The sequence below is a fragment of the Folsomia candida genome, unplaced genomic scaffold (genome assembly GCF_002217175.1).
Source record: "Folsomia candida strain VU population unplaced genomic scaffold, ASM221717v1 Fcan01_Sc011, whole genome shotgun sequence".
Classification (NCBI taxonomy): domain Eukaryota; kingdom Metazoa; phylum Arthropoda; class Collembola; order Entomobryomorpha; family Isotomidae; genus Folsomia; species Folsomia candida.
Genome location: NW_019091203.1, coordinates 64,293 through 136,381, shown reverse-complemented (window position 1 = coordinate 136,381; position 72,089 = coordinate 64,293). Strand labels below are relative to the sequence as shown.

The window sequence follows — 72,089 nt, the reverse complement described above, 5'->3', positions numbered from 1 at the left end:
TGATTCGACAAATTTTTATTTTTAGTGCTCTTTCAACTTTATTTGTCTCGATTAAAATTTCCGCTGAGTACGATATTCAATTCATAACTACATCTGGTAGCAACCAATTTTCTGTAAAAACCCAATATTTATTTCAATCAGTTTCCAAGTTTTGAGTTTTTTGGCGAAAATCACGACAATCCACTTTTTACATTATGGAAATATGGTCGGTATAGGGAAAATTTCAGAATTTGTGAAGAAAAATATCCAAAAGGGTCAACTTTTTACCATCGATTTTTCCTCAAAACACCAAAGAAACACTCGTATTTTTGAAATTATGAGAAATCTGAATTTAAAAAAAAAATACGTGACATGACGTATTTGGTCCTCAAGGGACAGTCGTCATGGTACGTTGTATGACGAAATTTGTATGCAACAGATTTTTTTGATACGCGATATGACGTATTTGGTCTCTTAGGGACATATTTTGAAATACGTCATATGACGTATTTAAGTGAAAAGAGGTTTAATTTGAAATTTGTAAAATAGTACCATCCCCCATGCACAGGATTTGTATCCAAAATAGAGAAAAAGCACGTCAAATTGGACGAATTTTGTATTGACCAAATTCACATGTTTCCCCTGTTCGAATGCAAATACATCCGCCCACTCTGCGCATCTTAGAGATTGTGCCTTTAGAAAATTTTTGGTTAAATTTTTTCGGTCGATTACTCGATTGGTAATAATTTGGTCAAAATCGGGGAGCATGCGCGTGTACACCTTAATTATTAGTTAAACGCTGTAAGTAATAATAGTGTTGTCGGTGAGTTGCGGATGAGTTACCCATAAATTCAGTATAAATTGCAACCAGTTTGTGCAAAATTAAATAGATTAAATTAAATTTTAATTTATTTAAATTACAAAGCTTAAAGATCTTTAAGCATTTATAGATTTCCAGACAAATTTGGGTTGGAATGGTCATAAATAAATGCAAAAGTCTCGACTTGCTTAATTTTTGACCAAACTCTTAATGAGCCGTAAATAAGTCCGGAAACACTTATTAAATTAATTTTGGCACAAGTTGGTGACTATAAACATTGTCAGCATTAAATAAAAAGTCCAATTTTTGAGTACTTGTCAACCATTGTCCTTCCTCAGTGACGTCAGAGAGCAATGGTTTGACATAAGTTTTGCGATTAATTAAGGCTAACCTGACGGTGAGAAATTTATCGTAATTTTCCGACCACCTCAACCCGAACGAGGTCACTGAGAAGTGATGAAGGTTGACAAGCACTCGAAAATTGTACGAGTACAATTTTTCAAAAGTTCGGCTTCAACAAATCCAAGAATATCACGGATTTAGCTCTCAAATTTTGTTTTGTGCAGGCAGGGTCAAGGTATGGGGCAGAAAATCTTCGGTACGTTAGAATTAATTGACGGTATCCAGATCAAGCAGATATTCTTGGATTTGTTGAAGCCGACCCTGCGTCCTTCACCTTGGAAATAGGAGCTGAGTCGCCGTTCCACCCCCAAAAAGATGGGGAACCAAAACATTCAACAAAAATCGTCCCGAAATGGCTCAACTAGAACAATATCAATGTTTTAGAGTGGGTTGCACAATTTTCCAATCTCAATCCTATCGAGAATTCTAATGCACCTTTGAAAAGTCGAGTCATAGAACGCAACCATTCAAATTTAGTTGCCCTTTAAGAGGTCATCACAGGGGAATGATGAAAATTGGCCAGAATGTTACCTAGACGTAATAGAATCAAGAATCCAAACCGTAGTTTCAGGCAAAGGATGCCGCGCAAAATATAAAATCATTGGTTCAGGCATATGATTAATTTTGTTGCGTTAAATTTTCGTTTTTTTTTAAATTCAATTTTGTTTGCACCACTTAAAATCGGTCTCACTGGTCTGGAATTTTGCAAGTATGCAGACAAATACATGATGAATAAACGGTCAAATAATAAGTTTGAAATCTTAGAGCATACATGCGTCATCACAGGTATAGTGGGACCCATGCCCACCCTATGATTAATTTTGTTACATACTGTATTTAATCAGGAAATTGAGGCAAACTGCGTTGAAAGAAGCCCGTTCTGCTTGGCGAATTCGGACTGCTGTGGTCACCTTTGCGTACCACTTGTGTCACACACGATCCCAGACACAACAGTGTACAATGCTCTTGTCAATGTCGGACTCCGGGGCGAGAGCCAGTTTGACCTTTCCAGCGTGCATGTCTGCTCAACGGAGAGGATGGAAGAAGGCAAAGTGGCGGAGCCAGGTGCTACGGGGTTGGAAAAAAGTTTAAGAATGACCACACCGACAGCACCGAACACACCGACGACATCACCGACATCACCGACATCACCGACATCACCGACATCACCGACAGCACCGCCATCCCCGACCACACCGACGACAGCAGCAACGAATTCGCCGCCGGTACCGGCACCACAATACCCGTGGTATCCACCGTACCCTGGATGGTTCCCGAGAACATTGCAAAACCAGGTTGCCATAGAATTAGAAAAACTTGTAGAATCTGTTCCCACGGTTTGTCGCTCTTTTATGGAAGAAAGCAGGAAAATATTTGGCAGATATTTGAAACAAGTTCCTGTTCGACGGGGGACATCGTCTGGTGACGAATGTTCGGCAGATGCCCGCGTAGATAAGGAAGACTGGCGGTACGTGTATTAGCCATTCTAGGTACAATGCATGTATATAAGTATGAATATGTACTTATGGTTAAAGAGGATGTGTAACCAGTTACAATAAAGTAGAGGGTGTAGTTAAATATGCATGTACGTCAATGGGGATACCTTCCAGTATCAAAATAAACCCAGGAGATGTTCATTTACGACTCTACAAAGACTGGTAAATATTTATGTATGCAATACTGAATAATGCAGTAGTTGCTTGGTATTAAAGTTTCAACATATCCGTTGCAGATTTTTGCAGAACGATATAATTTTAATGTCATATGTTTATGTAAAATGTAAAACTTATTAACATGTTTGTGCATATTCATATGCACACATTAAAATAAATTTGTTCATTTATGCAAAAATAAAATTTTACTGAAAAATGTATATGTATGGGAAAATTATAATTTGCACGATTACACCGTTAAACCATATTTAAGTTTGCAGTTTTCAGAAAAATTACAACTTTCGGAACACTAAAGTGGACGCAGGAATCGTTTCTCAAAAATTGAAAACCTGCAGAATCGCATGTCTACTTAAAGGGTTGTCAGCTAATTTCTCCCCAGTCAGTTTTTACTACTCATGCGGAGCGAAATTAAGCTGCAATTTCTGAACCCGTTAATATTTAATTTTGAAAATTTTACCATGAGTAGGCCAATACTAAAGTTCGATCGTGACCGTCATAGATTTTCGACAAAAACCTAAGTTCCGTAGCAGTTAAAAATGTAAGAAAAATCGGAGAAATTATGATGTGCTGGGAAACCGATAAGGCTGTGGTCCCGCAAAAATTTTATTCAATACAAAAAACGGTCTGAGCGACATAGGAAGCTCAGGAAGCGTAGGAATGTGAGCTACTACAAAAACAACAATGAAGCTCAAGATTCATCAGGAAACAGAAGTTAAGAACTTAGTTGTTCAAAATCGTTAAATGTCTCAAAACTCTTCAAAACAATAAACAAGAAAACTTAAAATACTACAATACAGAAATTTTCAAAATCGACGAATTCGAGTCACACAGCTTATAAGCTATCCCAGGAAACTTTACTATTTCAAAAGAACATTAATGCCCAATAGGCATTGTCCATCTTGAATTTGGAGAAATGCTTCAAAAAAGTGGCGATTTCATATAAATTAAAACTAGATATATACCGTAAAACTTCTATTTATAGCCGGGGCTAAAATCCAAAACCGAGGGTCACGGACCCGGCTAGAATTAGAGACCGGGTACACTCTTAGAATTCTGGTTATGATTTTCTAAAAAACGTTATCACCAAGCCCCTGGTGATAACGGCCACCACCATAAGTTTAAGGATATTATAACCAGATTATAACCAAATGCACAGAAATGTTAAAACCGGCCTGGTAATCATTCGCTGTACAGAGTCTGTATCATTTTGTTGCCACATGGTTATGAGTATAACCGAAAAGTTATATTTCATTATAACCAATATTGTTACCGGGTTGTAATGCAGCCTGCAAATTGTATGGTTATACTTTATTTTACTATTTGGTTATGTTTCTTTAAGATTTCTTTATAATTTTACACCACTCGGTGTTGTTGAGATTCAACAATGCTACGCTAGTGGCGCTGAGTCCGTTTTTTGGTTTAACTCTTCGCCAAAATGACTTATTTAATTCGTGTCTCGAACATTACACGTGGAAAAAAGATAATTGTTTCGACTGACAATTATCAAGAGTTTTTAATCGAAGGTAAAGATTTTTTTAGTATTTAACAATGGTTAAAACTTTTAATGCATAAACTCTTTTTGGTTCAGTTAAATTAGAGTTCAAGTTGGATGAGGAATCAGAAATTTCTCTCCAGGATGACCACGGGGCAGAAATCAGTGAAAAAGTTTTCTGCTTTTTTGTTAAGCAGCAGGCAACCCCTAACATTGAATTTTTAGTGAAAGGCGAAATCCAAACAGAGTTGACCGTGAATCCTGAATCCAATTCTCCAATTGTTCATCGTAAGTCAATTGTTTAAATTAAAAATGTTCGTAAGTTGGTATTCCTATTATATTTGATTGTTAATTTGTAGTTTCCCAGCAATATGCTCAGCCTTCTGGATCCTTGCCCTATAGTTTAGATGCTAACTACTTTACACAGGTACAACTTTTAAGTTCTAAATATCTAATACTGAATTTAATTAGAAGGGTTATATGTTTAGATCTTGGAGTTCACAGTGGACAACAGTCCTGACCTAAAACAAGTGGTCGCGGATTGTAACAGGAAAGGATGTGTTGATCAGAGTGCATCTGCTATATTAATAAACGCATTTGTTGCTAAATTAGTAGAGGTTAAAGGGTAAGAATTGAACATCCTAAATTCATTAATCTATAACGCCTATTTACTTTTTCATTATTTTCTTTCTTACTTTAATAGAGAGACGCCTTCATCAGCCGATCAAAAATTGCTGGCAAAAGCAATTGTGACAATTTTACCCTGCTGGTGTAAAGAACAGGTTTATTTTGTGAAAGTGATTGTTGCACATCGAGTGCAACACAATCAAGGAGAAGGTTTCCTTATGTGCAATCTTAATCAGATACATTTGTCACATTCTAGTTTTATATCGTGATCCCCTCTGGGCAGTGAGGCAATTATTGCAAGTCATCTCATTGTTATCTCTCTCACTCTCTCTTTCAATATGTAGGTTAGAAATAGGTATATCAACCATATATAAACAGCAGTCACGGCAGTACACGACAGCAATGGGGGAACGGTGGAGGACGGTCGAGGAAGTATTTTGTGCTACTGCAGGTTACCTCTCCCAATATTATTGGGAGAGACAGAGTTCTGCCTGTTTGTACAAGTAATAAATAAAACCTCTCCTAAGAAAAGTGCAACCAAGTCTCATCTCGCCTCCCAATTATTACGCACACACCACAACGACGACGACGATCGTCTCATCTTCCTCATCACCAACATCACTGCAGTCAACCCCCCATAAACGGAACTTCACATTGGTACCCACGGCGGCCTCTCCTTGTCAGAAGGAGAGAAGGACGCCGCACCCCCTCACTCAACTCGCCCCATCTTCACGACTGCAGTGTGACGAAGTGTCACAACGACAAAAACGCCCCATTCCCTCTCTACCCCCCATCTTCACGACGTCGGTGTGACAGACTGTCACAAAGCCAATGCCTCGCCCCCCACACCGCCGGTGGCAACATTCCTTTTCCTCCATGCCCCGATTGCGTCGCCTCACGACACACGAATTTCTCTATCCCACATACTTTTGAACCATGCAGAGTTTGACCAACCTCTGCCCCTCGGCAACGTTCTCAATTGGATCACCATATTACACTAGCTGTATTAATTATATACGTATCACGGCGAACCCAGGATGGTCCCCTTGACTGTCCCCGTCATACAATAGTAATAAATAGTAATAATTACCGGTCACCCAGATAGCTGTATTAATTCTATACGTATCACGGCGAACCCAGGATGGTCCCCTTGACTGTCCCCGTCATACAATAGTAATAAATAGTAATAATTACCGGTCACCCAGATAGCTGTATTAATTCTATACGTATCACGGCGAACCCAGGATGGTCCCCTTGACTGTCCCCGTAATACAATAGTAATAAATAGTAATAATTTCTATATGCTCAAATTTCTCAACTAAAATAATTACTCTTTAATTTTAATATCGGTATATTGCCCAACTATGTTAAAATAACACTATTTTTAAAATCACTAATAATTGTAAACAACAATCATGCAGACCAAGCAAATCTCACATTTCATTCCTGGACCGGTGCCCGGTCTAAGAGAGCCAGATATTGTAAAGAACAGGTTTATTTTGTGAAAGTGATTGTTGCACATTGAGTGCAACACAATCAAGGAGAAGGTTTCCTTATGTGCAATCTTAATCAGATACATTTGTCACATTCTAGTTTTATATCGTGATCGCCTCTGGGCAGTGAGGCAATTATTGCAAGTCATCTCATTGTTATCTCTCACACTCTCTTTCAATATGTAGGTTAGAAATAGGTATATCAACCATATATAAACAGCAGTCACGGCAGTACACGACAGCAATGGGGGAACGGTGGAGGACGGTCGAGGAAGTATTTTGTGCTGCTGCAGGTTACCTCTCCCAATATTATTGGGAGAGGCAGAGTTCTGCCTGTTTGTACAAGTAATAAATAAAACCTCTCCTAAGAAAAGTGCAACCAAGTCTCATCTCGCCTCCCAATTATTACGCACACACCACAACGACGACGACGATCGTCTCATCTTCCTCATCACCAACATCACTGCAGTCAACCCCCCATAAACGGAACTTCACACTGGAAATATTCTTTGTCTACCGAAGGAATTGTAATATTAAACTTGATTTCATCATTATGTGAATAAGGTTTTGCTAAAATACTTATTGATTTACTTTTAGGATATTTTATTTGACGAGATTAATAGGTCAGGTCTCATCCAATCCCGATTGCGGGTTATCTGTAAAAACTTGCATCAGTCGACTTCAAAATTGAAGCGTGAATCTTCCCAGAAAAAAGAATGGTGGACCTGCAGCAAAGGTTTCCAAGCAAGTTTCTGCAGATATTACGTCATTTGACGAGACCTTGGTGACAGAATTGAATTCGTCTACATCAAAGGGTGGAGGGCCTGCGGATATTAAGCAGCTAATGGAAAAGACAATTAGCCACAGGAATCACTTGCGATCTGTAGGCGACAATTCCATTTTAAAGACTTACACTAAATTTGCCGAGTGTGATTTTATGGTTAGTATTTTTAATTTATTAATTTTAAATGACAGCTTGTTGTTAAAATAAGCATGATATGATCTGCCAATGATGTATGTCAATTATGTGCATAGCATCAAATATTAGACCACCTACTATTATGGGTGGATTTGCATCAGTTTATTAACCTGCTAGGTTATGAATGCATTAATTGTACTTGCTTAAATACGACATGACTTGATCTTAAATAAAGTAGTCGCTAAATGTACTCGTTGAGCAGATGAGCTAAACCCTTATTTTGAACACTTGTATCATACAACAATGTAAATTCTTTCAGATAAATTATGAGATAAGCAAGTCTCCATCCCTATTGAAATTCCTAGCTGATGAACTTAGTAACATCAAATTTTATTATAAACTTACATATATAAGCAGTTTTAAATACCCTTCTCACATGTATTATTGATTTGCGTGGGTAATTGGGACAAGGAAATTGGTGCTTTGTTAATTTTGCTACATCTCATTCCCCCAACGGCACAAGGGAAGGGGAAAGGCGGAAGATGCAAAATTGACGGAGCAAAGGGGCGCATAATAACATTTCACAAGGTAAGAAATATTAATTTTCAGAAAACCTTGATCGATTAAATGTTTTCATCGTTGATAAATACTGATTTTAACCGACTGGAACCCCTCTACAGTCAATAATTGACACCTGGAACAAAGAAACTACGCAGCCTAATCTACTTTGCCTGGGGGAAAGTACTGCAAACCTTTCGACTTTTTTTGTAATCTGCGATGGAGTGCTGATTCCAGTGGGCGCTCAGAATACAACGGAATCAGAATCGCTCAGAACAGAACCATGTCAAGTATGTTCACAACTATAGTCATTTAAATTTTAATAGCTCAGTTTGTCCGTTCAAAAATTGTGTCGCTGAACAAAGCACCTGGAGTGGGTATTTGCGTCATATAAAAACTCATGATTATGTACCTGTAACTCAAAATAATAATCCGAGTATAAATATAGGAGTAGATGTAGATTTTTGTTCAGCTCCCAATAACTATGAGGACGAATCTGAGATCATTACAGGTGAAGATCAAAACATTTCCGTCGAACTTGGAATTAGTTTGTTAGTTAAAAAGTTAGGAGAATTCTGTGGTACCTTGCTTGGAGAAGGCATTAATAATTCGACTATAGATTTTATAGTTAAAAATTAGAACACACTTTCTCAGAAGTCACGGATATTATTTTAAAAATTGGTAGAGAATATTGTGAGAAAGATTTTCAAGCTTTTTCGAGTAAAACAAAATCACTATTTAAGGCTTTTGAAAAAGTGAAGTCAGTTTATAAAAGGCAGAAACTTTTTGAATTAAATGACAAAATAATTCTGCCAAGAGAAATTACTTTGGGCAGTAGAATTGACACAAAATTAAGGAATTTTAAACAACATCAAGTTATTATAGAGGACACGTTTATGTATGTTCCTCTCCTTAAAAGTTTAGAGAGAATAATTTCGTTACCCGTGTACTTTAAATATTTCAAGTCAAACACAAATTCTACAGTAGGACAATATTCAGGTTTTAAAGATTCTAATTCCTATAAAAATAACAAATTGTTTGCGCAAAATCCAACAGCTTTGCAGATTCAGATTTTTTATGATGATTTTGAAATCGTTAACCACTTCAACCCTAGGAGACGAGTTTTTCCATACCTTTCACCCCTAGTAACCGCGAATTTTTACCTCCCTTGACCCCGAAATTTTTATCTACTGCATGACGTTAATTCCTGGGCCATGAATTAAAAAATGGTGTTCCCACCGGAATTATTCTGGACACTTTTTTACGAAAATTGATGTGAATAACCTTTCAAGAAGGAATTTTGAGTTGTAATTTGCATTTTTGAGTTGTGGCGAACCACCCATGTTTATAGCCGAAAATAGCCAACACGCCGAATTTTAAAAATGATTGTAATTGCATGAAAAGTTAGACAAGCATGGAGTAATACTTGCATAATAGTACGTAAACTCGCAAATATTGATTATAGCGCCTAAAGCGCCTTAGGAGCCGATTTTGGGCGGGAAAACCAAAAATCCTTACAATGACTTTAAATAGACAGCAATGACAATGAATAATTATCACGTGAGAGGAAATTGCTTGAAAATAGACTATGGCGCATCTGGTGAATAGAAATCAATTTTAAGCGGGAAAACTAAATTCTACTAATTCCTGGAAATCTCTCAATTTTTAATTTTCCCGCCCAAAAGATATTTCAGCGGCCCGATTTACCCGATACGTAATCATTAATTTTGACGTAGTTTACCCTACCGGCAAGATTATTTGTGGTATATAATTAAATCCATGCAATGATGCAATTCATCAAACTTTTAGTTTTCTCGCCCAAAACGCCGTTTGTGCTACATGCGAGCAAAACAATTTCTCTAATCTTATCGTAAAGCGTTGTTGAATTAAATCGGTGTCGAAATTTCCTTGCAAAAACAGTTTTCACAACTCGGCGTGTTGGCTAGATATAGCCACTTGGCTATTAATTTATTTTGCATCCCTTTCTAATGTTATTTCCTAAGAGACAATTTATCTTCCCGCCTAAAGGGCGGGTTGTTGACTCATAACTCTTGCTTTGCTTTGCTTGGAGAGGCAATGACCTAATTTTTTCCGGATACGACACATAGTCGTAGGCCGGTGTGAACGGAAAATACGCCACATAGTCGTATCCGTTGTCAAGGGTCAATACGACACATCGTCGTATTCCGGTGCCAAGGGAACTTACGCCACATGGTCGTATTCGGCGTAATGGTCAAAAACGCCACATAGTCGTTATAGGGGCGAAGTGGTTAATCCGCTGGGATCAAAACGGGGGGTGCACAAAATCGGAGGTATTTATTTTGTTTTAAGGAATTTTCCAGATTTTTACAATTCGCAATTAAGTAAAATCAATTTATTAGCATTATTTTATTTCGAGCATGCTAAAAAATATGGAATAAATGCCATATTTAAACATATCATTCCAGATATTCAAATTTTAGAAAGTGTCGGAATACATGTTACCGGAATAGGTCAAATATTTGGTAGTGTGAGTGTTAAAATATGCATGTTAACAAAGTTTTCCATATTTATCAATTTTTAAGTTTGTCGACTTTTATGAGGGCTGAGCATTTTCCAACCTTTTTCCCAGGACAAGGGATTAAAAGGGTCCTTTTGTTTTTATGCCTCATTAGAAGGGACACTTCGTTTGAGCATAACTCTGCGTAGTTTGTATGGTCACTTCTGACCACATATTATTACATATGTATGAATGTCTCCTATGTACTGTCAAAAGCTTAAAGCCAAGTTGTTGGCCAATAAAAATCACCATCAGTCTAAAAATATCTTCCAGCGAGATCATTTTTACTTTCAGTGAGTACAATTGTATTTGACAATTTGGGAGCTAATTCACTTCTCGGGTTTTCAGAATCTTTTAGTTCCCATTATTATTGCAGAATATGTTGCACAAGCAAGGATGAAGCGCAGTTTTCAGACATTCGCAAATGACGATTAGGAATAAAACTAATTACGCGCAACACTTTTCTGATAAAAGTTTTGGCGTACAGCGTTCATGCGTATTTAATGAACTTAAATATTTCCACTTTCTTGACTCTCCCACAGTTGACATAATGCATGACTTGTTGGAGGGTGTAATTCCTTATGAGATAAAACTCGTTTTATAAAAATTAATCACCTTGAAATGTTTTAGCTTAGAAATTATAAATCAACGTGTTTCGGCGTATAATTTTGGATATTTGGAAGCTAAGAATAGACCAAGTTCAATTAAGCTTGACTCAATTGGCAATAAAATTGGGCAAAAATCATGCACAAGCATGGTGCCTAATTCGCCATTTACCAATTATATTGGGGGATTTAGTATCATCTATTGAGCAAAAAAAATTTTGGGAGTTGATTTTGCAGCTTATGGAAATTTTAAGCATAGTTTTTTGCAGACAATTTTCCGAGGCGAGTCTGATTAAGCTGGACGAATTAATATATACACATCATTCGTTATTTTTGAAACTTTTCCCGGAAAATCGGTTAATTCCTAAACATCATTTTGTGTGTCACTATTCGTACGTAATTAGGCAGTCAGGGCCGCTGGTTTCTCTTTGGACAATGAGGTTTGAAGGGAAACATAATTATTTTTCTCAGTTAGCAAATAATATTAAAAATTTTAAAAATATTTGCTACTCTTTGTCAATGCGGCATCAACAATATAGCTCTGTTATGTTTCGCAACATTTCACATGGTGAAATCAAAGCCGACAAGATATTTTGTGCAAAACTTTCACAGTTTTCAAACTCGTTTGATATCGTTGAGCTGCTTAGAAAAATTTCGGGCTTCGAGCAATGCAACTTGCAAACTGAAATGTTTACATCTAATAAGATTTCGTTCAGAAATTATATATATAAATTAAATTTTGTGGTCTGTGTTGGAATAGGAGATATATTCCCTAAATTTGGGGTTATTTCTGAAATTATGCTCACTGATGACAATAATTGTTTTTTTCTTGTTCAAAACTTACAGGTTGAATATTTTGACCGTCACTATTTCTCATATAGAGTAACACATTGCAATGATAGTTTTAGTCTTATTAATGTAAAAGATTTAGTAATTCATGATTGTATGGAAATTATGCAAAATTGTAAAGTTAATGGGAATTTTGTATCTGCTCGTCAACGCCTTTAGCTTATTTAAATTTATTAGAAGAATTTTGTATAGTATTACTAAACTGTATAATTAACCATTTAAAATGAATTTAGTGTAATTTGTTAATTTGTTTGTGTAGTAGCAGTGGGATTTTAATATTAAATCAAATAAAACAGTATTTTACAAGCAAAATTATCACTGCAACCTTAATCATTTACAACATACCGGTTATAAAAATCACCGGGTAAAACTTGTCGGTCACCGTTATGGTGTTAATCATCACCAATAAAGTAAAGGAATAGTACGGGAATGTTGTGCATCCGTAGTACATTATGGTGTGGTTGGTATACATTGCGGTGATAATTAACACTGCGCTGAAGATAATCCAATCTAACACCATTCCGGTGTTGATTATAACCAAACCGGTAAAGTCATATACGTCTAAACTTTGGTTATAATCTGGTTACAATTTTTCTGAGAGTGTATAATTAGAGACCCGGCTAAATTTTGTTGCTCCAAAAATTTTAGATGTTACAAAACCAAATATAATTCATGTTGACTCAATTTGAGTTTACTAATTTAGCAAGATAAGCCATAAGTAACACATTCACTTTTAATCTACAATGAAGTTTAGCAGGTTTTTTAAATTTTCTGTCATGATTATATCCATTATTAACCTGAAATTAATAGGAAAAAATTAGCAGTTCAACTTATTCGTTGATTGGCATAATGTGCAACATTTTTCTTTAATGGACTATGAACAGGGACACAGCGGACAAGACAGGTCATAATTAGATACCCGGCCATAATTGGGGACGCGGCTATAATTTTGAAATCTTGGTCACGGTCGAGGTTTTACGGTATACAATTAATTAGAGAGCAACTTATGTAAAATAAATTCGCATGTAGTCACATTTAGTCCAACAGATATTCCTGTAGCTTTCTACATAAATTCGATAAAATCCAGTTTTTTACTTTATTGACTATGAAACATAATTCATAAATATAATTTTCATCATTAGAAGTGCGTGTCATCTTTGGAGAATATTTGGAACACGAGTTTATCTCATGATTGAGAACTCGCGGAGAATTGCAGGAGGGATTTTGGCAAATGGAGAGACGGGACTGGTTATAGTGCCGACTTATGACTTGTATAATTTTCTTTGTCCAATATAATATTATTGTTGATTATCGACTTCATTAACATAAATATGTACTTTAAATAAGTTTTATTGATTTGATTGATTGATATTTATTCAATCTCATCACCCTTTCGGGCTTTTCAATCATAGATTTACATAATATGTAACTCTTCAATTACATATATTATATAATTGAAGTAGTTATTATTACTATAGTAATTTAATAATAAAATGTATAAGTTTGCAATGACCTAACTGTTTGAGAAAAATTCACTGAAAAATGAATTCAAAACATTTTTAGAATTATTGATCAACTTGTAGCAAATTTTTCATTCGTCGATCTACAGAATTTTACACAATCCGTTGTGTCGTCGCAAATTGTACACAACTTTATTTAGAGTGTGTGCATGTATTTAGATAAAAATTTACGTTCAAACTGTATTTTCCTCCTTGTCAAGAAAATTTAGTTATCTAATATCCTTTTAATATCTAATGAATTTATCTGTATTAAAACATACCTAACTGAATTTTTCACCCCAAAACGTACATAAGTAGACAACTAATATAAACTAATTGGACATGCTGCCTCCATGATAAGGCCTCCATGACATTTAAGCACACAATTGGTTCCAAGTATGGATTTACTGATTATAAATTCCATCATTACCAGTCACACTTTTAGACATGAGTGAGCTGGGTTCATTGAAATGCCGACCTTAAGCCCGTTGAACTTGGATTCGTTATACTGCTAAAAGGAAAACAATTAATTAGCGAGGACAACTTTTATTTATGATTACCACGCCTGAGAATCAATTTGCCCCATTTCGTCGTCCTTATCGTCTTGGTTTCAGAGGTCAACGCAGACCAATTTGCCTACGGCGGCTGCGCCAATTTAGGGGATTTTTCGACGCAGCGCGGCGTCTCAATATTGAAGGAGTAGGAAATAAGATTTATCGGTGGCGACTAGGGGTCGCATCCCCGGACCACTTTTTTTATTCCCCGGGGATCGGGGAATCCTCGTTCCCCGGGAAATTCCCCGGGGTTCCCCGCTTTGCCGTATTATTAAATTAGTTGAAATTTGACCATATTTATATTAAAAAAGTAGGTAAATTTGTATTAGTTTTATTTAAATTCAAGTTTATTTATTTTCTTGAAAAAAGAACAAACAAAACTACTACTCGGCAGATCGCTTAAAGTATGATTTCAGGTAGCACAAATCATCCAATGTCGAGTCAGATAGCCTGGACCTAAACTTGTTGCACACATACCCCGACACTGAAAAAGCTCTCTCGGATTCAACACTGGTGGGCTTAACAGTTAGCAAATAATCATAAATTAATGACAAGTTGTAACCTCTAGTCCCACCATCCTCGAAAAGTTTCATTTCCTGCCTCAAAGTCGTAAGAAGGGTCTGAGATTTCTTTGACTTTTCGGTTGTCGGCGGGGTCATAGCTTTCTTCATGATCTCGTTTAGCTCGTCCTTAAAGGTGGCCGCCGCGCTTGGTTGCACCGTGAAGTCTTCATTTGCAGGAGTATCATTCGATTCTTCATCGCCCACCACGGTTCCAATTCTTGTCCGGGTTAGCATTTTCTTCAGGAAATTCTGCACTTCAGTTCGAGTTATAGTGTCAGCGAGTTCTTCATCTTCATTTGCATAGACTCGGTTATGCAAATATCGCAGAACCTTTGTTAGTTCAGTTCTCCTTTCCATAACACGGAATTTAATGGATGACGCCAGTTCGAGTGAAACCGAGGATTTTTGAGCCCGTAGTTTGGAAATTACAAGGTTGAGCGCAGCATCTGTAGTTATTAGATTCGATTCTCGGTTGCAAATGACTTCCACCGCGGCCCGTATTGGCTTCAGTGCTTCCATAACTTGAAATATGTAGTTAAATTCCTGTTCTTCGAAATTGGTGGCTACTCGTAAATCGATAAAAGCTTTCTTAATACAGGTTCGAATTAAATGAAATCTTTCGATCATTGCGGCCAGGCTGTTCCAACGGGTTCGGCAATCAAGGATTAAGTTAAGTTCCTTTTGGAATTCTGACTTCACATAATTTTGAAGGATTTCATTCTTCTTTGGGGATCTGCGAAACATCTTTACAGTAGAACGGATCTTGTCAATTATTGGCTTAAGAATTGGATTTAGTGAAGGAGCATCAGATTCTTCAGTCAAATCAAAATCTGTCTCGGCATTCTCATCATCAGGGGATGCGTACTCTACAAACTCGGACCCCTCGTCGTCACTGAAACTGGAATTTTCATCTATGGCCTGAAATATTAGAAATTGGTTTAAAATTCCTTATCGTATATTCACTAGGGAAGCCGTTGGAGTTCATACCTCTAAATTGTCAGTATCTCCAACGTTTTCTCCTTTGGCATAAAGGACATCAAGCACGGCGAGCTGAATTCCATGAGCAAGACAAAGTTGTTGAAATGTAGGTGCAGCGTCCCTTCCAATCTTTTTCATTACAGATGACCCATCAGTAATAATTGCTACTATATCCTTATGGAGGTTCAATCCGACGCTTGTTATTTTCTCGTCAACAAGTTGCAGGCAATTTTCAGCAGTGGCGGAACCCAGAATCGGCACTAGCCCCAAATTCCAGAATTGTTGTTGTTTTCCAAGAAGTATGACGCTAAGGTACCGTCGATTCCGCATGGATGTCCATTCGTCAAACGTAATACTAAACTTCGTCCCTTGCTCGTTCAACTGCATGATTTCCTTTCTGTCGTTGTCCCTTAGACTTTGGGCAAATTTCCGGACTTTTGATTTGATTGCATTAGGGGAAGAAAGTACTTCAGAAAATCCACGACTTTTCAATCCCGCTCGAATATCATACGAATTTGCCATTACTTGAAAACTTAATCCATCCAGCGCAGCCATCCTAGCGTAGGCAATCTGAAGGGTATCGTGTTTAACTGACAGGTAGTCCGTAATTCGTTTAGATTTTTTAGATGCGTGTTCCCGTTGGCGGCCTGCAAATTTAAATTTCACTTATTAGTAAAAATTTTCATGTAATTAGCTTCCTTGTGTTCAGTATGTAGTACATGTGTTGACATTTATTATCAATATTTATCATACCCGAATCAAGGTCAACGCTGGTTAAATTGATGATATCGAGGTCTACGTTATGTATACGCTTCAGATGATCCCGACATCCCTTAGTTGACCCACCTGAGGTCTTCAGAATTGGTTTTTTACATTCCGGATCCTTGCACTTTGCTGTAGCTCCAGTGGACTCTTTCAAAAAGTAGTGCCAAATTGAATTGACTTGACTGGACTTCCCCGGGACTTCAATGTAATTTGTCTCCGTGATTGAACTCATTTTAATCAGATAAGTCAAACTTGTACAATTAATTAACTAACAGCCAAATAAATACACCGGTAGCTGTTTCATGCGAGAGAGATGGGAAAATAAAGGTTTGAGTTACGCGGATTGATTTTTCTCACGTTTGACCATAGCTAAATTTTCCCCGGAGAGATGACTACTCTGCTTCGGGGAAGCGGCGACGGGGTTCCCCGATCCCCGGGGAATCCCGGACGGGGTTTTCCCGGGGATGCGACCCCTAGTGGCGACGGCGCGTAAAGGAAAATTTCGATCAATTCCTCACCTAAATTTTCCACTAATTGTGAAACTTATGTCAAACCAACTATGGTCAAGGAGGAGGGATAATAGTTGACAGGTACTCAAAAATTGTACTCCTATTTTAATGTTCGCACTATACATAAATACGTTTAGTACCAGGCCAGATCACCCCAACTATTTGCGGATGAAAGCCAATCACCTATAAATAGTTACTTAAGTACTTGACTTGAATGAACGTTCCATCAACGAAAATACTTCATCCAGCATTGGGGCAAAATGAGGTGCAATTCTCCCACTACGAATTTTACACAGAGGCGATAAAATACGGTGAAATATATGTAAATTAAGTAATATATAATCCATTCTACGTATTAATTTCGTTGCTTTTTATTCATTTGATAGGATGACGATGGGACGGTTTATTTAGAAAATTAGACCGGTATAAGACGAAGGTACATAACGCCCTTAAACCTCTCCATTATCAGCCCTTACATACGTTTATGTATAAATAAATAAACCGTAGTAACGTTAGAAGTAGCTCACCCTGTAATAATGATTTGGTTATAACTTGCCCCAAAGGTGCAGAAAAATGCAACAAAATAGATACATAATTTTTTGCAATTATGCACCAATGGTGCAGAAAAATCCAACAAAGTGGATCAATAATTTTTATGCAATGTTGCACCAATGCTGGTGCAGAAAAATTAAACAAAATAGATCAATAATTATTATGCATCGAGAAGGGTCCAAAAATTGTGCATCACTGGTGCAGAATTACCTACCAACGATCAACGATAATTTTGAAAAATTTATGTCAAAATTGTATGATCATTTCTCCCGGATATTCTGCATTATTGGTGCGTTTTGCGTCCTTCCCTCCAATTATTTTGCATCATTTTGTGTTCCCGATTGTTAGATATCAATGGTGCTATTAATTTATTAAAAAATTTGATTCGGTTTGTTCAATACCAATGGTACGCCTAACTTATTCTATAATGGTCAAGGGGATTTTTAAATAGCATCAATTGATGCAAAAATATCGCTAACAGACAGACAGACAGACGGACGGGAATTCAATAGCTCTTATGCTACGCAGGGTGAGCTAATAATGTCACAAATATACCTACATAAAACGGCTTAATGTTACTCTATCCACTTAATTAATTAAAATGCATTTTATTTGCAATTAAAATGCACACCATTTAAATGGTATGCTAGCATGTCAATAAAATTTCGTATTACAATTGCAATCTACGCATTTTTAATGAAACCAACTTAATGACCTTTCACCTCTAAATCATTGACCTCAACAAGGATCAAGCGTGGCTGGAATAATTATCTGTCAATCGATAACTTGTGTACATAAATAAATAACCTGATTGAACGTTCCGATATTCTGATAATACTTATCGTAACTGGTGTTGTAAACTATGTAATTTAGTTTAGTATGACTAAACTGATTAATTGCGCATAAAATAATTATCAGTCACCAGTTATGACAATGCTTGGTGCATTTCGGTTCATCAGATCTAACCTTGAGCTTGACAAACCCAGACGCCTCAATTCTAACTCAAGCTAGTTATATTTTTAAAAATAAAATACCAAAAAATACAAAATAAATAAAAAATCAGGACAGTACGTTGGTAAAAAAATTTTCCAAAATGTTTACCACCACTGGTAAACAGTTTGTTTCGATTGTCCTGTTGCTTTGTGTATTTGACAAGGTCACGTTTTGCGCCCGGCCTGCTCATTCCGTATTGATTGAAGGCTCCATCAATGAGACTAACTCATCTAGCGTTCAGGCAAACGAGGTCAAAATCTTCCACTACGACTTTTACACGGAGGCGACAAAATTTGGAGAAATTTATGTACATAATTTCCTTGATTAATGAATCCTTCTTAATGGGTAATTGTTAATTTGGGTAGGATGACAATGTGACGGTTTATTTGGAGATTGGTGCCGGTAATCTGAATGAGACTTGGGGCGTTGAGGCGTGTCCAATTATGGTAACCGTGGAGTACAATAAGGATAGTTTTTCCGTTCGGTTGCCAATAATTGGTCAATTTACGAATACAAGTGGGAGGTGAGATTTAAAAAAATGGGTAATTATCGAGAGGTTTTCCGATTTGTATTTCTTCTCATTTTTGAATTGTTAAAATACATGTTTTGGAATATATGCATGTAGTGTGCAGGCTTCCTCACTTGGTTGGTTCTGGACGGGCGAAAAAAGGGGCCAGGGTATGCTACCCCGTTTTTTCTGGGTATTGGGGTATTGCGGGTTTTGGAGGGTTCTAGGGTAGCAAATCTGAGCAATATCCACGGGTAGTCGGGGTAGTCTGGGTTTTCAACTTTTAAAAAATATGATAACACAGGGTATTGCTAGCAATTCTATTACTTATTAAAATATAATTAATAAGCAGTTTTATTGCGAAATTACTGAAAAACTGATTTTTTTCATTAATTTCTGAACTTAATACATGAGACACTGACTCAACTTGCCCCCAAAACCCCGACTACTCGCAAAACCCAGGTAAAACCCCGGGGTATGTGTTTTCAATAGCAAAACCCCGGGGTTCTCCATACCCTGAAAGGGGCAGTAAAATCATGTTTCCAAAAATCGGCCAAAAAATGACACCTGCTTTTAAGGATGAAAATATTACTTTAAAATAATATTTAATATTTTGACAAAGTACAAACGCGTCCATTATTTTTCTGTTTCACAAGTCGATTGTCTGTTCCAAATTCAATTTTAAGTGAATGGAGCAAACAAACGGTTAGTCAAACGGATGTTGCTCTCGTTTTGTAAAATCGAAAACTTTCGCGTTTTTACTTTATCAAAATATTAAATATTATTTTAAAGTAATATTTTCATCATAAAAAGCAGTTGTCATTTTTTGGCCAATTTTTGGAAACATGATTTTACTGGCCCCTTCTTCGCCGTTGAGAACCGGCCAAGGGAGGAAGCCTGATAGCATGTCATCAAAAAACGGGAATTTTTTTTACCCACTATCCACCAGTTACTTATCGATCCCATGGTAGCGTTAACACGGATAATAAATATGATCGAACCAAAACCATTAAGCCATCTTTTTGTTTGCATAGTTTATTGACTTTCCCAAACTTACAATTAGTGATCATCCCCTTAGTCGTCCCCGCACCGGCGTGGATTTGGCAGGACCACTATTTTTGAAAAATGGACAGAAAGTGTGGATTTGTTTGTTTACTTGTGCAGTGTACCGCTGTGTACATCTTGAGCTGGTCACTGCACTCAGTACGGAGGCGTTTTTATTGGCATTAGAGCGGTTCATCTCAAGACGGGGTCGACCTACAACGCTCTACAGTGACAATGGCACGAATTTCGTGGGTGCCGCCAACCTGTTTAAAGGAATGGATTGGAAAAGGATTGTGAAAGAAACCGGAAACAGAAGAATCCAGTGGAAGTTCAACCCTCCCACGGCAAGCTGGTGGGGAGGGTGGTGGGAACGCCTAGTGAGAAATGTGAAGGACTTGTTGAAGAGAATGTTGGGGAGCCGTAGATTGGACTATGACCAGCTCCAATCTTGTGTGTGTTCGGTGGAGGCGGTCGTCAATGGAAGACCTCTGACCTATGTCACAGAGAATGGTGGTGACTTGGTGCCTCTCACTCCTGCAATGTTCCTGCAAGAGATTAAGAGCAGCGCCTTCCCAGAAGCAGAATTATTGTCAGGAGACGAATTACGGAAGAAGTCGAGGGGAATTGTCGTCCTGAGAGAGGAATTGAGGTCGAGATTCCGGAAAGAGTATTTATCTCTCCTTGTGCAAAAGTCAAGCGAGAGAAAGTTGGAAGATTTGCGCGTTGGGGATGTGGTCCTTGTGGGCGCTGATGGGAAGAAGAGGCTGGACTGGCCTATGGCGAAGATTGTGGAGTTCCTGCCAGGAAAAGATGGAAAAGTCAGGCTCGCGAGAGTGAAGACGTTGAACGAAATCGGGATTCGACCACTGCAGCGGCTTTACCCACTGGAAGTCTCATCGGAAGTGGAAGCCGAGACTTTGAAACCGGAAGTGATAGTGAGAGCAGTGCAAGAAGCTCTGAAGACGACGACAGAATTGGAACCAGTCCAGAGAACGAGACAAGGACGAGAAGTAAAGAAGCCCGTGCGTTTTGGAAGTGTTTTATTTATGTAAATATTGATGTAATATGTATGTATGTTCTTTTGTTTCCACAAAAGAGGTGGGAGAATGTTAAAAGCTGTATGTATGAATTTTTATGTAAAAAGTTAAGGAGACAAAGTGTCTCAAATTCCCAGATTTGAAAGGAGCGGTGTGATTGGATTGGAGGTTATTCTTTATTCTTTTTAGTGTGTTAAGTATATGGAGAGCACGCCGTTCTTTTTACTTACCAAGCAGACACGCAGTAGTGAAGGTGTGGAATTTTAAGTCGTGAAAGTAGTTATTTTTGGGTTGACAATTAGCCAGTAAAATTGTTTAATAAAGTAGTAGTTTGTTTGTTATTTAACAATACGACCTCTGAAAGTGTATTATTTCCATCAACGAATAATAATACGTTATATTTCACATTAGAAAGGGCTCTTATTAACTTCAACCGAGACACATTAAGTAGAAGCGTTTTCTCGGGTAGAGATTAGTCGGGCGTTCTACAATAGGGCTATAAATAGAGGTTTTACGGTAATTATGAATAGATTTATTTATTTAAAGGCATTATTTTTTAGAGAGATCATAACATAAATTTTTCTCTCTAGCTTCATCATCTTCTTCGCACTGGGGGCAATATCACTTCTGCAAGTCTTCATCGTCATCCAGCCAGATGAGATGAAAATAGTCGTGACCGTTATCCAGGGCATAATTTGTGTCGTAGTTTGCGTCTGTCGATGGAAAAGTTGTGATGGTAAGAAAGGCAATAATTCACGTAATGTCTCGTAATACAGAAATTCGTAATTTATGAATTTATGAATTATGCATCATAAACTATGAATTTATGAAGTGCGTAATTTATGAATGGTCCTATGGAGACTAGTCCTTTAATGTTTTTTCCTATTTGTATATCCAAACAATATCTAAATCTATGGTTTGTATCTTAAACTTTAAAATTAAGTTAGACCCTTTCTTCCCTAAATATTCATGTCTTATAGATAAAAGGGTCTAATATAAAATACAAACCATAGTGCCGACAGCTCATGACCTTAAATGACTTTAAATTAATCGGACAGGGTCCAACTCAACATCGATAGTTTTGGAGCAACTGGTCAGCATTCTGGTTCAAATAGCTGTTGGAGTGGCTGCCTGGGAAATGTCTTTGTGGGTGTCGACCTACATTTTATACATTTTTATATCCAACGTCCTCGTCTACCTAAATTCTCCGATAGTGTCCTACTTTTGGAAGGTACGTCAGCTTATTACAAATTCTCGAAAGACTATGTAGCTATCTGCAACCAAAAAATTATCTAAAAGTTTTCGCCGTTTTCTAAGTTCATGTTTTCAAATATTGGAGAAATCCAGACGAATTAAATCAGTACCCTGCACGATGAATTTGCTATGTTTCGGATTGGTTTTTGATGCATGGTTTCATGTCTTAGGGTATGTTTTGAAATTCGTCCTATCGTGTAATTTCAGATGTTAATTGTATGCTTACTTGCATATTATTTCAGGCCGACCAACCGACCAGGAAGAGGACTTTGCGTCTCATCCGCCGCCCTTTGGTGTATCTCTTCTGCGGCGTTGTGCTCATGGGAGTGGGGATGTACTACTTCGCGTTTCCCGAGTCACAATGGAATCTTAGTCCGGCGTACTCACGAGAATTAAATGCGAATTACGAATTCCTGGACTTTTATGACAAGCACGACATTTGGCATTTCTGTTCAGCCATTGGACTCTATTGCCTCCTTATGGTGAGTTGAGCACATTGAAAACGGAGGTCCCCCAGCGGGTCGTGTTATATTTTGACGCAATTGGGGTCAATCAATCACAATTTAATTAATGTCAAATTAATTGGATTATTTATAAATTAGTTAGATGTGTAAGGTTGATAAGTAATTGGGATATTGAGATATTGATACTCTTGACATCTTTTAGTAAGCTATGTTGTGGATAAAGGGTTTTGCTTGGCTCACCTTTATCGACCATGGCTGTTAAATTCAGTAATATTAACTCGTTCAAAATTAATTCATTTTCAAAATTGTGGAAAAGATCGCCCATTTTTTTATGTATTCATTTGTTCTAACTTAAAAAATGAGAAAGGTGAAGTATGTATTTACTTATATTGAGGGTATTCATTACTTCTTCGTATCCTTAGTATTCTTCGTGTCGTAAAATAACTCACGACGCTTACGAGATTTTGTAAGCGTCGTAAGATTTCCTTATCAAAAATCACGTTGCTACGCTTTCGATTATTACGAAACCCGACCCCTTGTTTTATCTTCGTAAGCTATTTTACAATACTAAGGATACGAAGAAATAACGAATACCCTCATTGAACTATTTCAGATCCTTTTAGGAATGCGTGACACCGGAATTTTGGAAAACGTGGGAATTAGATTTTGACTTATGAAGCAATAAAATTTTAAGATTGTTCATCTTTGAAATTTTTAACCCCTTCCAGCTATTCAGTTCAAAATTATTGTTATATCATTAAAGACTGTTATTTAAAAAAATCTGAAAATGTGCGAGTTTAATTACTTTTCAAAATAACGATTGTGCCATTTAATTTACATATACGACGATTTGCTATGCATGCATTTCTTAGAAATCAACGCGAATCAGAGTAGAATCGATTGGATACTTTTTTGAATCCATCCGAACTGAATTCGAATATTTTATGTTAAAAAAATATCCAAACGGAACCGAATGATTTGAATTCGGTTCGGATGGATACATTATCCAAAAATTCAAATGTAATATCTGGACCAGTTTTCGACCCCCAAATTGCAACAGTACAACACTAAAAAAATCCGGTACAACTAATGGTAATCCATTACAACTGAAATTTTGATAATTTATTCACCCCCTGAATTTTACTGTGATACTTACAATTTGCAAACACTGCTGTCCAATTATAACACAGTCAGCTTCATGTCATGAAAATTGCCACAAGTTTTTGCAAATAAAATTTTGTCAGTTTATCAACACACAATGTTACCTTGATTTATATAACGATCACTGTCAAATGCATGCTTAATATCTTTATTTCATTCGAATATTACGATGTAAATTTTTAAAACTTTTACAATTCACAAATTATAACGATAAATAAATATATTATTATAAATTTTACTTTGAAATTTCTTATCATAAATTTTTGGCGTTATTGTATTCTAATTATTCTTTCAAATATTCAAGAAAAATGTTATTCAACCATTTAATATAAACAAATTCTCTTTTGAGGTGTATTCACCTATAAACGGAATTTATGTTTCAGTTGCTAATATTTGTTTTCTGTATATAATTAAGAAGGTCAACCAGACGCCAAAACAGGTCAGCATGCCTGCACCATACCCAACACTACACCACACCCACCATTTTTTCGTTACTCTTTTTCTTCCACATTTACATAATAGTGCTATATTCCGTTACCTCGATACTCGGTAAGATACCTATATACGGAGTTTTCTCTTCCGTTCTAAGGAGAGTAGGTATGTAACTGTGTCGCCGTACCCGAGTTTACAGAGAAACAGAAGTAGAGTTTCGCAGCCAAACTCTACCCAGCAAAACCAGCAAGCAAAGAAGAAATCATCATCCAGAAGATCCTGATCAGAATTCTACACAGAACTGCAGTTTAGGTTTAGGCTAGGTTAGTTAACGATATGTAAGTTAGACTAGCTTGTATACAGAATGATTGAATAAAGCTCACTTCATGATAATCCTCGTCAGAAGGTACTTGACGGGATACTTGAATAAATACTTGGATTAGCTTGGTTGCATTTACTATGTTTCACCCGATTTCATGACCTAGAAACCCAGAACGCTCTGACCAATCACAACGCTACATATATCGGGATTTAGTCTTTTCTCTTCGATATGGTTCAACGACGAATCGTAAAACTTCAAAATTTCAGCAAATAATGTGTCATGCATTACCAAAGCATCACACGTCATTACGATATTCGATACACAGTCTTGTAATGTTAAGTTTTATACTGAAAGAATACGTCTTAAAGTAAAGAACCATGATTTCTGTAGAAAGTTATTTACATTGACCCTTTACATAATCGCAAAGAAATTATAGATTACGTGATGGAGGGATCAATTAATTCGGTAGTTATGTTTGATGATTGTTCCACCTGGGCAGGTGTAAACTTCATACTGGAGTTTTGGATAAGGAAATCTACCTACTTATAACCCAGTGCGATTATTTATTTCGTCAACATACTAGATTAATGTTTATTAATTGCGCCCACACCGTCATACATGAAAATGGTAGGGAGCTTTCACAGGTGAGTCAACGTTAATTAAACTAGACTAGCGGGAAATCCGCAACATTCTGACAGTAATCCCATTTTGTGCTTATAGTTTGAGTTCAAATGACATTCACCTAAGTTCATTTACATCATATTTACCACTACCAAGGTAAATAAACAGTGCGTCATAAATTATTTAATTGCCAATAACAAAAGTGCGTATAAATCAGGGAATCTTAGAAAAATCAGCTATGTCCCTGCAGGGAAGGGGCTGCCACTAACAAAAATGTGCTTTAATTCCCATATTCTATATTCTCTATTTGGTACATATCTTGGTAACTATTTGGTAACCCATAACAATCAGTGAACAGAAGTATGATGTTTGGACAGGAGATGTAAGCAAAATAATCGTCCTCTACAAAGTCGAGGTTGATTGAGATTGAGATTAAGTTGAGTCTTAAGTTGACTTGTGAAAAGGAAGATATACCAGTACTTCCCTTAAACTTGGCGTCCCTCTGCACTAATTTTTCATAATAAAACTTCTTATAATCATTGTATTGTTACCAGAGGCATTTTCTGTACAATCCTCAGTAGAAAGAATGGTTAAGGAATTTTTTAAATGGTCCAAACATCTGAAATTGTATCAAGGCCAATGAGACCCAGGATAAAGGCTGCCACAATGATAAATTTCGACATTTGTGAAATTAATTATAACTTTATTATCCGCCCACTATCGTCTTCTTCCACAAGACACCCAATTGTACATACTTATATATCATCGAATTAAGATTAACGTCATACGCCGATTCATTTTACGCGCCGCCGCCGAAAAATTTGATTTCCTATTCCTTTAACATTGCGACGCCGCGCCGCGCCGGCAACGCCGCCGAAAAATCGCCAAAAACTGGCGCCGCCGCCGCCGAAAATTTGTCGGCGTCGACCTCTGATTAGTTAGCACAAAATGCAACTTCGACGACGATATATTTCAGACTTTTTCAACCGATTTTTAAGAATGGTGAAAAGCAAATTGTGCTTAGTTTCACATGCTAACATACATATCGTCGTTGAAGGATGGAAAAGAGCTATTGCCATTTTGTGTTAAATAAGGAAAGAGCCTTCTCCATTCGTCGTCGTCGTCGTCGTCGTCGTCCATTCGTCAAATAAAAAAGGGCCCTTCTCCAAACTCCGAGTTTTTCCAGGAGAGTGAGAAACAACAAGCAATCTGAAAGTGTGAAATCAACTCTAACAAATATTTATTTCGAGAAGCATATAACTTGTTAAAAAAGATAATAATCGCGAAATAAGTTTATGTTAGCTAGAGTTGATTATTATCATTCTTAACAAATTATATACTTCTCAAATTAAATATGACACGACGTATATACAAATTAGGTATGTGGCCACTTATCATAAATGATAACTTTTTGGGATCACTGATTTGAGATTTAGGAGGTCTTTAAATTTTCTTAACATTATCTTTTGACTTAATAATTTATAATCAGGCTCAACAATTGACATCTGCTGATTTTTCTTCTATATGTTCAGTTTTCCTCGCCGTTTTTATGCCCCAATGTTTTTCTTTCAGCCAAGCCATAAATTGAAGTCATTTATTCTAATTTTCACTCAAGTATATTTTTCTTCTAATAACTGGTTGGCGACTTGGTAATTTAAATGACAGCTTATGATTGGTCCTCGGACCAGACATGGCAATCTTTACATGGAAATCATTACATTGCAATTTTTACATGGCGGTGACTTACATTGTTTATCCTTACATAGCCTTATCACTACATAGCACGATCACTACATGGCATGTCTTTACATAACATTATGCTTACATAACATCATCCTTACATTGCATGAAAGCTACATATCATCTTCATTACACATATACATGTTTCAACTGTGTTATGACACACTCATTCCATGAACCAAGGTGTTAATATTATTTGGTGTCAAACATAATATATAAAAGTATTAACAATTATATTCAAACCTATCAGGACAGGTTTTGCTTAGCCAAAGGATTGATTAGTAAACCCCCGTTTGTCAATACACTCTTAAAAACCTGGTGTTAATCGTCACCGAACGGAGTGCATATTTGACTCGACCAAATGGTGATAATGTTTTTCGCCGCATGGTGAGAAACGTTGTTCGCATGGTGACAAATTGTCACTGGCTGGTGTTAACTTTACAACCGTTAGGTGAGACACACATTATTACCGCACGGTGACGTCACATATGCACTCGTTCGGTGACGATTAACACCAGGTCTTTAAGAGTGTAGTTTTCTGAAAAATTTTGTGCTACTATTTTGCACTAATTATTACATTACCTAGCATCAATTCTTCGTATTGCTTGGCTCCAAATTCTAAAAATATTTGCTATCCTTTACCCTTAAATACTTCCCGTGATCAGTGGAGGTCGCCCATACAAAAATTTCGAAATTCAACCCTCCTATATGCAAGAATTTGAACAAGAATCACTGTTCCAAATTTCAGCTTTTCAAGTTAATTTCTGAAAATCGGTGGGGGTCAGCCCATAAAATTTTCATACCTATGAAAATGTTTCTAATATTTCAACTCATAATCTTCCATTAAGAGCCATAAGCAACTTCCATGTAAAATTACAGCTCGATATGACGGTTTTGATGGATTAGACAACCAAACCGCTGTAGGACCGTTTGGTTGGATTTAATTTACCTCAGAAAATTGTGGAACTACTTTCACGCAGGTTTGCAAGGTCTGAAAAATAGTGCACTGTTTTTAAGAATTTAAATTGAGAATGACTAAAAAGCCATTTTTCTTATTATTTGGTCGAATTGAGTTTTTATTTGGCTTTATACGTGCACATTTGCTGACAGATTCGAAGGGAATATGCTATGAAATGATAAAGCTATGTAATGATAATGCTATGTAATAATAAAGCCATGCAGAGATAATGCTATGTAATGATAATGTGTTATAAGGATTGCAATGTAAAAATTGCAATGTAATGATTGCCATGCAGGGATGGGCAATCCCAACAATTTCGATGGATTACGGATTACACATTAATTAATTTAAAAATTATCAGGGGATTACTGGATTGGGATTACTTTGTTTCTGAAATAATGTGGATTACTTGTTGGATTACTGGGATAAATTAATGACGTGGATTACGGATTACGGATTACAGTAATCAGATTACGGATTATTATCTGGATTACAAAAATCTATATTTATGTATTAAGGGGTGAAGAGAAGCGAAATCCCTTTATGGAAAAGTGTTGTCCGCCGGTCTGTATAACTTTAGAACGGTTTCGAATTTCAACATGCGGTTTTCGCCTACAGGTTTCTAATTTTTGACGTACGGATGAGTTCGAAAATGGGAATTGTATGTCATAAGGTCACGGCGTCACGGTGATGATGTCACAGGTCAAATATGCCAATTTTTTTGTTTTGGCTGTTTTAGACGTAGTTTCGGGCGAGGATTACAAAAATCTTCATAGTTTTGACGTGACATGACAGAGTGACCACGTCGACGACGCCAAAGTCGGAAATGTCGAATTTAGGGTTTAGAGTTTTGGGTGGAGATTTCAAAAATAAAATCTTGACATAGTTTTGGCATGTCATGACCGCGTGACCGTCTCGCTCCACCTCTTTGCTGCATTTCGTTTGCAACGGTTTATTCTGAATAGCGTCACACTTATATTTCATGATGAGGATTAGTTCAAAAAACAAGAGCTTTGAATGATTCATCCGACAGCCGGTTTCTTAGGGCAGACAAAATTGTGTTGTAGTAAATAGAGCCCTCATAATTGTTCCAAAATTCTCCATACTTTGCACCTAAGTGCAAGATGGAGCTGTCATACCGTTTACAGGAGCAAAGTAATCCAACAAAGTAATCCGTAATCTGATTACATTTTCCAATTTCGTAAATTGGGGATTACGGATTACACATAATTTCGAGACCTAGTTAGGATTACGGACTACGGATTACTTTAAACTGTGAATTTTTCGTGGATTACTGGATTACGGATTACATTCAATGTAATCTGATTACTTAATCTGATTAAAGTAATCCTGGGATTGCCCATCCCTGTTGCCATGAAACGATTGCCATGTACGGTCCGCAAATCCTTATGATTTAATAAACAACGCTGCTCAATTATTTACTTCCCTTGAATTGGAAGAGATTCGCTCGACTCGAGTCGGGCGGAATCATATGTAAACACCGAATGCATCAACTTTCCGATTTTTTTCTCGTCGATAATTAATTTAAATAAATATGTGTGATATATTTTCTGATAAATTAGACCATGCGGATTCTGAATTTTCAAAAATCGCAGATTGTCCCTTAAGTGGAGAAGGCCCCTTTTTTATTTGACGACGAATGGCAATAGCTCTTTCCTTATTTAACACAAAGTGGAGAAGGCTCTTTCCTTATTTAACACAGAATGGCAATAGCTCTTTTCCATCCTTCAACGACGATATCTTAAAATTTAAGAGGATACCGACTCGCAGGAAGTGACAGTACTTAAATAAGTACTGTCATATCTAAAATCATAAGTTTAGCTAATAATATTATTAGCTAAACTTATGATTTTAGATAGAAGAGAGGTTACTTGGTGCAGTTGGATAATTTTAATAATTTAGCGGCAATGTGAGACGGATGAAAGCTTGTCAGGGGCGCCCACGGCAGATAGGTTAATTCGGAGTGGAATCTGACAGCCAGGCAGCGATGCGGGTGCGAGAGGCGAGTGAATTCGGAAATTTTCCATTACGTTCATGATGAGGATGAGGTTTTCATTAATTACATCTGTATCAAAATAGAGAAATTTGGCAGTTAAGTACACTCTAAATAATTCTTATGGCCGTTACAAATTGTGTAACAATGCGGACTAAATAATTGTAACAATGTGTAGGGTAATTAACAAAATCTTGTAAAAAGCTTAAATAAATTTTCTAACGTATATGTATACATAAAAATTAGTCACACAAATTACTTACCACCAACTAATTTAATTGTTCCATCGCATTCTTTGCCTGGTATTTTATGTACGGATTAATTTGTTACGAGCAGAATTTTCTGTATTATGTAAATATAGAGCCAGGATTAATTTTCAATTTTCGTAGGTATGCAAAATTATTAAGTTTGCTGTTGCTAAAGAAATATGTAGGTACATAATTACCGTAAATGGATTAATTAATTCCAGCACATTTTGGATGTGAAGAACTCCGAAGTATTGTATATTTTCGATCGGTCGCTTATTTGATTCGTAATGAGGGGGGCATAATTTTCTGTAACATATAACCAGAATTAATTTCAGATTTATGTCAAATTAAAAAAATGTACAACTATCTAATGAAAAATTTAAATTTCCTTTTATTAGTCATGAAATGTGTAAATAATTACCGCAAAAATATTAAATTATTTCTGCACATTTTAGCCGAGGTATTTACATATGGATTGTTTTGTAATTTTGTGCGAGAAGGACCGTGTTGTTTTTAAAATTCAGGATAAATTTTGTGTAATATAAAGACAGAATTTATTCCACATTAATGAATATAATTTGATATTTATCCCAAGAAATATTATATTTCTTCGCATCTAAAAAAAATGAACACGCACAACTCGTATGAAAGTCATAAATGAAAATTCAATCATTTTAACATATTAGAATCGAGCTGTCAAAAATTTGCACATTTCTTGAGAAATAAATTTTTCGCAGGTCTGTTTTTTTGATGGTATTATTATGTAAGATGACAATTGTATAATTCTCTTCTTTAAATTGATGATTTAGGCCTTCTTGTGCTAAACTTTTGCATGTCCATGAAGTATTAAAGCGTTTGGTTATAAAGTACGTTTACGAAACGGTAGTATCCGAAAGAAAGAATTATTTGAAGTGGCAAATTTCTTGGATGGTTCAAATAACTAGGAAGAATTATTTTGTGAAAAATTACGACAAATATTAGTCTGTTCATTAGAAGAAGATTTCAAAATTGGAATGACTACATAATGCAAGGAATCTTTTATTTACAACAATTTTACTTGGTTGCTATGGTTACACGATATAAATATGCAAGAAATCCAACTCTCCTCGGAATTTAAAAGATCAACTTTCATTCGTATACTGTAAACCTCCATAGTTGAGATCAAGAACAAAATAGATGAGTGGGACAACAAGATTCGCAAAATAGAGAAAGACAATACAAAACATGCAAATCTAATCGAAGCACAGGGGAAAACAATTGCGACGCAAAAAGTACGAATTGACTCGCTGGAGAAAACGGTAGACGAAATAGCTAGCCGAATGAATGAGAACAACATCGTTATTCAAGGGCTAGACGTTACAGGGCAGACACACCCAATTGATCAAGTCATGGCAATATTCAACCGGTTGGGGGGCCATGAACCGAAAGTCAGCTCATTTAAAAACATTGGATCTGCAAATAAGAAAGTACTAGTTAAATTTACTAATCCCAGTGACCCTATATTTTTAACAAGGAATGCAGCCAGGCTCCGCGCTCGTGGAATTATTGTTGAAAAGGACCTCCCACCACGGCTTAGGGAAATAAGGCACACCCTATTGCGTCGCAGAAGGGAGCTAATAGACAAAAAACTTGCCTCCACAGTGAAAGTATATGAATCGTCCTTGCTGGTTGACGAGCGAGACTGGTATGACTACGATCGAAGTTCAAACACCATTCAAAAACGACACAACTCAAGACCTCGCCCCCGGCCTCCAATGACTGGTCGACCTGGAACAACGACTATGACAAAACAATGAGAATACGGCCAGCCCTCCCCCACAAACACTGATCACAACTATGGAATTCTGTACTGGAACGTCGACGGACTAAACAATAAGGACTTCGAATTATACCAATTTATCTCTGAAATCGAACCAAAGATATTTATTTTATGCGAAACCTGGAAATGTAATGACGACTATGATGCTTTCTCAAATTTCCTACCAAACTATAACGTCTGTGGCATCCAAGCCGTTAAGTCAATCAAATCAAAGGGAAGACCTTCGGGTGGATTAATCATTGGCACTTTAAAATCAATCAATGTACACGTTAATTTACTAAATGACCACATGACCGCTCACCTAACATTATCGAGAGGGAATCAATCGAATCTGTGCATCTATACTGGATACTACAGTCCCTACAAACAAGGTCAAGAAAATTTTAAATTCTTAATAGACTCAGCTTCTGAAACGGACGATGCATCACTATTAATTCTTGGGGATTTAAACTGCAGAGTCGGTACGATTCAAAATGTAATATGTGACGAACTGGAGGAAGGAATGCGAAACTCAAAAGACCTCACAGTAAACGCAAGGGGGGAACAATTGATCCAAGAGGTGCATGAAAATGGATGTCGTTTGTGAACGGAACTACTACAGGAGATCCACTTGGCGAATTTACATTTTCAAATCACAATGACTCAAGCGTAGTTGACCTATGCATCGCAAACCAGGCAGTGTTGAACAGCATTTCAGATTTTAAAGTTCTCTCTTCACACATATCCACGCACTTGCCCGTTTTTGTGCAAATTGGACGGAAAGAACCACTCATTCCTATAAAAGAAGCAAACGACGCAAAATATCCTCGAATTACCTGGGACCCAAACAAGATGTCCGTGTTCATCCTTCAGCAAAAAGGTGGAAGAGCATAAGGGTGAGTGGACATGGGATAAGCTACTCGAGTGTTTATATGGTGCAAGTCAGACAACTGGGATCCTGAAATACACCCAGATGACGCAGGATAACAAGATAAGGAATGCTAAGTGGTTTGATGGTGAATGCAAATCTCACAGAGCGATAATAAGGCAACAAATTCGGAAACTACGCAATGCCTCAAATTACGAAGACCGCCAGATGGAGCTTAAAGTACTACTGAAGATAAAGCTTGCTTACCAAAACTTGAAGCGAACTAAAAAGAGGCAATATCAAGCCGAGGACATAAATAGGCTCATCCACCCTAAAAATTCCAAGCAGTTTTGGGCAACAATTAAGAAGTTTAGAGGCAGGAAGAAGATAGCAAATGAAATCACAGATGAAAAATGGCACACTTTTTATGCTGAACTATTCCATGCCACAAACACGAACCAAACGGTGCGTGGAGACAGCGAAAGCGTCCTCGATAATCAAATAACCCACTCGGAACTATTCAGAGCGGTCAAAAAGTTAAGCAACAACAAAGCACCAGGGCACGATGGCATTACAAATGAGATATTAAAAGCCATATCAATTAATCACCCTGATATCCTACTCACACTATTCAACAATGCTCTCAACTCTGGTGGTGTGCCCCCATCATGGTGCCAATCAATAATTTGCCCAATCCACAAGAAAGGCGACACGAGCAACCCTGTTAACTACCGCCCTATCTCCCTAATACCCACGATACTCAAACTGCTAACATCAATATTGGCCGAACGACTGCAGAATTGGTGTGACGCGGAGAAGAAAATTTCAGAGGCACAAGCTGGTTTTAGACGCGGAATTGGTACATTGGAACACATCTTTACCCTTAATACAATGATGCAATCCAAGCTTAAAAATCCAGGAGGCGCCCTGTTTACAGCATTTGTGGATCTGAAGCAATGTTTTGACAGCGTTAGTCATGACCAACTTTGGAATGCACTCGAGCAAAATAAGGTTGGGCAAAAAATACTGCACCTTTTCCGCAGCATTTACAAGCAAGCAAGTGGTAGAGTCAGGAGCAGCACGGGCCTAACTAAGCAATTTAAAATTCTCCAAGGCGTATTACAAGGGGAAAGCGCTAGCAGTACTCTGTTCAACCTGCTGATTAATCTGGTCGTGGATAAGCTCAATTCCTCACTAATACCGACAGTAGACATCGGAAGTGCAAAACTCCACATCTTGCTATTTGCTGACGACATCATTCTGCTCGCCAATACTGCTAGTCAACTACAACTCAAGATTGACGTACTTGCAACTACGATTAAAAATCTGATGCTTAGAGTAAACCTAGATAAAACAAAGGTCATTATTTTCAGAAAAATGAAGCATAAATTTGACCACCAATTCAAGTGGATGTCCGACCAACTTGAAATTGTACATACATATACCTACCTTGGGGTGCCTTTTCAAAGCAATGGTACATTTAAAATTGCTGCATCTAACTTTATTGCTAAAACTACAGCCGCTGCGTCTCAAGTATACGGTATCTGTCGGCGATCCAGAGTCCCACCAATTTCGACCCATGTAAGGCTTTACAACTCCCTAGCCAAAACGGTACTGCTCTATGCAGCACATGTGTGGGGTCTGGACTTTGTGGACGAGATCGAGAAAGTCCCTGTCAGATTCTTCAAACGATTATTACGACTCCCGAACTCAACGCCTGATTATGTGGTGCGCCTTGAACTTGGACTCGCGAAGATCCGAACAGTCCTCATCAAACAGACACTTAATTTTGTCAGGAAACTACTGCTCCGTGACGAGAAATCTGTACTCGGACAATGTCTAAGATGGCAGATAAAGTGGGCAAGAAAAGAAGGTAACAATTGTAAGTACAATTGGATCAGAAAAGTAGAGATGCTGTTAAAAGGGACGGACATGGAAAGCATTGCCGGTAAAGAGGACGCGATATTGGAACAACTACTTGATAAATTCTCCTCAGTTATTGCTCAATCATGTACAAAGGAGATCAATGAGGACACATGCAGATTGGTTAACTCTGACCGCATGTCACATTACGCTGCCATGAAATCACATGCCACCACCGAACCGTACCTTCTGATGGACCTACCATTCTCAATCTGTAGTATCATATCTCAGCTACGAATAGGACTATACTCCATAAAATTAGGTGATCGAAAAATAATAATTACCACGAAGTGTCCATTCTGCACTTCCGAGTCTGACACCACCGTTGACCACCTTACTTTACACTGCAAAATTCCTACCCCTAGCAGAAATAAACATTTGTGTACGTATACCCAAGATCAGTGCGTATCTGTCCTTGGTCCGGCCTGGAGAGTAAAATTCTGGTCCGGCCTTTTATGTGCAAAATTATTAAAATTGATTCAGCGGATTTCGGTCGCTTATTTCTTATCCACGGCTATCGTCACAAATACAGAGGGTGTCCCATTTATTCGTAGAAGGGTTGAATAATTTTTTTACCCCACAAGCGTATTTTCCTAAGGCGAAACTTATTCCATATGACGGCCCTTGTTTTTAACTGTAAAAATGCATCGCCCTTTATCCCATAAAAAAACTTCCAAGGACTTTTCTTATTTCGTATATCTTCCAGTCATTATTTTAAGCGTTCCAACGTGCGTGAAAATTCCTAAATCGATTCGAAATTTTCATGATTGGTTAAGTCTATATTTTTGTAAAAACATTACCTTTATCTAGCCACAAATATTCCTAATTGCTGATATACATAAATATAAAATACCCGAAAATCTCAAGTTCATATTTAAATACTTTTAAATTATTTTAAATTAAATTATAGCTTATTACTGTACTGAGAAAGTTTTTTTAATTCTAACTAATACAAGGCTTTTAAAAACGGTTTGGAACCGTTTTTCATAGAATAGATAATCGGGTTACTTAAATTTGCAACAACTCCATTTCAAACCGGTTTTCAAAATCTCCCGATTTTGGATGTCGCAGAGATGAGACTTGATTGCCAAATTTCACGAAACAGAAATTATTGAATAAGTTATGTACATTAAGACAATTTTGGTTATCGTTTTCAGAATTCAATTTCTACTTGTCCACTGTTTGACAGATGCGTATTAGCATTTGTAACCCCCCACTTTCGTGAATTAAAGCTCCTAGAAAAAAGGTAACGCATGCAAATCAGTTTTTTCGCTCGGAAATGCTAGAACGCATTGATAGATTTTGAGAAAATTAAAGAGGAAATGCTCCTCGCCATTGTTATGAAGACTTTAAAGGTCGTTTAGACAAAAAAATATTTGGTGAAGTAGGGATCATGTATTTACGCCAACATTTTGCATGAGTGGGTCGACACAGATAGAATGGTTAAGTTATTAATGCTCGATTGATAGTGCCACGCCCTTTTCAATTACACATGACAAATTGTTTGATAAGGTTATTAACACAAACTTGAAAATTTTTCAACTGCAGGATTATTTATCTTATGTTACCTCAACCGATTTACAGAAATCGTCACAGAAGGCTTAAGTTTGAGTATTGAATCATTTTGTGAGATCATTGAAACTTTTCAGAAGTGAACAAAATCAAGATTCAATTTATAACTATGTAAGCGTTGATTTGGGACATTAGGTTCTTTGTATAAGTTAACATGTACTTCGGAGGGTCAATAATATCTAGTGTCTGCATCACCCGGCCGGTACGGCCCTTCGGGCCGTCCGGCCTGGAGAGTGCTCTCCACTTAAAACCAGTGCTCCTACGGCCCTGCCCAAGATTTTACTACCTTCACTGAGATGTATAATGACAACGATAACATAACAAATCGCAACTTTTTTAAATCTGTATTTTGCTATTGGATTGACGTATTCAATTTTTATGACTTATTAATGTAATGATGTTTTGTAATAATCAATGATGATATGTTGATCAGGGCTGCAGGCCGTATATCAATAAATACTATACTATACTACTATACGTCTCGGATGGCAGCAGGAGTGTAATTCGAATGAATTTGAACTGTATTTAGTTAGAGGTAGCTGACCTTCATATTTAATACAAATAATCCACATTTATTAATTACCTCATTTTGGGTACATCTGTAGCTTACCACTGCATTGTATAACCTGCCTCACTTTTGCTGCAAACAATGGATTTTATAACTGACACAAGGAAGTATGTAGAGCAAATCTTATATGAACCCGATCACTAGGCCGTTTAATAACAGAGTCCTCAAAAGTAGGGTTAGAAATCTGAAATTCTTGCAAAATATGCTAAACATATCTGACTACGTCTCCCCAAAATTTCATAAGTTTTCATTGGAAAATAAATTTCCTACACCACTTCAAATTGAGGAAATCGGGAAACGAGTTTTTGTAAGTCCAAAAATTTGAGTGACAACGACTCGAAGTAGACTTGACTGCATTTCAACGGAGAAGGGGGTGGGCGTGAAAAAATTGAGACATACATAAAAAAGTAAGCAGAATCCGAAAATATCAACCTAAGATACGCACCATGAGAAAAAACCACCACATAGGCCCTTCGAAAGTTAATAACGATTGAATCATTTTTTGAAAATTATTCATCCACGTCCATGCCTGATGCCGCCATGAAGTCAAAGATTAATACAAACTATTTGTATCATATTAAAGCCCATAAATTGCGGGTCAAAGCAAATTCAAACAAATCTTCAGCAAAGCATACGGAACGTCAAGAAAAAATGGTAAACGCAAGACCTACCAAGCCGTGCAACAAAATGTCACCAAAATAATTGGTCACTGACGACGAGTCCTACGTCCTTAAAAACGTGACAGAAACTTCGGGAAGGGAATTTTTTTCATGGGAAATATATCTCTCAACTGAAAACCGAACAGAAATTAAAATGTTTTTCGTAATTTCTCAAAAAATCTCAGGTTTGGCTGGCGTTCGGTCAATTTGGGCATGTTTCGGACCCCTCAGTTCATATGGGCTATGAGGACGCACAGGTTTGTTTTCGGAAATGTGTGATAGACCGTCTGATTCCTTTCATCAAGGTGTATCATAAAATACAAAATGCAATTTTTTGGACCGACCTTGGGCTAATCCACAATGCAATAACTATCAAGAAAAAAATCGAGAAAAAAATCATTTTGATGCTGGAAAATTAAAATCCCACATACATCCATTATCTTCGCTCAATTAAAAAAAGTTGGGCTATATGTGAGAAGACATACTCCCAGCTTTGTGAAACAGTCGATACTTAAAGAAAATTTTGGTTACGGATGGAGAAAATTAACAATGAAGTTGCAAAGTCTTCCGGAAAAGAATTAATGGCGGGCGCGATGAAAAAGACTAAATACGAATTGAGTAATTGATTAAGGTCTCCTTTCTTCGCTGATACCTAATGTCAGTAATGTTTATAATAACCACCAAAAATTTGAGATTTTAAAAATCATTTTTGACCATTTTGAGGATAAATTTCCAAGTGATCGGGTTTATATAAGATTTGCTCTATGTCATGGTTCTGTGGGCCAGACTTGACTAGATTTGCCTGGCATTGGTTCATTACAATTGCTAATGAATTTATATACGAAAGTATTTACCTTTACTTTGGTTTGTTTGTTATGCAATGTAATCATGCAGCTGAGCTATTAATTACAAGACTTATGTAGACTAAGCGGGATTAGGAAGGAAATGGGAACATGGTTTTGATCGCAGTAGTAATTTTGGTGTTATTAATTAATAAGCTTGTAACGTGTACTGGGTTGGGTTATACGTGTGATAAAATTGGGAACACTTGTAGACAATGGAGGGCAGGTATTTCTGAAAGAAATTTAAGTTTTAAAACTAAAATTTGAGTAAATGAATTTGGAGTAAAGTGGAATCGTGAATTTGAAGGAGCCCTTGAGGAAGGAATTATTCAAGTAGGAGATATGCTGTTTTATTGTGACGACTTTTTCAATAATGGGACACTAAAGGGTGCCATAACGACGGCAGAGCGACTATGGGATGGAGGCATTATTCCGTACGAAATTGACGAAATTTTGGTAAGCGTAATATGTAAATTTGGCTTTTCAAAATAAAAATTAACGTACAAATTTTGTAGTTTACAAAGTTTTTGGTAACCCAAAATATTTCAGTTAAAAATAAAAGTTTGACATCAATTTCAAAGTTACAAAAATTTTAGTCAATTATCTTAGAAAGGCATAGACCTCTTATCATGGCGGCTATGAAACAATACGAGGACTTCACCTGCGTGAAATTCATAGCTCGGATGACGGAGGTGAACTACCTCTACATCGAGCAGGGGACGGCTGGGTGTTCAACTTTTTTCGGGAATTTGCGGTGGGGAAGGCAAATATTGCGACTGGGGCGGGGCTGTCTGTTCATCGGGACCGTGGTGCACGAACTGGATCACACGGTCGGTTTACACCACGAACACAATAGGATCGATGGAGACGAATATATAGACGTTTTGTGGGAGAGTATTCAACAAGGTATTGCATAATTTTTATGATGGGAACGTCCATATATTACGTCACTAATCCTTAGATACATATTCTTGGATAAGAAGTGGGTTAGCGGACGGTTAAAAAAACTAGGTATGCACCGAGTGCTCGGCCAGGCCGACTACTCGGCCGACTCGGCGTGCATTTTTACTACTCGGACTCGGCCGAGTATTGTCGTCCCACTCGGCTGAGTATTTTTTAATTTTTTTGCCATTTTTTAGCAGATTATCTTGCCCATGAAACTGATTTCATGAAGTTTTCTTGCATTTTGGGTTTTGCAAAATATACTTCGTAACATTTTTTGCATATTTTAAGTCAAAGTTTTTCAGTTACGCCGAAATTAACGTTTTTTTTGGACTGTGCTAGCAATAGATATCACCAAACGTATGCTCATCGATTCTGACCAAATTAATTTCAATTGATCACATACTTATTTATGTGATTAATATATCACAATTTCACAAGACAATATCTCCTAACGCAAGTATCTATCTGTGGGATACATATTTGTATCCCAACAGGAAAAAACGTGCAGTGAATTTGGAAAGTGGGAAATTTATTAACTTTGGGACGCATTTTCACCTGTTGGCATGCAAATATTTACGCCAAACCTGTCTACATAATTGTAGCCACACTAATACCGTCAGAATTAGGTCGATTACGCTGGGAGATATTCATTATTACTAGATTTTGCCCGATTTTTATGAATTACTCGGTACTCCGTGCTCGGCCGAGTACTCGTTTCAAGAGTTGCCGAGTACTCGGTACTCGGCCGAGTTCCATTTTTCACCACTCGGTGCATCCCTAAAAAACTGTTTTGTTTAATGACGTAACATAAGGATGTTCCAAGATGAATTTAGTTTAAACGATTTTTTAATGGGCAACGGCAATGAATTATAAATCTCGACGTCTTACTGGACCGATTTAAATTTTTCGAAACTAAAAATGAGCCGACGAACTTGTTACTCAAAAAGATTAAACACTTTGAATTTGGCACTTTTTCAAATTCAGAAACGGTCAAAGTTCAAGGGAAAAAAATAGAACATGTTTTTTTATTATTTCGGAATCATATTCAAATTGCACTTTCAAAAATCTTAGATATTCACCTCACGCGTTGTCATTATAAATAAATATTTTATCGCATTTTTAGGATCAGAGTGACTATTTGTGAAGACGCCTGCGTCAAAAGATTGGCTGATCAACGGATATGATATCGACAGCATTATGCACTACGGGGAGACGGCCTTTTCCAAGGACGGGGTTAGCCCGACGATGAAAAGCAAGGACGGTCGGCCTATTTACGACCCCTGGGGGAAACCTGGTCTCGAGTGGAGTGATATTTACAGGATTAATAAACTTTATAATTGTTAGTATGTAAGGAGATTAGTTGACCAACTTGTTCCGAATCATCATGTTTTAAAATTAATCGTATATTAATTTATGAACTTTTATATATTTTTTAAATTTGGTGTAATTTATTATCATTCTCTCATTAAATACCAAATATACTGCATTTATTTTTTGAAATTAGTTTTTAAAACGACGTGATTACATTTCAGAATTTTGCATTGAATATGAGTACTGTGAGGCGAAGAAATTTTTGGTTGGTTAAAAGTGAATTTAAGAAAAGCAGACTCAAGACATCGCAAATTTATTTATTTGTATGTGTATGTATGCAAAGTAGTCAAATCATATACTTCAAATGGAATATATTTGTGGGGTACACCTCAATCTAGAGTATAATTTTTTGAATATTTAATTTTGGCGCCCTAATTTTTACTTACTTCTCATCCTCAGATCTCGATCCGTTATTTAGTAAAACTGTCTTAGTGTGTGTGTTTACTTGTTTTGCAAATTTTGCCTGTAGGTGCAACCTTTGTTTGCAAAATTCATAGAACTTGACCTCATTACCCATTTGGTCACGGACGAGCTGCTTAACATCTTCGGGAATGTTGGGCTTTTCTAAATTTTTGTTAATTGTGACCATCGTTTCCTTGTTTTTGAGATAAGTTTCCCTCGCACCGGCAAAAACGCGGGGAATGTAGGCCTCAAAGACTTCCAGACTGAGGTCGAGTTCCTCCAGGACACCGACCACGGAATAATATTTGTCCACGTTTTCCATCGCTCTGCTCAACGCCCATGCACCGTTCTTCTCGCTATATGAAATTTAGTCACGTCAAAAAAGAACAAATTGTATCGTGCAAATTTCGTCATTTGGTATTATGAAAATGATGTTAATAATTAGTTTGCAAATCCGCTTTGGTCTAGAGTCTAGATACACTCATACAAGCAATGTTATAATTCTCAACATAAAATGCAAAGAGAATTCTAAATTAAGTAAACTATACGAAATCCAGGCCAAAATTAGCTTGATAAAAAGTAAAGTTTACGCTGGGTTTGATAGAGAACACTTACATAATTTAAAATTCAGACTAGATGTAGTCTTCAAAAGAGTATACTGTTTTTAAAAGTGGGACAAACAGGAAACTTGAAGTATAAAATTGTGGTAAAAAATTACTGCTTAAAAAATTGCTGCGTTAGAAATTCCTTACTTGCACCGCTCGTCCATCCCACAAAAGAACATCATTTGACTCCACACATTTTCATGTGCGCCCTCGAATCGACATTCATCATAATTTTGGAGAACACAGGTAGAAAAATCCTACACAAATTTACAACGGACGATTTATTTGAAATTTGTGATATTATTTGAATACAGTACCCTCTGCAACCACTTGTCGTCCTCCGGTTTGTTATTCTTCCTCATTTTAGCGACGAAGTTTCTAACCCCGCCTAACCGCATGTAGTAATACCATGAAATCATCCGCTCGAGAGGGTCCCGCACCATGTTGATGTACACAACCTGGGCGCACCCACCCCCTCCACGGGTAAAGTTGACCATGGCGACGTGCTTAGTGTACACGCTGGGTGGTTGTTTCGGCAGCTGACATAGGAGGTGAGCAAGGTCAGCTTCCTGGACACAGTTTAGCCTGGCCTGCATCCCCGGGTGGGCGGCGTCTTGAAAGAAGGCGACCCCATTTCGGAAGGACAGTCTTCTGAGGAGATTTATCATCATAGTGCTCCCTACTTTGGGGACTCGGTTAAAAAATATAAGGTCCGGATTGGAAGGGGTTATGTTTGTGTTTTGGTGCGTTTCAGAAAAAAGGGATCCATCTGTGGAGGAATTTGGCGACATAGCGCTAGTGTTTTGGAACATTTCGGTGAAAACGGAACCACTTGTGGAGCAAATTAAGAGAAAAACTGGTAGAAAATAAAGAGTCGACATGTTCGACTAGATTCGGGTAGAGAAACGGTGAAATTTATTACTCAGAGGGTAATATATCCCAAAAACTGTAATTTTACTTACATAAATTGTTGTTTAAGAGAGTCAAAATCCAGGTTAATTTGTTTTTGTTGGTTGTACTTTACTACCTGGAAGCATCAATAAATAAATAAATTTGCGGTCCTAAGTCGACCAATAATGAGTAAAATGTACCTCACACTCCCGTTAATAAATCTGACAATTCCATGGTAGTTTTCCACAAAAGTGGGGTAAAATGTACCTTAATCGCATAATTAATTATTGTATTGTCTCCAATTCTACGCATGTTTGTCTAGTCTTATCGCGTATAAATAAATCATCACCTGCATATGCCCTGCTGAAACTGGGAGCAGTTGGACTAAATCCTTCCTGGCAATTCAAGCGAGCTCGATCTTTAAAATTCTTCGATATGAACTTTTCCCACCATTTCGCGTTACTGACATTTTTCGGTTACTATCAATTCGCCGAAATGCAGAATATTAAGGTAACAAATAAATGTAGTCTGACAATGGAAGTCTTGATAACGTTGGCTATTAAATTTTAAAAAACTAGCCTCAATAGATCACATATTTAACTAATTTGAAAATTGCAAGAAAGTACGATCTCCCTCTGCACAGATATGGCTCCTCATTTATTTGCATCCAAATCGAGAAAAAACATTTCAAAGATGACGACTTTTACCCTGTCCAAAATCAAATACTTTCCATCTTCGAATGCAAATATCTCTGCGCTTGGAGATCGTGCCTTTTGAAAATTTCATGTTGATTAGATTTTTGCGGTGGATTTGTCAAAATCGGGGAGAATACTCAAAGATGCCTTCGTTATTAATTAAAGCTAGCGTTGCCATTCAGGTGTAAATGAATTTTGGATGATTTGGCCTTAAATTCAGTATAAATTGCAATCGGCTTGCGCAAAATTTAAACTTTAAGCATTTCTGTGGAGGAATTCAATTGTAACTTGCGCAAGGCGTTAGCATAAATTTTGATTCAAAATCTAGGCTTACGCTTTGCGCAAATTATAATTGAATTCCTCTCCTGGATCCCCAGATAAATTTGGGTTGGGTTGGTGTAAATCTCAAATAAATGTAAAGCTTTCCACCTGTTTAATTGTACAATAAACCGAAAATAAGCCGTAAATCAGTTAAAGACGAGATGGTCTAAAAAATTGATAGTTTAAAATTGGCTCTTCTCTTGGAATTTATATAATACGTCGGTTTTAGGTAGAACCTAAAATTGGTTTAGGCGTTAAAAATTAATTTTAGGACAGGTTGGTAATTACTGTTTGTATGTATCTACTTGTGCATTTAAGGTCAACCCATCTTCACCTTACGTATTTGCAGCTCACTGGCAATATAGATAGCGGAGAATAGCATCCGCGCGATATCCTTTAAGAAAATCCTACCGCTGTAATAGTTGATCCATAGTAAGTAAATGATACGCATTGTATGTATTTAATCAGGAAATTGACGCAAACTGCGTGGAAACAAGCCCGTTCTGCGTGGCAAATTCGGACTGCTGTGGTCACCTTTGCGTACCACTTGTCTCACACACTATCCCAGACACAACAGTGTACCATGCTCTTGTCAATGTCGGACTCCGGGGCGAGAGCCAGTTTGACCTTTCCAGCCTGAATGTCTGCTCAATGGTAAGCATAAAAGACGGCAAAGTGGCGGAGCCAGGTGCTAGGGGGTTGGAAGAAAGTTTGGGAAGGACCACACCGCCGACGACACCGCCGACAACACCGACGACACCGCCGACAACACCGCCGGTACCGGCACCACAATACCCGTGGTATCCACCGTACCCTGGATGTTTCCCGAAAACATTACAAGACGAGGTTGCCATTGAATTAGACAAGCTTGTAGAATTCGTTCCCACCGTTTGTCGCCCTTTTATGGAAGAAAGCACGAAAATATTGGGCAGATATATGAAACAAGTTCCTGTACGACGGGGTGCATCGTATGGTGACGAATGTTCGGCAGATGCCCGCGTAGATAAGAAAGACTGGCGGTACGTGTATTAACTTTTCTAAATACAATGTATGTAAGTATAAGTGACTACGTATGTTAAATGGGTTGTTGAATAAGTAATACTGAAGTAGCGTGTCTATTTATTGTAATATTGTACAGTGCAGTAGTAGCTTGGCATTAAAGTTTTACCATATCGGTAGCAGAACGATATAATTTTAATCTCATACGATGACAACTTTCATACCTTACGTAATAATACCACATTTCTAAAAGTACAAAGAAACTGGAGAAATCATATTTCATGCTCATATTTCAAGTTTCACCATAATTTCATGGGAAGGTCGATTTGCATGTTTATATAAAATGTAAATCTTATTATCATGTTTGTGCATGTTAATATATACACATTAAAATAAAGTCTTCCATGTAAAAATAAAATTTGATTAAAAAATGCATAAATATGTAAAAAAAAGGAGTAATAATAATAATAATTTGCACGACTTCTGTGTACCTTTTAACCAATATTAAGTTTGCGATTTTCAGAAAAATTAAAACCTTCGGAACACTAAACTAAACAAAGGAATAGTTTCTCAAAAATTAAAACCTGCAAACTCGCAGGTCTATGCACGTATATATTAATTTTTGTCAATTGGCTAAGAAAAAAAATCGTGAACAAAACGCAAACATATTGGTTGCATAAGATACACATTTATTCCACATAAGATTGGCAAACGCGTTTTGGTTTTAAATATGTCATGATTACAAGAGTATTTTAGTTCCTTTATATGTAATAGCTTAACATCATTTAATATCAAGAAATTTTGCAAATTTCTTAGTCAACTTGACATCCAGTTATCAATAAATGCTGATACATTTTTGCATAAATCATTGCAAGCTTTGTCAATATTTATCTGTATTTTGTAAAACACTTGGCGAACTATTTACTACATATTCAGGGCCACGGTATTTAAAAATATTCGCGAATATGTGCTCTTCGCAAATTTGATGTCAGTGCTCTCTCGGAATGGAATATGGCATGCTTGCTGAAATTGTCTCCAATTCCTTCTCGTCATCTTTGTCGTTTTTATCGTTTTCTCCCCGGACTTTGGGGCTTCTTTTTCGCAAATTATTTCGCACATCGACACTCCAACTTCTCGTTTTGCCTGCTAATTTTCTCGGAAGGTCGCAGCAACCGAATCCGACGCCGAGGAGGACGGCGTATACGCCGTATACGATGTACTGATCGCGAATCGGAAGGTGGAATCCGTGCCGAGAGGTGACCGCCATGGTCAGCAAGAGATGGATGATGCACGCCGTTAGTGTATTCATGCCGAAGATGAAGGCCTCAGTTTTCTCCCGGACGGATTCTGCGACTTGAGATCTGTGCAAAAAATGCAAACGGTAGTTATTATTTATACTTTTTACTGTTCAATATGAATTTTGTCACTAACAAGGATTGTGTACCGTTGTGAATATGGAATTGCTTTAAAAACGGTTGGTCTTAGGATTAGTAAAGTTTCGACAATTTGCAATTTTTATGAGCATTTAAAACTGTCCAAATTATTTTTGGAATAAATCTGAATAAAAAACAGGAAAAATAGAAATGTTGCAAAAATTACGAAGTATTTTCCCAAATTTAACGAATCATGACGGTCGACCCTCAAACAAATTACCAATGTGAATATTTTAACAAAGTTATTTGCCGATTTTAAAAGAAAAATTTAAAAAAAAACATTTTGCAAAAAGCGCAAATGAAGAACATTTCGTATTTTTGCAAGACTTCTATTTTCTCAGATTACAATTACTCACTTTGCAATAATGACCAAAACCTGGAACATGGTCTGAAACAGGATGAACATCCCGTAGGCGACGTACAAGTCGTGCGTTTTCGCCATGACGAACAAAGCCACGCCTTGAAGGACGGTGGACACGCCGAAGACGAGACAGCCCCACTTAATCCAACACATTTTTGTTCGCCCAACAATCAGACCAAGACCGACACCTGGAGTGAGGAAAACAAAGATTTACATACTTCCGGTTATTTCTCTGAATAACATGGAAAGGTTGATGCAGTTTATTTCACACGTTTAAGTTTTTATGTACATACGATTGTAGGCCCCCTAAAATCCCATAAAAATAGATAAGTCACTGCGAATTTTGAAGTTTTGTCGGTTAGGTCGATAATGTCGTTGCTAAAGGGTATTGGTTTAATTTGTACTGATTTCTCCTCAATATTTAAAAACGTGTAGCTCAAAATCGGTGAAAACAAGGTAATAGGTATCATCATCTAGACGAATTAAATCAGCACCCCTTACATTTGAGTTGTTTGGATAAAATTATGGAATTGTGACAAATTGAATGGTTAAACTTGCAAATATATGACATACATATTTGACAAATATGTCATTGTATACGAAAAAGTACACATACTTATACAGGAAAATATAACGACACATATCGGCTTGACATGGGCAAGATTAATTCCTACCTTCGGTGAATCTTTGTATTAAAAGGGCAAGTTTTTTATATTGTTTTTGAACTCACTGATAATTGCGTGAGACGCGTGGACCGCTCCGTTGTACACGTTTTGATGGCTGTGGTGCTCAATCTCTTTCCAAAGTCCTTCCACGTAGAGATCGACCTGGATGTAGAGTCCGTACGACATGGCCCACCAAACCGACCACTTGACAATGTCGCGGTTTGTGTAGGTGTAAAGGATATTGTTCTTCCAGTGGGCGGGGGCCTCGCGCCACCGTTGCAGACGTGAGGGTTGCTTTTCTTTTCCGATGTTTCTTGTGTAATCGAGTCCGGCCGGAATGGGGGAAGGTGATTGTTCTAAATTATGTAATGATCTTGTCATTAAGTTTTGCAAAAATTGAACATGTAAGAAATTTGCAAGCTTAAAGTGTACTAGTCAACATACATACATACAGAAATTTAAGACATGAAAATCGAATTAGCCGATAACATAATCATACTTTTTAACTAACTTTTCAATCGAAATTACATAAACGAGCTTACTGATTAAATCGTGAAAGTAGGCTAAATTCAAAGTAATATTAAGATTTGTGTATTTAAATACTTATTTATAAATATTAAAGATTTTGCAAAATTATGTAAGAAATTTGCCAGGAATTATTGATTCTACAAGAATAATGAATTTACATGAAAAATTTACCAAGTGTAGTAATTTTATACGACGGAAATATAAAATTGGTTAATCGAATTAAGCGGGTAACTTATCTATGTAGGTTTGAAAATTCTTTTCAGATAAGTGTTCAATGGAAATCGCGCATGTATTGGTTAGCCTAATATGTACAAGAGTTTGTTAAATACATCCCTTTATTGAGTTTGCAATTTGATTCACTGTCTTGCAAAACACTATTTTTGCAACTATCTAATTAAATACTAGATTTATAGTTTCACGTGTAAACGATCATTTTTCGATTCTCACCTTTTCCATCTTTCTCAGCCTCTTTTTCATCTTTCTTCATTGGTTCTTCCACATCGTTTGCGTCCGCATTTTTGAGCGCTTTCTCTTCCTCTACGTCCCGCAGGACGCGTGGGAGAAAGAGCGCGAAGAAGAGAGCACCCACCCCGCCGGCCAAACTGAGATAGTTGAGCTCCTCAAAGTTCATTAGGTTGAAGGAGATGAGAAGTTGGCCAGTCATCCCGGAAACGAATTGGCCAAAATGCACGGCCGAATGGGTGTAGGATGTCACTTTTTTGTAGGCACATTTCTCAATGTTGGCGTACATGTAGGTGAAGTATGCGACCTCCGTGGTGGTGACGGAAAGACCGTAGAAAATTTGGCGGATCTGGAAATTAATAGAAATTAAAGTCATGTTTTTTTTAAGTTTATTTTTTTGGTACATATCGCGAGTAGAAATCTATGTCGAATTTTGCAGTAATCGATAAAAACCCTATGCATATTGTGTCATACATAATATTTTTTACATAATACTGCAAAACTTATGTGTCCCTATTACATATTCTGCAGAACTGTATTTGCGTAACTCTGCATAATTCTGCACAGATTTCTTCAGAAATCTCTCTGCAGGACATCTTTTCAAATTTTCCTCGGGACGTTCTTAAAAATCCGGTAATAACAAGCAGCGCAAATTTATGAATATCTTTCGGATAACTCCACAGTTATGCAAGAAGGTCTTGAAAACCAAGAGTATCTGTATTCTTGGACAAAGTTGGAGAAAATGTGAAAAAACAATGTTATTAATTTCCAGCAGAAGCGAAATATCAGTTCTAAACTTATTTTAAAATACTGTATTTCATAAAAAAAATAGATGACAGGATTTTGATTGGGTGTCGCATCGGAAACATTGCAAAATTGCGAAGCGATGTTTAGTAAATCGCATTTACTGGTTTTACGAAATTGACGTGAATGTCCCGGATACACGAAGAATACAAGATAGCAAATGTATCTCACTACAATTTAAGTAATTCATACCCGTGCCGTATTCACGCTGTTGAACTTCCAGATTGTGATGGCCCACGTGAGGATATTGTACACCCCACCGGCCACGATGATGGGTTTGTAGTAGAGGGCGTCCGTCACCATGAGGAGCAGGACGAGGGACACGATGTAAGACCCCGTCGTGGCCGGAAGGACTTCGTGGATCATCTGAAATATGGAAATGTAATTTTCTGACGAATTTCTGCATTTTACAAAATAATTGAGAGACATTTTAACTCAAATATGTTCGTTTCACAGTCAGTATGTAATTTTGTGCAGTTTTAAATTTCCGGATTAAAGAAGCATTCAATCGTTCATATTGTGAAATTTTTATTAAAATTTGTAAAAGTATATTTACGAAGTTTAAAATAATTTTGTGACAACAGTGTTTAAACAAGATGAGAAATAAAAAGTGCTACTCTTGCGAATAGTGAATGTACCCTGTTAAATTCTAAATTCAGCACACTATGCAAAAGTCCAGAGTAACGTTGAGTTCATAAAGAGTTAAATTGACTATGGATTTGGTTTATTTAGTTTATCTGATATGACTGCGTTTACTATTCCAAAAGGTAACATTATTTTTAGGAGTGTAGCGATTTGAGAAAATGGATACGCGGAAATTAAAATGTTTTCATATATGTAAATTATTAACCTGTTCTCCCGTGAAGTTTTTATGGTCGACGGCATAATCGACGAGGAACGGTCCCGAGGGCCGGAACTCTTTTAAAAGTCCGACTGCGATAAGGACTAAAATTGCGGCTTTCCATTTGCATTTGCCCTTCATGATGAATTGTTAAGGGTATATTTCTTTCAAATTTTATGCTATATTTCTGAAGCTTTGTCACAAATTTTATAAACAGTCGAGGAAACGTTTCACTAAAATGTTTCACTTCACATGTATGCAGAAATGCACATGTTCGCAAAAATCCGCACACATTCTAACATTGCACCATTCCTGCTTGACGACCAAATCAGCACTGCAGATAATTAATAAAATTCTTGGTCTTGACAATGTTGACGATGATAGATCATCTTTTCACTGGCAGGTATGTACATATGTACTTCTCTGCAGGACGAACTCCTTAATCACTCGCATCCTTGCTATTGTGAAAAATGATATTTTATTACTCTCTGTGGGAGCTGTGCAAAAAGGACGTAATCAATTTTACGCGAGTTATATATATTCACATCCTTCCAATATTAAGTAGTGGTTAACATGGGTGATATGCATATATCACATGAAGGAGATTGGAGTCAAAATTATCACAAAATCTGGCACACCCTTTATGTACGGCCCATCTGTCTGTGTATACATATCCAGACAAAGGACTTACAGTGTTGAGGAATGGAGCAAAACCCAGCCAACTTTATTTTTTTGCTCGACGACTCTTCAGCTTTTAACGTTTGCAAGAAGGTGAAGAATTGGGCAAGAAATGTTGTACCCAATATGTTTGCATGATGGTTGTCGAGTCCCTTATTATTTGTGAATATTTCTATATAACCAAAATTGTACTTAACAAGGTGGTGGAGAAGAAGAAAGGGATTATTATTTGGGATTAGTGACGCGCTAGTAACCGGTTCTCCAGCAGAGAAGGTATGTAGAGAAGGTAGAGGTAGACTAGGAATGTGTATCGTGAAGGGGGACAGGTTTTATATGTATTGGAGTGCAGTGACTGCGGACTTGGTGGGGACGTTGGGCAGAATAATAAGAAAATGTACTTTCTCCAACGGTTTCCAATTTGTCTCGCTTAAAATTTTTCTGCATAAATATGTAAGGCCCATCAAATATTGTTGTGATTTCCACAAATTAAATTGAATGAAATTTCATATTTTTTCGGTATTAAATGAAAAGTAATATTATATTTTGCATTTTAATTTTTTTGCGTTTTTTAGCGATATTAGCACAGGAAAAGCGATACTGTTAAAATCTGACTACGGTAAAATAGAAGTAATTATCTCAGATCATTCAAAAAACAATAATTTCTACTTTGGAGAACAGAACAACAAGTTTTTGTTTTTTCTTGTACTTTGTGAGATCCCCACGGCGTCCGCAGCCACTGTCACTCTAGTTTGGAGTAAACAGCCTTGACACCTAATATGTATACAACGATCATGGTATCCTATAGAGATAAACAGTTCCAATGTTAGTTATTCAGTATAGGACGGGGCTGGAATGATGTGATTGGCTGGTTCGCAGTTCAAATTTCTCCATGTATTTTTGATGCCGCATAAATGAAGCCGTAGCACTCTCTGCGCACCATCCGTCTCACTTTACCCTTTACCATCTCTTCTCATCACACTTTATATTTTACGTCCCAGAACAAAAAAACAGTTTTTCGTGCTTCGGTGTCTACCACACCCACCCACCATCATCAATTATTAAGTAAGTTTAACGACAAGATATGTCAGAGCAGTTTTACAACCATGCTCAGGATTTAATGTGACTTAATTTTTGTACAGATTTTCGTCATCTTGAATGGAGAATTTTTGCGACTTTCTAAGTTCGAATAATTAATTAAAAACTGAAAGTTGTTGTGATGCAGATTTACAACCAAATTTATTGCAACAAAAATTGATTTAGCATAAATACAATTTTACTAACTTTACGTTTGACAAACGTCTAAATAACAACTAAAAAAATATACTCCACCGCCGTGTTGTCACCACTGAAAGTGTGTATCCACCGGCAATATTGATATTGATATATTGAAGCAATTGTTATCTAATGTGAATAAAACATCTTTGTTGTTTATAGATTTAATAATGCATCTTCACCAATAAAAACAACTTTGCCGTAATAACCAAACATCGAAATAATTTCCCGGTTGCAAAATATTTTATTATAAATAGTAGCAATAATTTTCGTGCCTTGAGTATATAAGGAAAATGGAAACAGTTGAATGTGGTTCTGGTTCTTCTACTTCAAACTGTAGTGAAACTTATTTCTAATCTTATCTTCTTGTTCATATAAAGGATAAATTAACCCACCCCCCTTTCGGTGGAGACACAGACAATGGTGAAGACACAAATGGGGTGGAGAGGTCGGTAAAACTCTTTGAGAAATTTCTTGAAGGTGGCTAAAAGTGTTTGCTGCAAACGACAGTTTTAGGTGATACGTTTTCCTTATCGATGTCGAGAATTTTACACCACTGCTGGAACCTTTAAAAAAACTAAAATTAGCTATCAGAGGAAAAAAGAATGAGAGAAATGAGTTATTTTGCATCGGAAGTTGTACCTGACGCTTTGGCAGAAAGGAGTAATTACGATTTTCTTGGTTTCAAGAATTATCACAATTAGTACCGCAACACTTTATATTTCGGACCGTGACGAACGACGGTTTATTAAATTCAAATAAATGTTTTGAGCAACTGGATTTCCTGCGAAAAATAACAAGCAATTAGTAATTTGAAACCTGCTTGAAACAAATAACGTGTTTTCACCATATTTATGTGTCTCCACCGTTAATTGTTTACTTTAAGAAGATTTTGAAGAAGGTTTTGATAAAGTCACACTGAATTTGAGTACATGAAGGCGAATCAGTAATTAAAATGAACGTGTTTCCACCATATACATGTGTGTGTCCACCGTTCGTTGCTTTTTTAATTTTTGGAGATAAGAAACTATTATTTTAATATTATGGTTGAACCTGGTAAACTTTACTGAAGTTCCTGAGAATTTCACACTATTCCCGAGTCACGAACAAGGTCTCATAGTAATTGATGAGTCTGTAATTAAACAAAATAACAAGGAAATATTGATGTAACAGTTGCTTGCAATAATGAACGTGTTTCCACCATATTAATGTGTCTCCACCGTTCATTATTCTTTTAATTCTAGAGGAAAGAAACTATTTTTAAGATCAAAATAAAATTTACCTTAAGCGAAGTTTTGAAAGTTTTTTAATAGTCTTGACAAAGTCACATTGATTTAAGTACCCTTGTTTGGCCAAATAGGTGAACCTGTAATAAAATTGATACATTTTAGTTATCGACTGCTCATTGGTAGCGAAAGAGTGGGTGTGAAGATATAATTTGAATTTGCTTTGTATAAACGCACACTGATAGATCAGATAAATTGACCGGTGGAGACACGGATCTGGTGGAGGAAGGGGCAATAGGTCACAATATTGAGTAACAATTATTACAGGCACAAATATTATATCTGCAATTCACAAAAATAAATTTAGTGGAACTTAATTTCCAACAATGAGAGTGTTTTCACCATACATGAATGTACATATATGTGTATTCACCGTTCATTATATGAGAAACTATTTTTGAATCTTGCAAAACTTTAACGAAGTTTCCGACAATTTCACACTGTTACCAGGTCACGAACAACAACTAATGGTAATTGATGAGTCTATACTTCAATAAAATATAGTGCATTACGAAATACAAGTTCCTTGGTCCTTATTGTTGCAGAATCCAGTTAAAGTTGTTATTTACCAGGTTGGCCGGCGATGACACAGATTTCTGGTGGGGGCACGGCAGAGAGGTCGCAAAATTAATGGATGAAAAATTGTCCTTAGCAGTTACCTGTACCAATAAATCGCAATAAATTAACATCCAAATCACTCGTAAAAATGAACGTGTCACCACCATATTTGTGTCCCCACCGTTCATTGTTGAAAGAAAATAGTAATTCTTTTACTACTTACCGAGAGTTGAAGCTTAGAGCTTAACTTGTGGTGAGTTGAAGCGATTTATGTAATTGAGTGGATGTCAGAAAATTAATTTGTAGGATATTAAATAATCTTTTAATTATTCATCTTTTCCGAGTTTGGCAGCAAGAATGATGGTAAAGGAGACACCTGATTTTGGTGCCAAGAAAGGAGTGAGATTTCCAAGTAATAGGGAAATTGAGATTGGGAAAAATTGAGTTGTGCCACGGCCCTGTTTTTATGGGCGGATGCCCATAAAAACCGTCAGCCAATCACAGCATTTGGAACCCCATTTCCCTATACTGAAACAATAACCATATCTTCATCCTTCTTTAAGTGATCTGTATTCGCTGATATGTATACACATAGTGCCACGACATAAACCTTGTCCATGTCTTGCATGCATGAATGCATGCAGCTAATGTGGAATCAATAAAATATTTCTCACAAAAAATGCTGTAGGCGAGTACTTACATATAGAATTTTTGCAATAATAAAGCCTGCAAACTATGTGGTACATAATCACCCGCAGAGAATGTGATGAATGAACACAGTATCGAATGGTACATGGTATGCAGCACACTAAGAAAACTGGTATTAAATACATCATTACTGACCTGTGTATGTATGTACATTTGTGACTCTACTGACACAGGTATATATGTAATTACGGTCTTTACCGTCCAGTAATGAAAGCTTTCCCCTCAGGAAAAAATACTATGACTTATCCGGTAGGAATTCATTACAAAATTAATACCAGTGCAGGGTGTATCTTACCTACTACCAGATATTTAACAGTGACCTCTCAATACTTTTATGTTAACTGTGGAGGAAAATACTATGCTAATCCACCATTCCGGTTTAAATTTATCACCGAAGGGTAACATACATACATATGTACGAAGATTCTTGCTTAGCCCGTAATATCAACGCCATGGTAGAAAAAATATTACCGATCCATATTGAAATAACCCTCATAAGACAACTTTTTATTACTCTGTTAAAAATGTGGTAAAGTCAAATATACACTCCGTGTTAGTATTGATTTGGTAATAACTTAACCCCGGGTTGGTAATCGATTGATTCTGAGTGGTGAGTTTTCATCACTACGGCGGTGTATATTTTTCACTATTTTTTACGTGGTGCCCGTTATCACAGCGCTGGTTAAGTCATACACATATGCACTCCGGATGGTGATGATTTAATACCGTTTTGCTAAGAGTGCATACAGTTACCACGCGGTGTAGAATTTCATAGCACCTCCACCGGTGAAAAAATTATTTAGCTAGTGTAACTACCACGTCCAGCAAAATGATGGAGTTATGACAAATCTAAATGTTCTTCTAGTCTACAAATGTACATACCTGTGGATAAAAATAGGTACAACAAAATCCATACGGCCCGACCAACTAACCAAATAAGTGCCAAGTTCACAACCTGACTTTGTGCTCCGATTCCAAAGTAAATGTCAAACTATTCTTCGGATGAAAATCAATATTGCGCAGAAATCGTTTATGTGCTTATGTAGTTAGAGGAAATATTATTTAACATGGTTTGTTCTGGATTTGGAGAAAGTTTGGCATATGACTATGAGTCATGCCGGTAGGACAGGTAGGTAAATCAAATCGAATTAAATATTCATTGCCGAATTTAGGAAAAAATGATGAAATGGTTTGATCGATATGGGCATGGGCATTTAGCGGAGGAGGAAATGCGAACAAAATTAAGAGAAAAAATAGTCAAAACCGGCGGACTGGATGTTAATATTGTAAAAGGGGGGGGGGCGGGTGGGGTATAATACAATGGGGGGAGGGGGTTATAAACTTACCTTAGAAAACATAGGGAAGTTTTTCATATGTCCACACGATTCCGGGAGCACTGGTTAACAAAGAGAAATGTGAATCCGCAACTGAGTTTTTTTTCGTGGTGAAAAAATGTCGGAAATATTCTCAATTTATCCTTAATGATTGCAAATAAATATTCCTAGAAAATTTTTCACATGTTATCATCTGTCAAGATTTTAAATAATGACGCAATGCACGCAGTCATTAGTAAAATACGTTCACTTCGTTAAATAATTGTACATACACACTTTTACGAAATAACGCGACACTCCTGATTTTAGCAGGTTGACAACATTAGCTAAATTGGGTTATGGTATAAATTGCAAATCTGTTGGCTAAATCTCCGTAAAAATACATATAACGTTTTGTGTGTTAATGTTCGTAGATTTAGAAAACTTACAGGTTTTAAATTCAATCTTACATTGCCAGAATTGCCACAATATTTGGAAATGTAGAAATTTGTGTATATATGTATATGCATATACAGTGACGTTGTATGATGTTATAATTTTCACGCTGTAACAACAACTGACGAAATAATAGATTAAATCTCAAGTATTTCTTCCGTATCTAGAACGTGGTCACACATGTGTGCCCATCCGAAGTCAGGGTAAGATTGAACTCGGGATCTTTGAATGAAAGCTTGCCAAAAAGTGAGACATGTGCAGCTCAACTTTACACAAATGCAAAGTAAGGCACAAGTCTGTTGCAGGGATTTCGTATTGATTTACGAGTTTATATGTCTATAAAACGGAGTATTTAAACTGGTGGTGAAAGCATAAAACGTATATAACTGAAGAACTGTAGATTGTTATACTGATGCACATGTACATAATGTCACCTTTAAAACGGGACCGTTACATGGCACTTTTTGGCAGTGCTTCACCGCTACATAGATATTTAAGACCCCTGGGAGAAAATTGTATTCATAAAATGACAAGAGGAAGTTTGAAACTGTGTGAAAATTGAAATGAAAAAAGGATAATGACACCACAATACACATACATACATAAATAACATTAACACATGATACATACACTCAAAATAAAAATTTGTCGAATCAACACCGACGGTATCAGTATATGACTTAACCGCCTTGGTTACAATGTTGAATCCGAGTTATGATGATTTTGATACCGGTAGTATTATAATGTTATGACCGTTATAATGTTATGACCGGACGGAAAAAATTCATTACTACTCGGAATCAAAATTGTAACCAAGGCGGTTAAGTCATATATTGACACCGTTTTGTTTTGAGTGTGCATATTAAGAGTATAATGCTGTCGCAGTCGCTGTCAGCATGCAAATAATGTCCACATAGTTGCACAATTGTCGATATATATTAATGAATGCAGGACAGTTTGGACATGCATTAGCGTGCATAGCATGGACAGTTTTTTTGTAACTCATGGATGTAAATTTGTATAATATTTAAATATTACTCGCTTTATTACAAGCTTTCAGAAATTTCTGTTCTCTTCAACAGGTGAATTTGAAACTTTCCTGAATAGTGTAATTTGAAATGGGAACAATGTGTGCATAAGCATAAACATGTCTGAGCAAGCGATTTCCACATTGCAAATGAAAGAATACAGTTAGATTTGGAACACTTTGTGTATATATACATATGTATATCGATCTGCTTTAAAATAAATTTGTAACATTAAATTTCCAGTTGCAAGTAATATTTACGTAGAATTAATAGTTACATGCAATAAATTTGTATATGCAATTATTTAGAGTTGAACATAAATTGTTTACAATTGATGTTCAACTCTAAACTTTGAACCTTTTTATTTACAAATAAAAAGGTATTTGTAAATAATAAGGTTCAAAATTTAGTCAAGACTTGGGCACGTTTTTTTTACATTCAATTAGTTTTACTTTTACGGGAAAATTATACTTTTGATTGGGGAATTTACACATTATAGACCAGTACTTTATGTACGAACGTATCTTTATGACCAACACATATTTCCACATTTTGAAAAACAAAAGGTTTCTGTTTGTTTCAATTAAATTCCCAAATATTAGAAATTGAATTCAATGCGGGTGCTTCATTATATGTATGTATCGATGACACATAAAATTTCACATGAAAGTGTATTGTAAAATAACTTGTTAAAATAGTCCTGCAGGATCGATAACACTTAATCGTTATCCGTACAAATTTACTTCCGCGTGCCGACAAATAATCAAGGTTGCAAATACATTTATATTTATTCATATGTCAACTTATCAAGTTAAATTTATGCATAAAGCGAAATAAGATAACCGTACTTCCTTGTATGATATAATCATCATATTTGATTCAAATTATCTGCATAAATCATATTTGCATACATACTTCCACATGCCGCACAACCTTCCACACGGAGAGCATATGCATATCGTAAACGATGCATGCGTGTATATAATCTGTATAATAAAAATATATTTAAAACCAAGCTACGGTTTACATAAATATATATCAATAGTCTCTATTAACCCTAATCTATAAATTGTTGAAATATGCTTGCAAGGATATTTTCCCTGGGATTTGATGCAGAGATAAATACATGGATTACCTTATAAATATAAAAAGAGGCGTCTTAATATGAATAAATTGGTATTGCTAATATTTTTATAGTCTATATTATAATTTCAATAAGTCCGTCGCATCATAACTTTTTGTGGCATTTACTCACAATTCTTATTTGCGTTGAGACTTTAACAAAACTTTAACTATACACCAGTCATGTACCCAATGGCCCCACCCCCTTGAAATGCAGGTCACAGGGTCAAAAAACAAGTAGCACTTCTTTATCGGATTTTAAAATCTGGATTCGACGGACCTGGGGGTTAATTCTTGGCGGCAATAGTCAGGTCATTATACTCATCGAGTAGTACGCCGCACCCCTTGCTTTGGAGTCATTGTCGGGGTGGTCAAAGGTCAATTAAAGCTGCACACATTTTTTCCTGACGTGGTTTCCGACATTTGACGTCCCCAATACACGTAATCACAATGTCCCACATATGAACGACGCACCATCGTCGAAGGACACAGGGTGTGGCTATCGGTGCTTCTGCAAATACATTACCAATGCACGCCATGCGGCATATCAATTTTTTCAGGACGTTATGGAGATCTCAATAGCGTAGTTCAAATTTGAAAAGCCACACCCCCTGTGGGCGTAGTTGTCAGTATTAAATGAATCTACATAAACAGAGTCATGCGACATATCAATTTTCTCAACTAGTCAAGGACAATTATTTATTTGAAATTATTCGTTTAAAATTTAATGAAACACCAACAAATTAACCACTATTTCAATTTTCGAACTGAAGATGGCCAAAATTATTTTAGTACGAATAATAGTTTTATGAAACGTGAATAAAAGTTGAATAAAATTTGTAAACAAAACTTTTCCGATTTTTCTTAAATATTTGAAAGTTGGGACTCAATTATGGTATGTAGATTTTAATTCATCCAGGGTTATTATCTAGAGAGGTTTGTTTTTCAGTATGGCCTATAATGATTAGCTTAAGGGGTTACCATTTAGAGTTGGTTTTTATCCATGACGCAAAAAGGATGACAAATATTCGTTGGTTTGACTTAAGCCATTTTTAAACTAAAACTAGTAGCAATATGCCGTAGATCTTTGGTAGTGGATTGAACATTAATGAACCAAGCTGTCTGTTGGATTTGCACCGAATCAAATACCTCATCTTTATTGCCGAATAACTGTCTCCTGTGGGTATGTTATTAACAAAGTAAAAATATAATTGGCAATTAAATCGTAACAACTAGGAATTGCAATATTTCTAACTTTGCAGATTGGTTCCACCCTTACGCCAAATGTCCGCAGGGCGGTTAACCTTTTTCTCAACATCTTTCCAATTTTCCCATCCACTTGCTCACCAATGTGGAGACGAAGGATGATTCGTTGATGATTGTTGGATGATTCGTAAATGGCGGTGGCTGGAATTAGAGTGATAGAAATTATGACAACTTCATTAATGAGCATGTTGGGGAATGGGACGTATTGAAAGAAAGCGAGGAAATTATAAAATCGAATTGCCGCAAAAGAGGACATGACGCACACAGCGGAGGGAACTATAACGGACAAGATCGGAAGTAGGAGAGGGGTTGAGGCATGGTTAAAGTAAGCGATGAGGATCTGAATCTCTTGAAAGCTGGTGATCGTCTTAGAAAGTTTTATTGTCCTGTGGCTCGATCTGAAAAACGGTGTAATAATTGCAAAATTAAAAGTTAAAATTGAATGATTTCTTTCAATAAGATGCAAATGAAACTTCACATTTTCATCCTTAGAAAATAAAAATGATTTTGGTTTTCGAATTTGAACCCGCTTTCAAAAGTTAAACCCAATTTTTGGGTTACTCTGAATTACTTCTCTGAAAATATAAAAATTCATAATTTAAAGAAGAATTCTCGGATGACATGGTTGAAGGAAGAAATTGAATTTATTTCCCAAGCTTTCGGCACGGAACTCGTGTCATCATCAGGGATAAAATATTTGGAAATTAAAACACGATATGTCACATACATGAGAGTTACAATAATTTGTTGTTTATAATTGTTGTCACGGGTGTTTGATGAGTGGCAGCATTAAAGATGACCAAATTGGATTCAGTTGTTTTCCGTTGTCCTGATTTATGGCGTTGGGACATTTTCTGATATATAAACTGGAGTGATTAGACTTGCTGAGTCTTGGGTCATGATGTGGTTTGGATTTTCAAGGATGTGGAGTGCTACGGCAGATTTTACGTTTTTCTTTCTGATGTCATTCATGTGTTCTTTAATTCTTTGCTGTAGGGGGCGACTGGTCTCACCTATGTATATAGCAGGACATGAACATCTTATTTTGTAAATTCCTACCTTATCTGGAGGTGGATTTTCCTTGTGTGAGCAATGAATTTTATAAAAATTCATTTTTTTAATTTCAAAAATTTGATATTTTCATGTCATTTCTGAATTTTGAAAAATACTGAAGACTATACTCTTTTGAAAACTTTTTTTAAGAATGAATTTTTGTAATATGTATCAGGGTAAGTAAGTCTGTGTACCCCAAAAATGGGGTTTAACTTTTGAAATCGGGTTCAAATTTGAAAAGTTACAGCGTTTTTATAAACCCGGATTGTGGCTGATTTTTTAAATTCAGCCACCGGCGTAAACATGCCCATTCAGGAAAACGCAAATATACGTGCCAACTTATTTTTGAGCGTGAACAGTATAAAATTTGTCCGGTGGATATCGGCGATAACCATCCTAGTTGTTAGTATTAAATATGCTTCACCTTCGCAGGTAATGCATCCCAAATGCAGCCAGTAGCAGTGTCGGTATGATTACAAAAGCTTCTGTAGCCATCATAAAAGTTTGGGACGTTTTTGCGTATACTTCCAAGACAAGAAATGATAGGAATATTTTGTTGCTTTTAATCTTGGCGTCAATTAGAGAATAAAAATATTGAGAGCTTCGAGGAGCAACATAAAACAATAGTGAAAGGGCCATCAAATAAGCGAACGCCATGCACATTACAGCGAGGAAATAGACATCGATCGAGTTAAAATTTCCAGCAAATGTTTTCATCCTCGCTTGCGGATATTCTGAAAAGGAATTAGATCATCCAAATAATGCATCAGTTTAAAAAAATATTATTTTTTAAGCAAGTAGATTTATCAAATTATTAGTGATTCTTCAGGAACAAATTTGTCTCCTATCACCAATCTTCAACCATTTGTTTGATGAAATCGACTAGGGCGACCAAAATTGGTTTCCATATTTTTATAAACAAGATAGCTACATAGGTTTCAACTCTTTCTGAAAATCCTGTTTCACCAAGCAAATGCTTTTCAATTTTTTTAAACAAAAATTGTTTCTGGGGAACTAAATATTTATCATTTCTAGTTTTGTACGAATCAATTGTTTCCCTAGATTAATGCTAAGTTTGATTATAAGTACTTTACGTTTTTCCGGAGCATATTTAAGTAAGACTGAAACCGGAACCGGACTGACCTGAAACCTTTATGTATGACACTGGATAAATCGTAACATCAATTTGTTTAACGAAGTTTTGACAAAATCAAAACAAACGGAAACAAGTTTTGCAAAATCGTATCGTTTCAACATCTTTTAAAACATAATTCCAATTTTTATATATTTCACGACAAGATTCTAAAATGTTTCTAGCATATTTTGGTTTGGTTTAAAAAAATAACAGACAAATTTCTTCCCCTTTTTTACTTACCCTTCTGGAAATATCTTGCCAAGAGTTGCACCCCTTTAAACAACCCGACAACTTCTTTCTTCTTGGTCCACGCATTATGGAAAGAAACTAATGTCCAGGTTGTTACAATTATCCAAATCCAGAGCCAAATAATTGCCTCGAATGAACGATTCCACTCCAATTCTTGACAATGTTGAACAAGTCTCCACAACAAGAAAGATAATTGAATCGCGGTAACTGTAACGGCCAACATGAAAGAAATAGTTCTCTTTACAGTCGAGCAGATGGAGATGCACCTCTGCTTGGAGTCCCAGACGTAAGGAGTACTTCCGAGCGAGGAGTAGATTCGCATCGAAATTCGGAAAATGTTTAATGTCCGGTTATCGAACATTTTGCAATGTTATTTAGCATAATTGAAAAACTATTTAAAATCCACTTAAAATGTTACTGACACAGCGTGGCGTACATAAATTAATAATGGAGGTCTCCCAACGTATGCTCACAGATTTGGACCAAATTAGCGTCAATCTATCACAAATATAATTAGTATGAGATTTGCAAATGGAATTATATGCAGGTGAGTTACGACACGAAAATTAAATAAGAACTGAACTGTCAATGAGGTTTTCGCTACCCCCAGACAGATACACATTTACGGGTACCCGCAAATAAATTCTTGTCGTTATGCGGATAACGGGTACCCGACCCGTTAGTAACGGGTTACGGGCCGTTACCCGCGGCAACCCTAGTTCGACGTGTCAGTTATATTGAATTTTTGTCGCACTAACGAAAATGTATTCAACATGGTAGCCCCATGTGCCAGAAAATGAGCATAGTGAGATTCATGCAAACAAGGCGATCAGAGTATTAGCAGAAGGATTCTACAAAATAGTTACGTATGTATTTAGTCTTTTTATATTCTCGACTACTTCTACCCAAAGTTGGGATAAATATTAGAAATGCTGAGTATCCACCTTATTTAAATAATTTACAAAGCAATTCTATTGGTTATGACAGCACAGGCATCATAAATAAGGAAACATTTTTGTATCTCAAACTTGGTGGCAGACAGAATCTCCATGTGGTTTTGTTACATGTGGTACATGTTTCAAAGTTTTAGCACTATTGGTTTTATTCTTGTCCCTGTCACTGTTATGCAATGACCAAACTACTCTGAGGGCTTTACCCGACCTCAAATGAATTACTAAATAGTGACACCGTTTGCCACGTTATGTAACAAGGAAATAACAATTTATACTCAAATGAATAAAGGTTAACACGTCTTTTTCTGATGATGCCTATTTCAATCCAAAGTTGGCATCAAAGTTGTAAATCCGGCCGATCCACTTTATCAAAATGCATACATACATAGTAATTTTATTGGATACAGCGACACAGGAATAGCGAAATACTATCATATTTAAGCAAAGCGGACATACATATGTACAAAATTTAACCAAGTATTATGTAACATGTTTAAAATTTGTAGCAGTATTGACTTCATCTTGACTTGAATTGTGTTTGCCATTACCTATTCCTACATAAGCGGGTTATGTAAGAATAGGCTTGTGATAAGCCTAACATTGTGAGACAATTTTGTGCCCCTTGTCGCTGAATAAATACTTCAAGCTATGCAAATCAGGGTTCGCTACCCCGGGTTTTTGTGGGTTGGGGTTTTTGCGGGTTTTTGTGGGTTTTTGTGGGTTTTTCCGGGGTTTTTGTAAGATTTTGGGACAGATTGAAACAAAATCCCTTAAACTACAACTTAAATCAATGCTAATTAAATTGACGGATTCATCATGAAATTTGGAGAATTTTCATGTGCGACTTGAATTTCCAAGTTTTATTGCATATTTCCAAGTTTGCATGCGAAATATGAATTTTCGATTTAACAGTCCAACTCAATGATAACGCTTAAAATTGCATGTCAAAATCGTATATTAAATTACTTTTTATCTAATATATAATTTAAAGAATTTTGGTTCAACCTGCCCCAAAATCTACAAAAACCCACAAAAACCCACAAAAACCCAAAAACCCACAAAAACCCCAAAAACCCCGGAAAAACCCGCGGGGTTGGGTTTTTCTAGAAAAACCCCGGGGTTTTCCGAACCCTGATGTAAATGTCGAGCACTGAGGCGGTTTCATAACGCAGAAAGTTTACGCAACCAGTCTGCCGCGTAAATTCTTAGAACATTTGATTTTATCTGGATGGATTATTACTTATGTATGTAAGTATTACGTGAAAAGTTCTGAATATGTTATGAAATTATTCCTAAACATATATACGAACTCTTCCGCGACAGTGTAATACGGCTTACGTAAATGCATAAATTCTTGAACACAAATGAAGTTGAATTAGAGTTTGATCCACTCTCGATAAAATTGCTGCCAACCTTACCATGGATTTGTTGTAGGATTGCGTATTTCTCCGATTCTCCTTTTGGAGTACTTTGTCCATCAAAAGTAACCGCACTGTTTCCTCTTAATCAATATTGGCTGCCACGTTGGGTCACCAATATTTCAAATTCCAGGCTGGATGTGGTCCAGACTAAAATGATGAAGGCGTAAATATGTTCAGCGTCCTTGTCCTAATGGAGATCTTGCAAGCTTAATGACCACCATGGCAAGTACAGCGAAAATTTTAATTAGTTCATGGAACACGCATTAAGGCACAGTTTCCCAGAATTTTGAGGTTCACCTTACCCGAATAATATTGCTGCCTAATGTACATATGTAAATGAGGGCAAAAAATTTACAAAACTCTTTCCCAGAAACTCTGTCATATTTACTACCGAACAACTTGCTCCTGTGGGTATGTTATTAACAGAGTAAATATATAATTGGCAATTAAATCATAGCAAATAAGAATTGCAATCTTTCTAACTCTGCAGATTGGTCCGATCCTTGCGCCAAAAGTCTGCAGAGCGGTTAACCTCTTTCTCAAAATTTTTCCAATTTTCCCCTCAACTTTGCGACCAATCTGGTGACAAAGTTTGTTGGATGATTCGTAAATGGCGGTGGCGGGAATTAAACTGAGAGTAATTAAGGCAACGTCATTGATGAACATGATTGGGAATGGGACGTTTCTTTACGGAGTATGTACTCTCTCCATCAAAAGTTATCGCACTGTATTGTCTCAATTAATATTCGATCCCAAGTTTAGCACCAATATTTCAAAGTCCAGGTTGGATGTGGCCCAGACGAAAAAACAGATGATGAAGGCGTATACATATTTTTATGTCCTGAATATTTGTCCTGGTGGAGAACTTGCAAGCTTATTGACAACGATGGCAAGTATGCGGGTCATACGGGCCGATTGATTGGGTAGGTAATCATGTGGATGTGGTCGTGCAAAATTGCGAAGAAATATTGGCCAAAAATAGGCTCTTCTTACAATGCCATGGTGTGAAGTGTAACCCTCCGACTTGGTTGATATTTCGAAATTATGTGCTCCATGTCAATACAACCAACGTTTCTTCAGGCAGTTTGTGCGATGGTCAGAATTTGTCAAAATATTTGAGGTCGAAGTTGAAAAACGTGCAATTTTTAGCACGCGAAGAGAATGGAAGTTGAGTTAACTTCCTCCGCCTGTTAAAAATCGCCAGGGTTACACTTCACACCATCGCATTGTTAGTAGCAAGTCAAATCCGAGTTGGAATGCAGTCAGAATTGTTAAGGTTTAGATTTCTTTCCATAATCGGGATCTAAATAAATAAATTTTTCCCAAATTGGCATACTGTTCCACCTTTGTCATTTATTTATCATAATTTTCCAGCAGTAGTATTCATCGAAATTTGTCGAGATTCTTAAACTTTGGTATACAGATAATACTTAAACCTATTTAATCATTAACTTTGTTTACAGTTCCGTTGTTTTGGGCCGTACTTTAAGCAGTGTTAACAATTTTACTGTAAACTCCAGCATGTGCCAAACAGATGTTAAACTAACGACATTCATCTAACCCGATCCAGATTTATCAAAAATTAATCATACGCACATTTATGTATATGAGTAAGAATTGTATGATTCGACAAACACTGTTTGTCGAATCATATCAATCGATCTGTTTGACAAACAGATCCGCCGAGTATTTCAAAAATGGAAATACTGTATTTCATTATGTTCCCCACATGGAAAGAATTGAAACTTAGGTGGTCTGGGACCACCCCCTGATTATTTAGAGACCAAAAAACGAAAACATGCGGTTGACCAAAATTTAACACAGCAGTGGATTGGGACCTAACACGGAAGGATGAATGGGAAAAACTCAAATATATTTTTCTGGTCCTATGTTTGCAGGGAATGGTCCCAGACCCCACAAAGTATATATATTCTGAATCCTCTCGTCAATACCTTTCCAATGATACCCCATTTATGTGGCTCCGTGACCTTTGACATTGTGACCTTTCGGTCCCCGAAAGAAGGTCACGCAGGTCGATTTCGACTTTTTGGGTAATTTAACTTTCGTTCTACTACCAATATTCTTCAACATATCAAAAATTGGTGAAAATCCGACCGATAAACATTTCGCCATACTTTTTTCGTCACGGCGAGAAACTAATTTTTGGGTCAATTTTGCGTCGGTGCGAAAGACCCTTGAAAGTCCGAATTTCAACTCAATTCGAAACACCTATCGAGGTACTGATCCTAGGAGTGCAAAAATATTTTGTTTTTGTAATTTTATCAACCCGTTCCATAGCTATGCTGTGCCCTTTGTGCATCATATGAATCTCCCATTATTCTCATAACCCCCCGGGGAAAATTTTGGCCCCCTAAAAAATTGATAAGTTTCAATTCTTTCCATGTGGGGAACATAATGAAATACAGTATTTCCACTTTTGAAATACTCGGCGGATCTGTTTGTCGAATCATATAATTCTTACTCATATGCAACTTTCGTACTGAAAAATGACTATTTCTGACGAAATATATGTACTTGTTGCATTCCGCAAATAAAATACCTACTTAATTCCTGATAAAATTTCACTGAATTCAACGAAAACTCCGATCGCTTTATGAGTTATGTTTACCTTTGGATAATTTATCTGCCTGGTTACATACCCGCATGAAATAATAATTTATTCTTAATGATAACATTATCCACTTATGTGTAAACAAATGATATAAGTAATAGGTCAGTAAATGTACAAATGCATAAATATGTAATTTTGCGCACAATACTACTTTCCAACTTATTAGGTCACCTAGTTTTACACGTGATAACAAATACATACGTGGATGAATAGCCTATTTATTTTTGACGGCACTTATCAAATTAGGGTATCGAGATATGTAAGATATGTACGAGCAGAAGTGTGTGCAGGTATTTAAGGTGAGGTGGGCAGTATCAGTCGCAAATTTCCTCTCTTTTTGAATACAGGGAAATATACTCGGCATAAAAATGTACAAGTTGTTAATGTTTACGACTTGTGTATTAATTGGAGCCAAAGCGGCGTTGAGTGTAAAACCTGTAGACGAGGAGGTCGAGCTTCATAGGGCCCGCATGCTCCGAAACCGGATAGAAGGTAATGTCAGAAAAACAATTTGCAAACATGCAAATGTTTGGCAGAGATATTTATATATATAAAATATATTTGCATCCAAAGAGGAGAAAATGTGGATAAATTTGCAAAGTATAAAATTTACCTCTCCGGATGATTTCGATCCTTTCGTTTTCGTCTTCCCGGATGCAAAAATGTTTGCCAAACCGGCCCATTCGTAGATTGAGTTTTGCAAATTTCATATTAATTAAATTTGTGCTCGAGAGACACTAGGGTATCTCGATCCCTAAAATAAGTCAAAAATTTAATGCTCCGATATTTCATTAGATTCTGGACCCCTGTCTAAACAAATGAAGACCAATCATACAACGGTCATATTTTTGGGAGCGTTTAACGGAAAATACATCTACTACGATATGACTCCTGTAAGAATTGCTGTAGTAAACCATCAATCAAGTAATTAATTGATAAGGCTTATCTTCCTTAGCGGACACAAGATGCGGCTAGAGCGGGATGTCAACTAATGGGAATGAAGCTACTTCGAGTCGATAGAGTGGATGAAATGGAATTCATTAACAACGGAACCACAGGCTACGGTAGGTTCACTTTGTAGGAAATATGCTTTGTAAGGTATTAATTTCTTCAGGTGGAAAATTTTAAATGCTTTACGTAGTATTTACATATATTACTCACACGTTTTATAGATTACATCTGGACGGATGGTACATTAAATGAGGTTCAATCAAGTTTTCGTTGGGCGCATTCCGGTCGAGTTAATGTCCCCGACGCCATTGTTCGTTCTCCATTCACTGGTGAAATTGGGTTAGCTTTGGAGAAAAACCCCACCAGATTTTGCATTCGACCAGCCAATCAGCAACGGCATTCTTTATGTTACATTTGACACGCGGGTGCATCATGTAATTAGGTGAATAGGCCAAATTTTGTTTAGGGTTATGATAGTCGCAAAGTTATTCGAAGCATATTTGAAAAATATTTTTAGTTAGCTACTTCCTTACGTATACACCCCTTATTTGTAGATAATTAACCTGTAAGCACGGAAATAAATAAATACAAATATGTATGTATTACTTATTTACCGAAATCCTTATTCCCATATACACTTCGTTCATTTTAAAACCTGATTTAGGTATTTAATGTTCTCAGTAGGACTGGAGAGTTACCCGTGCCCATGGAATTTACGCATTTATGGCATAGGGCATTTGCCCTATTTTCCCGACATTCAAATTTATGCCCTCATAAGCTCAATGTTGCAACAGATGCCTAGGGCATTTATGCCTTCCGCAAATGCCCAAAATTCTGGACAAATGCCCAAAATTCCATTCGGATGAACCCTAACGTACAGACTTGCACCATTTCATTATTGGTATTATGTTAATCACACGTGCATACTTTATATGCTATTCATTGCCCTCCGCCACCCTCACCACGCACCAGATCCGGATCATACCCGACAACCGAATAAAAATATCAGCGTCCACATCTCCCCCGTCCTCATCATCCGTCTCGTGACTGACAATGCAAGTTTTTTACGTGTACAACTCAGATCTGGTTGGGACCAATTTAATTTTGTTCACCACCAAAAATAAGCATACCCGTATTTTTTCATTTTTCATAATGCGCTAATTTGAGCGCGAGGCGCGAATTTCAAAACATTTTTCAGCCAAAACCTCGGTTTTTAAAAATTCTGTAAATTTTCGAATTTTAGCGCGAATCGAAAAATTCGAAAACATGTCTGTTCAGAATGACTTACCTGACTTATGAAAAATCCAATTGTCTCGAAATTTGATTTTCAAAATTTTTTTCCTGTTTTTGAAATTTATTAAAATGATAAACTAATTCAAATTTTTAATTTTTCAAAAAATAATGCATTTGAATTTTTATTAGTAATGTCGATCGGAGTGGAGAGACAATATCTCCGCTCTCATGACTCTCGCCCGATCGTGAATATTAACGTGGACTGAGTCTCGTCGGAAAATCCAGCCTCACCATCATTAGAAATGGGTTCCTTCGTTTTCCCGATTGTACTTCTTGCCCTTTACCGAATTTTGGTACAAATTCTTCAAAACGCTTTAACTTCTGGAATTGTTTCAAACCCGTGACGCAAAAAGGATGACAAATGTTCGTCGGTTAGATTTAAGCAAATTTTTAATATGCTGCAAATCTTTGGTGGTAGAAGAATAATGAAATGAACCACTCTGTTAACGGAATTACAACGAACCAGTAATCAAGCACTTTATATTTATTACCGAACTACTTGCTCCTGTGGGTATGTTACTAACACAGTAAAAATATAATTTGCAATAAAATTGTAGCAAATAAGAATTGCAATCTTTCTAACTTTGCAGATTGGTCCGAGTCTTACGCCAAAAGTTTGTAGGGCGGTCAACCTCCTCCTCAAAATTTTTCCAATTTTCCCATCCACTTTTCGACCAATGTGGAGACGAAGTTTGTTGGATGATTCGTAAATGGCGGTAGCGGGAATTAAACTGAGAGTAATTAAGGCAACGTCATTGATGAACACGATGGGGAATTGGACGTATCGAAAGATAGGGAGGAAATTATAAAATCGAATGGCCGCAAAAGAGGACATGATGCACACGGCAGAAGGAACTAGAACGGACAAGATCGGAAGTAAAAGGGGGGTTGAGGCATGGTTGAAGTAAGAGATAAGGATCTGGATCCCTTGGAAGGTGGTGACCATCTCAAAAAGTCTGATTGTCCTGTGACTCGATCTGTAAAATGGTTCAATGTAATTGCCAAGTTTAAGGTTAAAGTTGAATGATTTCTTTTAAAAGGAAGTAAAGTAATAAAAATCATCTACATAAATAACTAATAAATATTTTAATCTGACAATGGAACCTTTTTTCAAGCTACACGAGATAAGCTTATTGACCTATGCTGAAAAATCAAGCTAAAAATTAGAAATGACGTGGTAATTATCTTTCCGTGTTGAATGGGCACTTGGGGGTGAAATATTTGAGGGCAAAGTTCACAGTAGCGGCCTGCTTTTTTCTCAAGCGGGCGAGCGGAGCAGTGAAAATATTCACCTTCGAGGTCAATCCGCTCCCTTCATCGCACGCATTTATAGTAAATTTACTATAAATATATATATGCTAAATTATAAGTTATAATTTATTGAACAAATCGTCACTTTTTTATTACGGATTGGTGGATACTAGGACTTTAAAAAGCAAAAATATTCGTAAATATATAAAAACTTACGTATATGAAGATTTACGTATATGAAAATTTATGAGATTGTGAAATTTTGTCAAAAATAATATGCATTGAATGAAGTGCGAGCGTGCGATGAAGGGAGCGGATTGACCTCGAAGGTGAATATTTTCACTGCTCCGCTCGCCCGCTTGAGAAAAAAGCAGGCCGCTACTGTGAACTTTGCCCTCAAATATCTGACCCCCAAGTGCCCATTCAACACGGAAAGATAATTACCACGGCATTTCTAATTTTTAGCTAGATTTTTCAGCATAAGCTTATCTCGTGTAGCTTGAAAAAAGGTTCCATTGTGAGTATGAATCAGTTAAGTGACCCAAAACTACATAGATGTACCAGCACACGTTGGGTGGGTAGTTTTAAAAGTTGGGTGACCTAAAAGGCAGTGCTTTTTACTCTGCACACACTGCTTATAAGATTCCCAATTGCTTGCGTTGTCCAGGGTACACACCATGTTTTTAGAATTTATTAGGACCCGGATTCATATTTACGTGTAAAACTCATATTTCGCCTTCATCTAAAGGGTGACCCTAGTCTCTGGTCTGATCCTGGGCTCGACAAGCAGTTAAAAACCTTCCCTTGTTAGTACTAAAAAATCTGCTTAACCTTCGAAGGTGGTCCATCCAAAATGCTGCCGGAAGTAGGGTCGGCATGATTAAAAATGCTTCCATAGCCACCATAAAAGCATGGGACATTTTTGCGTATACTTCAAAGACCAGAAACGAATATTGCGTCATTTTTAATCTTGGCGTCGTTTATTAGAGAATAAAAGTATTGAGAGCTTCCAGGAGCCGCAATAAACATGACGGAAAGGGCCATCACATAAGAGAACGCCACCCAAAGTACTACGAGGAAATGTACATCGATCGAGTTTAAATTTCCAGCTAATTTTGGCATCCCAGCTTCCGGATATTCTGAAAAGGAATTGAGCCATGCAAATTCGTAATGTATTACTTTTTGGAGAAAAAGATTATTCTTCGAGCAATAAGGATTCTTTGGGAATTAAGTTTGTCCTCAAATTTTGAAAATCAAACGTTATTCATTCATTTGATTAAGTCAATCTATTAGGGCATCCAAAACCGGCTTTTCATATTTTTTAGACATGAGCTAGCCGAAAACAGGATTTAATTGTCCTACATAAATACTTCATTATGTTTCAACATCCGGTATCAATTAAGATATTTACCCTTTAACGAAAGAAATATAAAATGCTAACTGAACGGCCATTTTTTTTCTTGTAAAAAAATAACATTTGACAGAAACATTTCTTCTCTTTTTATACTAACCTTTCTGGAAATGTCTTGCCAAGAGTCGCACCCCTTTAAACAACCCGACAACTTCTTTCTTCTTGATCAACGCATTATGAAATGAAACTAATGCCCAGATTGTTACAAGTATCCAAATCCAGAGCCACACAATTGCCTCAAATGAACGATTCGACTCCAATTCTTGGGATTGTTGAACAATTCGCCACAGCAAGAAACACAATTGGATCGCGGTAATTAAAACAG

General features: G+C 36.8%; 7 protein-coding genes across 8 annotated transcripts; 5 read left to right on the top strand and 2 right to left on the bottom strand.

Moving 5' to 3' along the window:
- Positions 1-18,677: 18,677 nt before the first annotated feature.
- Positions 18,678-21,303, top strand: LOC118436957. Its single transcript, XM_035855678.1, has 2 exons — positions 18,678-18,892; positions 19,941-21,303. The coding sequence occupies exons 1-2, from the start codon at positions 18,813-18,815 to the stop codon at positions 20,971-20,973; spliced, it is 1,113 nt and encodes a 370-aa protein (XP_035711571.1). The 5' UTR covers positions 18,678-18,812; the 3' UTR covers positions 20,974-21,303.
- Positions 21,304-22,264: 961 nt separating this feature from the next.
- Positions 22,265-23,393, top strand: LOC118437066 (SID1 transmembrane family member 2-like). The gene is made up of 3 exons (XM_035855843.1): positions 22,265-22,383; positions 22,455-22,694; positions 23,290-23,393. Exons 1-3 carry the CDS (start codon positions 22,366-22,368, stop codon positions 23,344-23,346), a joined length of 315 nt encoding a protein of 104 aa, XP_035711736.1. The 5' UTR covers positions 22,265-22,365; the 3' UTR covers positions 23,347-23,393.
- Positions 23,394-38,509: 15,116 nt separating this feature from the next.
- Positions 38,510-40,662, top strand: LOC110855108 (astacin-like metalloprotease toxin 1). The gene is made up of 4 exons (XM_035855763.1): positions 38,510-38,631; positions 38,713-38,861; positions 39,002-39,311; positions 40,474-40,662. Exons 1-4 carry the CDS (start codon positions 38,517-38,519, stop codon positions 40,482-40,484), a joined length of 585 nt encoding a protein of 194 aa, XP_035711656.1. The 5' UTR covers positions 38,510-38,516; the 3' UTR covers positions 40,485-40,662.
- Positions 40,663-40,797: 135 nt separating this feature from the next.
- Positions 40,798-42,650, bottom strand: LOC110854957 (heparan sulfate 2-O-sulfotransferase pipe). Its single transcript, XM_022103383.2, has 3 exons — positions 42,046-42,650; positions 41,876-41,985; positions 40,798-41,479 (listed from the first exon to the last, which is right to left on the bottom strand). The coding sequence occupies exons 1-3, from the start codon at positions 42,607-42,609 to the stop codon at positions 41,104-41,106; spliced, it is 1,050 nt and encodes a 349-aa protein (XP_021959075.1). The 5' UTR covers positions 42,610-42,650; the 3' UTR covers positions 40,798-41,103.
- A 337-nt stretch (positions 42,651-42,987) lies between these two features.
- Positions 42,988-44,833, top strand: LOC110854980. Its single transcript, XM_022103408.2, has 2 exons — positions 42,988-43,129; positions 44,104-44,833. The coding sequence occupies exons 1-2, from the start codon at positions 43,055-43,057 to the stop codon at positions 44,665-44,667; spliced, it is 639 nt and encodes a 212-aa protein (XP_021959100.1). The 5' UTR covers positions 42,988-43,054; the 3' UTR covers positions 44,668-44,833.
- Positions 44,834-45,105: 272 nt separating this feature from the next.
- Positions 45,106-56,166, bottom strand: LOC110854920 (folate-like transporter 2). 2 transcript variants are annotated; one of them, XM_035855614.1, is made up of 7 exons: positions 55,577-56,166; positions 49,738-50,186; positions 49,080-49,253; positions 48,069-48,432; positions 47,159-47,449; positions 46,424-46,616; positions 45,106-45,995 (listed from the first exon to the last, which is right to left on the bottom strand). In XM_035855614.1, exons 2-7 carry the CDS (start codon positions 49,867-49,869, stop codon positions 45,623-45,625), a joined length of 1,527 nt encoding a protein of 508 aa, XP_035711507.1. In that variant the 5' UTR covers positions 49,870-50,186; positions 55,577-56,166; the 3' UTR covers positions 45,106-45,622. The 2 variants fall into 2 exon arrangements, with proteins under 2 accessions (XP_035711507.1, XP_021959043.1); XM_022103351.2 differs by lacking the exon at positions 55,577-56,166 and having other exon boundaries at positions 49,738-50,893.
- An 11,008-nt stretch (positions 56,167-67,174) lies between these two features.
- On the top strand, positions 67,175-68,414 carry LOC110855042. Its single transcript, XM_022103476.2, has 4 exons — positions 67,175-67,350; positions 67,654-67,751; positions 67,814-67,922; positions 68,031-68,414. Exons 1-4 carry the CDS (start codon positions 67,227-67,229, stop codon positions 68,225-68,227), a joined length of 528 nt encoding a protein of 175 aa, XP_021959168.1. The 5' UTR covers positions 67,175-67,226; the 3' UTR covers positions 68,228-68,414.
- The last annotated feature ends 3,675 nt before the right edge of the window (positions 68,415-72,089 follow it).

Coding starts and splice junctions, on each gene's coding strand:
- LOC118436957 (XM_035855678.1), top strand. CDS start 18,813: ATGGTAACCGTGGAGTACAATAAGGATAGTTTTTCCGTTCGGTTGCCA. Junction 18,893..19,940: donor TTTACGAATACAAGTGGGAG/GTGAGATTTAAA, acceptor ACTTACAATTAG/TGATCATCCCCTTAGTCGTC.
- LOC118437066 (XM_035855843.1), top strand. Junction 22,695..23,289: donor GACTCTATTGCCTCCTTATG/GTGAGTTGAGCA, acceptor GAACTATTTCAG/ATCCTTTTAGGAATGCGTGA.
- LOC110855108 (XM_035855763.1), top strand. CDS start 38,517: ATGGTTTTGATCGCAGTAGTAATTTTGGTGTTATTAATTAATAAGCTT. Junction 38,632..38,712: donor TTGTAGACAATGGAGGGCAG/GTATTTCTGAAA, acceptor GTGAATTTGAAG/GAGCCCTTGAGGAAGGAATT. Junction 38,862..39,001: donor ACGAAATTGACGAAATTTTG/GTAAGCGTAATA, acceptor CAAAAATTTTAG/TCAATTATCTTAGAAAGGCA.
- LOC110854957 (XM_022103383.2), bottom strand. CDS start 42,609: ATGTCGACTCTTTATTTTCTACCAGTTTTTCTCTTAATTTGCTCCACA. Junction 41,986..42,045: donor ACGACAAGTGGTTGCAGAGG/GTACTGTATTCA, acceptor AAATTTGTGTAG/GATTTTTCTACCTGTGTTCT. Junction 41,480..41,875: donor GGGATGGACGAGCGGTGCAA/GTAAGGAATTTC, acceptor AATTTCATATAG/CGAGAAGAACGGTGCATGGG.
- LOC110854980 (XM_022103408.2), top strand. CDS start 43,055: ATGAACTTTTCCCACCATTTCGCGTTACTGACATTTTTCGGTTACTAT. Junction 43,130..44,103: donor CCGAAATGCAGAATATTAAG/GTAACAAATAAA, acceptor GTATTTAATCAG/GAAATTGACGCAAACTGCGT.
- LOC110854920 (XM_035855614.1), bottom strand. CDS start 49,869: ATGAAGGGCAAATGCAAATGGAAAGCCGCAATTTTAGTCCTTATCGCA. Junction 49,254..49,737: donor AAAACTTCACGGGAGAACAG/GTTAATAATTTA, acceptor TCCATATTTCAG/ATGATCCACGAAGTCCTTCC. Junction 48,433..49,079: donor ACAGCGTGAATACGGCACGG/GTATGAATTACT, acceptor ATTAATTTCCAG/ATCCGCCAAATTTTCTACGG.
- LOC110855042 (XM_022103476.2), top strand. CDS start 67,227: ATGTACAAGTTGTTAATGTTTACGACTTGTGTATTAATTGGAGCCAAA. Junction 67,752..67,813: donor TCTACTACGATATGACTCCT/GTAAGAATTGCT, acceptor TATCTTCCTTAG/CGGACACAAGATGCGGCTAG. Junction 67,923..68,030: donor CAACGGAACCACAGGCTACG/GTAGGTTCACTT, acceptor CACGTTTTATAG/ATTACATCTGGACGGATGGT.